The following is a 55,560-nucleotide window of genomic DNA, read 5'->3' as shown; positions in this document are numbered from 1 at the left end:
TAGACACAAGGCGCCAGAAATTGCAACACCTTTCTTAGACCTCCAAAGAAATTCTTCTGTGTACTATAGGTAAGAGGCTCAGCATTAGGACTTAAAAAAATCTAGTTCATATTGTTTTCAAAAGGCAATTAAATATATTTAGTGATAAATACACACACACACTTGTATACATATATATATATATATATATGCGCATATAATTTCATGTAGCTAGTTTTCCTTTATGGTCAAAAATTCTGAGCAGATCCTATTATCTATTCTTAGAAGGAACAGGTATTTTGCTCCACTTAATCCCATTTTATTATTTCAATTGCCCATTGGAGGCAACACTAATTCCCAGAGTACTTTTTTTTTCAGGCTTTTGCAAGGCAATGGGGTTAAGTGCCTTGCCCAAGGCCACACAGCTAGGTAATTATTAAGTGTCTGAGGCCGGATTTGAACTCAGGTACTACTGACTCCAAGGCCGGTGCTCTATCCACTGCACCACCTAGCCACCCTTTCCAGAGTATTTTGATAGACACTGTGAGAATCTCTACTCAAGCTAGAAAACAATCAAGAAGTTAATGACTGTCGTCCATCTCCCAAACCCTTTACTTTCTGGGTATCTCTTGATACCTTAAAAATTTAATATATTTTACTGCAGCAAACTTTCAGGTACTATCAAAGTATATAGGAATGAATTACAATATAAAGCTGAGATTTTTAAGTTAAAATAATTCAGTTCAGCTTTTTAAATAAATATTGAGAAGTTAAGTAAACTATTGTGAAATAGATTGGAATTTCCATTTAAAGGAATTAAAAGATGTTACAATAATCCTTTTTAAAAATAGAAAAATATTTAAGGGTTTCAAATTATTTTAATGATAGTTGATATTGTATCTACAATCCATGAATATATAAATCATTTGGTTTTATATGTATGTATATATGTATGTATGTATGTATGTATGTATGTATGTGTGTATAAACTTAGCTGCTCACAAGCATTCTTACAAAACACACCCAGTGAATGACTTATTTCATGCAGTAATGTTTTGGGTTGTGTTGTGTTTTTTTTTAAATAGCATATAAATGTCAACTTAATTATACAAAGTGAACTTAATAACACTAACCTTTAAACATGACTAGACAGCTGAAAGAAAAAAGATCGCTAATCCCAGAGAGATCAATTTTATGTGTTTGTGCTGATATTTTCCTTATTTTAATAAGGTAAGGGGGAAAAAACAAAAACATAAGCCTAGTATCTTTGTCAGAATTTTTCCTTGATGTGTGGGTGGGAAAAGAAGAAAAGGAATTAAAAAAAATAACTTGATCCTTGGAGCAAAGTGAAAGTCTTTTTATGGAAAGCAAAGTGTTAATTTTCACAACAAACATCCAGAAGCTTTTTACCCTCATTAACTTGCTCTTTCAGTATTTTAAAAAGTCATTATATTTATGAGATTCCTCTTACCTGCCTCTGAAGTTCTGCCAGGTTGTAAGGTAAGGCACCCTCGGCCAACGGTGCTATTCTCTCAATATCTGCCAATGTCAAACGCCTTCAGGTAAGAGCATAGAAGAGAAATGTAGTTGTTATATTAAACAACAAATATGTACCACTGAAGGGAAAAAACCTTCACTTACCACAGTTAAAAAAATGCTCAAAAACAAACAAAACTCTCAACATAAATAGGAAATTATATCATAAAGGGCTTCACTTTAGAAGACCTCCTTAATGAAGTACATCATAAGTTATCAAGGTTCTGTATTGAGTAGGTAATTAAGATTTGTTGAAACAAGCTGAATTTATGTTAGAAACCAATATAAAGACATTCTTGTATTGTGCATACTGTTTTGCCAATCACTTAAAACAAGTTTTAAATTTATGGCTTCTTGCCCTTGCAGCCCAAAACTTCTTAATGTTGTTTAAACCAGATTAAAATGTAATTTGGAAACGTTTAACAAATGTAAAAAATACGATACAGAACAGGTAATGTTAATTTGTGGTTTTCTAAGTCAATATTAGGTATAGGTTTCTAATTAAGTTTGACAGTACTGATTTAAAAGACCTTCTCAGGGTGGCTAGGTGGCACAGTGGATAGAGCACCGGCCCTGGAGTCAGGAGTACCTGAGTTCAAATCCGGCCTCAGACACTTAATAATTACCTAGCTGTGTGGCCTTGGGCAAGCCACTTAACTCCATTTGCCTTGCTAAAAAAACAAACAAAAACAAAAAAAAAATGAATAAAAGACCTTCTCAAGTCATATCTTGGGAGCTACCATTTGTTGTCCTCAAAGATTAAAGCCAAAAAAACAAGTTTGAAAAGCAGAACAGAGCAGAAAGATAAATTACATTTATTCAGGTGAAAAGGAAAACTGAAAATTACTGATCTGAAAAAGACTTTAAAGATACCATAGACCATTTTATAGCTAAGAAAGTTTAGATTCAGCATCTTTTAACATGCTCAATGAGAGATGATGACAAAGCTTAAAGTAAAACCCAAATCTCATAATTTCCACAATAGGGCCCTTTTCATTTCATGCTAATAATAAATAGCAACCATTTTATCTCTTGCTTGACCATTCTTTCTTCTTAGGCAACAGATTACTTGTATACACAAATCTCAGGAAGGAATTCATGTTATTCCACAGACTCTAACAGGATGGTCTTAACACTTTACACTTTACTTACTCTATAATAAGTATCCAAAAATAAAGCTAATTAGCTCTTCTTTGGGATAAGAGAATTCTGGCTAACTAAAAAATTCCAAGCTGTCTTAATTTTAGTGGATTTTCTTTTAAGAGTTAAAATATGTAGTAGTTCTGTGGCTAAAGAGCCACTAGGTATGAGTGAGAGAGATCCACTTTCAAAAACTAGAATATTTTAATAGGATATAATTTCTTCATCTCACTGGTGGTTAATTACATTTTATTTTAAGATCATATGGTGTTTTGATAAGTCATATAGCATTACTGAAATTTGGTTTCTATTGTATGTAAAATATTATCTGCCTCCACGCCAAAATGAATTGATGTTTCATAGGACTCTGAGAAAACAATGTAATTTTCAAAAAACACACAACCACTCAGCACAGAAGACTCATTCTTCTTTGAAAAAGGGCCAACTTCCATAGATACTTTATTCATAATTCCTTCTGATAGTAAATCAATAATGCTTTCTTCAGTACATGCCTAGATCCACAAGGATTCAGTCCAAACACCATTTCTTAGAAAAGAAGGCTCATTTCATCAGACTAGAGCTTCTGAATTCCTTGAACAACTTAACTGCTTAATCTCTTCAGATACCTGAATCTTTAATTCAATTTATCCCTATCCAAGTTCTACAGATCATTGTTTACTTAAACATTAGACCATACAATCAATACCTACATGGTATTTTAAAATGTTGCCTTTTTAACTAAATAATCTATCATCAGAATAGTTACCCAGTAGCGTTGTACAGATCTGCAAGCTGGTATAGAATATCAATTTCCAGTGGTGTAACTTGTCCATATCTTATCGCACTTTGGGCAAATTCCTCTGTGAGGGGAACAAGATAAATAGTCTTTACATTTGCAGAACACATGCCAAACTCTTCCTTTAAATTAATGCAATCTGGAAGTTTTAAACAACAATACTGCCTTAAACACTTAAACACAGAAAAACATATTCTTTCCTTCCTCAAATATTTCTACTCTGCTGGAATCTGAATACATATTGAAGCATACTTTATTTTTTAACTTTCTTTATTATTCTTGATTTTTTTGGTCCATTTTCTTTTGCAACGTGGCTAATATAGAATTGTTTTGCATGACTACACATGAACAATGTACATCAAATTGCTCACACCTCAAAGCAGGATGAGGGGAAGTAGGGAAGGAAAGAATATGAACTCAAAATTAAAAAAATAGAATGTTAAAAATTTGTCCTTACATATAATTGAGAAAAAATAAAATTAAAATTAAATCAAATATTCCTGGAACATTTTAGATACCTTCTTTGCCCCCCCCCAACATACACACAACTTCCTATTTTTTAATTTACTTATCTGTGTATTCTTCTTGGAATCCTAGCTTCCTTCAATTCCCAATTCAGGTATTAACTGAGGCTATTTCTCTTAGTGCTCTTCCCTCCACCATGAAATAAATTTGTACTAACTTATCTATGAACAAGTTGTATTCCCCCAGCAGAATGCCAAGTCCCTGAGGAAGGACTGTTTCAAATTTTTCTTTATACCCTCTATGCCTGACATACTGAGCACTGAATAAATAGATATTGAATTATAAATGTCTTGTCCTCAACTTCTTCCTCAATAGGATGTTAGCTGCATTGGAGCTGGGACTGTTTGCTTTCATCTTTGTTTCTCAAATGCCTAGCCCATAATAGATACTTAAGTGCCTGTGGAACTAAAAGACCCAAACATCTATTAAAGATTTATTTGTGTATTACTAAATTACCACAAAAGTTAAAAAAAAGTCATCATAATGGATTATCAAAGGTGAACATCATCAAGTGAAAATTCTTAATCATACTCTTTGGTTTCAAAAGTCACGAAAATGACTAGCCCTTTTCTACTCATCTAAGTCTGCCTAATGGAATTCACTAGAGGAATTACCTTCCTAAGACACAATAACAGTGAAACAAAGCAATAGTCACTATTGCCCACCATGTCACATGACTTATTCAAATCCTTAGTTCCATCCACAGACCTGATACCTCAGTCCAACATCTGGCTCTTGCAGCATCACTGCCCTGTTTCACAGCTTAGCCCAAGATTCTTTTCATGTACCTGCCATTCCTTACCATTACCATCTCATTAAGTCCTGCTGGATTTCTGGAGATACAAATGAACTAGATGAGACATGTAATCCACCTGGGAGAGCACAGACTTTCCCAAACCTAACATTCCAATAGTAAACTTAAACTATTTTCCATGGAAAACTAATGGAAAATGTAAAGACATTAGCAACAAAAAAACAACAAACTTACCCTTTGTGACTTCAACATCTTTCCTTGTGCCAGCTAGAGTGCTGTATATCTTACGAACAAGCTCCATGTTATTCAGTAAGGAGTTAAATGCATTGAAGTAAGAGAAGCTAACTTGATGGGCAATACTTCCACCAGCTGCCTAGAAATGAAATGACATGGAAGGAAAAAAAGAATGCATTTTCACTCATCATAGACTTTTTTTTTTAAATTGATCCAAAGCATTCATCATTCTATTGAAAAAGCCAATCTATAAGTATACAGAATATATTATGCTTTAAAAAAAAAAGGTAGAAAGGAAGTTTTCTTATCCTAAAGGTAAGCCTTTGCAATTTAGGCTTTGGGTGGTGGTGGGGAGCAACATTAGGCAAATGAACTTCATGGTTCACCTGTAACAGGTCAGAACTAGTAAATATAATTCACAATCTGGGAAAATCATTTCTGTTAAACATTTCTTGGCTAGCATTCATTTTGGCTAGCACAGAACTACTTGTCTGCTCCAAATAAACCCCAGTCTGTTGACTTTCAGGGGACAAAAATGATTTTCTTCACATTAATTTTAGATTTTAGGCTTTTTAAAACAATATTACCTTACCTTTTTTAAAAAAAGACTACTGTTATACTTTTATCTTTTCATCTTAATTTTGCATTTAAATGCTAAAACCTGGAATAGAATTTAGAACAAGAGAGAAGCAAACACACCACACTTTCTTGTGTTGAAGTAGGGGAAACTCTCTCTGTCATTTCAACCTCCATTCATCCTTCTACTTAAAACTCATGCATTCCCTTGTTTGTTTTGTTTTGTTTTGTTATTTGTACCTCTAGTTGAAAAAGCTTCCTAATTCTATGGACAAGGAAATGGAAGCTAAGAGATTAAAATGATCTGCCCCAAGTCATATAGCTATATAACAAAGTCAGAATTCCAGCTTAAATTTTGATTTCACATTCATTGCTCTTTTCCCTGCCATAAGTATATTAATAATATTGTTAAGTATAATTACAAATTTTTTAATTGGCAAGAGGAAATACTTGGCCAAAATTTTCTGCTTTGGCTATATAAATACATTATGGCCCTCTGGCCTCAGAGGGTTCTTGGCTGAGTGGAGAGATGACATCACCTATATCTACCTACATAAACCTACTCAGGTAAATAAAAAAACCTGATTACAAAATGGATACAAATCAAGATTGACAGTGTTTTAGGAACAAATATTTAAAATTGGAAAGGATATTTACAAAGCTATTAGGATGATTATTTTGATCCTAGAAATTACCTGATATAGAGAAAAAACTGCAACATAAAAATAATTGCAACACAAGCATCTCCCACTTTATCCAAAAGTGAACCTAGATCCAAACTGGAGGCCAGCTCTTCAACCTAAATTGAGGCACCAGTTATACACCAATAGGATTTTAATGACTTAGATCGAAGTGGGTCTGGGTAGCAAATTCCAGTAGCTTTCAACCTCTGGATCTTGAAGAAATCTAATTCACAACCTAGTTAGAAATTAAATGAACTGCTTACTGAATGTGGTTCGTTGCCCCAAAGAATCAAATCCTTCCCTTGGGGTTCTCCCCTCCCCCCCTCCATTCTTTGTTTTGGGGAATAGGAGAGAAGATGGTGTAGAATATGTAAGAAGTGACACGTATCCTGTTCAAATTCACTGGAGAAAAAGAACAGGAGTTGATCTTTCTACCCCAGTGTAAAGCAAAGATAATGACCTTCAGCTGAAATAACAAAAGGGCTCGCTGGCCTGTTTCCATGTAAAACAAGCAATGATCAAAACCGTACACATATGTATAAAGCATGCACAAGAAAATCGACAAGTGAGGGAGGGTCACTTTAGAGGAAGTGCCTGAAAATTTAACATGTTCAGCTACTTGCAATTTATGTGAAAATGGTTTAAATCTAATTCTGCATTTAAAACCAGACTTGGGGAAAACTTGATCCATAAATAATCCAACTGGTTATTTTTCAGAGCTTGGTAGTTTAACAGAATAACGAGCACCATCTAGACCATAGATGGGCACTAGGTGCCAATTTTGGCATACCAAACAGCTAAATGGCACATGGAGGGAAAGGACAAGGATAAGAGGAGTGGGACAATGCCAGGTTGCTGCCTACATGAATGTTGGCTTTCCTTACTCAATATACTTCTGCTGTGGTCACAGAAACTAAATGAAAATAAAAGAGAGAGACCCACTGCAATAGCAAATGTTGGAAATAGAGGTCTAATGTTTGCAGCTCAATAAGTAGTGGAAGCTAAATGAAGGACAGAAATAAGGAATATAGTCCACTGAGAAAAAGAATTTGCTGCTCTAATCTTTAGCCATATTTGCTTCTTCCAAACCAAGAGTTGCATTAGGAAATAAAGTTTTAGAAGTTAATAGTATCTTATTACCTCTTACATAGGTTCTTAAAATAGCCTGATTTGACCCTATTCTAATTCATTCAACACAGTATTGTCAGAAACATTTTTGATGTTTCTTTCTAATTAATCATTCTCTATTCAAAAAACATCAATGTTTCTCCAACTGTCTCCTACAGTCAGATCAAATATTCACTGTCCCCTTAACTTTCCCACTCTGAAGTCTTTATACATGTGATTTCAACTCTATCCACCACTTAAAGCTCAACTCAAATGTCTAGTACCCACTCTCTTGTTCCCCAGTCTTCTCTTTCCTTAGAACTCATATATCACCTTGTTTGTATTATATCTCATTTTGTTATTTGAGAATCTACTTTATTTCTTCTACTGGATAAGCTCCCTAGGGCAAGGGACCACATTTTATTTATCTTTGTAATTATGTAATAAGAAGCAAGACCTTGCCCACAATAGATAATTAATATATATTTGGTGACTGAATGAAAGAAAAAAAGGAGAAAAGAAAGAGACTGAAATAACCTTACTGGCAATGAAGAAAGTATATCCTTGCTGTTAAGTAAGTTGTGTCCTGTAAGAACTAAGCAAATTGTAGTTAAATGGCTTGAGGTAAGGGAATGAAAGATCCAAAGGTAGTGGTTTTATAAGAGATTTAAAGAATCAGCATTAAATGCTAGTCAGTGTCATGTATTACCTATAAATAAATTTACATGGAATTTGGAAAACAAGAATATTCAAAGTACTTATCCAATCCAATCTAATAAACATCATTAAATATCTTATTATGTGGGAGACACAGTGCTCAGCACTAGGGAAACAATTAATAAAGAAAAATCAGATCCTTCCTTTAAGGAATTTATAATCTAGAGATTGAGGGGTCCAGCAGCAAAAGGGCTGGTATACTAGCAATTGATCCTCTTTTATTTCCCAATAAAAGGGTGTGTTAATCAACACTGAAACAACAAACTTCCATAAAGCAATGTTTTTTTTAATATCCATGAAATTAACCCACAATCAATTATTTATGGATTATCCACCACTCTGCACACACCAAATTTAATTCCCATGTAAAGAAATCTGGATCTAAGGGGTTTTAGCAGGTCTAGGTTAAACTTGGAAATCAAACTAGAATACTCATCAGAATACCTGGCATAGAGGCAAAGAATTAAGGCTGTAGATGAGGAAACATTCCCTTGAACTACATTTCCATTCTGGGAAAATCAAAGTACTTTCTTTTTACTTACTGAAACCAAGTTTTCCTCCACAAAAGGAGTGAGCATGTGGGACCGAATAGTAACCATAATGTCACTGAAATCTAGTCCAGTGATCACTCCACTTTTGCTTTTATCTTTCAGGGCAAAGGCTTGCCTTGCATGTTCCAGCTGCAGCTCCTATAAGAAATAATTAGAAACAGAGCATTAAATTGGCCTTAAAGTACATGTCATTAGCATATGTTGCAAGAGAAAAGGGAGTTTCTTTCCAGATACAAACCGACAACAGAAATGAACAATGAACAGCACTGTATTTACAACAAAGCTTTTCATATTTTCTTAAGAAGCGTACTTTCTTGCAAATGCTACATTTTTTTTAAATGCTCTACATACTATTCCAGAGAAGATATGATGAATCAGAGCAATGCAATATATAAGACAGAAGAAAAAATTTGGAAAAATCTTCAGATTTTACTTGAAAAGTAATCAGCACAGAAAATAAACTGAATATGTTTTCAGCCTTTATTTCAGCTTTAAAATTATGCTGTAATTTAATCTCTTCTGCTTGGAAATATCCTTACCATCCACAAGTACTTCTTGAAATAATGGTTTAGGTTCATTTGTAACTTTACAATGTTAAATGTTGCAATCAAAGCTTCTCTCCCTCTCACTAAATAAATTAGAAATAATTTCTCAAACAATTTTTATTTCTAATGAAATGAGAAAACCAACAATTTGTTACTTTAATTTTTAGAACTTCAGATTTGAAAACTGTCTTAAAATTTTTCTTTTTCATATGTAGCTGTAATCTTGCTTTGTCCGAGTCATGATAAATGTAATAACCAGTATTTTTCTGAATTTTTCTATAGCTAAACTTTATAGATAATCAGTACAAATAAATGCCCTGAGTGTCATACAGAACATTAACTTAGATGGTTCTGTCCTAATGGGTCTTCAATATGATTTATAGAAACCAGTTAGGACAATAGAATAATAGTACAATTAGGTATTGTTTTATGCATTTAATAGTGACCAATATCTAAATATACATGCATTGCATTAAGCATAAGAATATTATATTTGTCATTAGTAATTTACCTATAAATATAAGACCAACAAATGGTTACCATGAAGAGTCCTTTGTAAATCTTCAAGAGTATCCTGTTTTATAGAGTTTGTTATGGAAAACTCAGAGAGAATGATAGGAGAAGGGGGAAATTTCATATGCTATTATCATTATTCTTTTTTTATTAGGGTTTTGTTTTGGTTGTTTTGTTTTTTTTTGCTTAGGCAATGGAGTTAAGTGGCTTACCCAAGACCACACAGCTAGGTAATTATTAAGTGTCCGAGACCGGATTTGAACCCAGGTACTCCTGACTCCAGGGCCAGTGCTTTATCCACTGTGCTACCTAGCCGCCCCATATTATCATTATTCTTAACAATAATAACACCAACAATTCTGGATGGAGGGATGCACTTAAAGTAGATCTTGACAGAAATCTCACCCTTATTACTAATTTGTTTCTCATTTTCTTTCTATCACTCCCAAGAATGTATCATCTCCTAGCTACTCAAGTCATTAAGTTAGGAGTGATAGTTCAGAATACTGATATTTGTCCCCAGACGTTCCATAATAAAAAAAAAAAATCTGATCTATTTGTAAAGACTAAAATAAAAAATTCAACATTAAGGCATGTTTGGATTTGCTTGTCATCTGCAAAACAGCATTTAGTGCAGAAAACTGAAAACCCAAACAATAAGCCATATGGACTCATTGCAAATGACAGTACAGAATAAACCACCTGCATGCATTTGCAGTCTTCACTTCCCCCACTCTACTCCAGTTATTTCCCCCAACAGCCTCTAGAAAAGGAAGGAGTCTTAGCCAGCATTTGGCCCTTCTGGATGGTTGAAAGAAAGCATTTGCTGTGAAGCAAGAGAACAATATACACAATGACTACAATTATGTAAATGGAAAGAACACTAAAAGGCAGCTGAACTCAGATGAATTGAAATGAACGATCTTGATTTCAAAAAAGAGAAATGAAATCTCTCATCTCATGAAAAGGTGGATGACTACAGGTTCAGAATATTACACACACCTTTAGACAGGGATGCTTTGTCAGTTGATCTAGTTTAACCGATTCAATGGAACAGTTATATTAGGAAACTGAAGGGCAACAAAACTCATCAGTATAACATGTTTTATGGAGTTTGTTATGGAAAGCTCAGAGAGAATGATAGGAGAAGGGGGAAATTTCATCTCCTGGAGGTAGAGTCAAGATGGTGGCTTGAGGACAGGCTTTCCCAGGAGCTCTCTTCCAAAATATTCCAAAAACTTTAAAATTATGACTCTAACTAAAATTTCAAGAGACAGAACCCACAGAATGATCCAGTGAGGCAATTCTCCAGCCCAAGGTAACCTGAAAGATTGTGGGAAGGCTCTGTTCCATGGGGTTGGAGGGGGAGGCACCACAGCCAGGATCACTGGCAGGAGCAAAGGAGCTCCAGTCTCTGGGAACAACCCATAAGGTGCCTGGGTCCCTGGGGATGCAAGCTCATGGCAGCAGAAGCAGTTTCCAGAGCTGCCAACCCAGGGAACACCAAGCACAACTTGGAAGATCAGTGGGGAAATCTTTGCCAGAGTGAGTGCAGAGCCCAGGCCAGCATGGCCCTCAGTGCAACTGTGGCCCTCAGGGAAGTTTAGGTTCTGGGAAAATGGAAGAAGACCTGTGGAGCTACCCAGCAGGAACTGCCCAGCAACTGCTCCCAGAGATCTCAGACCTCAGAAGGTAAAGGGGTAGGAGGGAGATTGTCAAGGTCTCTCCTCTGTTCCTGGGACAGAACTCTGGTGCTCTATCCATATTCAGACTCTGGTTGCAGTCTGGGAACTCCCACTACCATAGAACAGGGACCTTCCTCACAGCTCCAGGGCATAGGGGAGTGCTTGTGGTCATCTACAGACTAGAGCATAGGCAGGAGAGCAGTCAGAGCCTCTCATAAGACCTTGAAGGAACTGAGGTCCTTGCAGGGGTGCACCAATAACAACTCAAAAGCTTCAGAAGCATCTCAAAACCAGGACACAGACTGAGGAAATGAGTAAACAGGAAAAAAAGGAACCTGACTATAGACAATCATTTTGGTCCCAAAGGGGATCAAAACACATACAAGAAAAATAGGAACTGTGCTCAAGCTATGGCAGAGCTCAAAAAAAATCAAAAAAGATTTTGAAAATCAAGTAAGGGAGGTAGAGGAAAAATTGGGAAGAGAAATGAGAGCAATGCAAGAAAAACATCAACAATAAGTCAACAAATTAAGTTAAAGAGATACAAAAAAATGCCATTAAAAAACATCTTAAAAACCAGTTTAAGTCAAATGGAAAGGACAGTCCAAAATGAGGAGAATACTTTAAAAAGCAAAATTGGTCAAATGGACAAGGAGATAAGAAAATTCTCTGAAGAAAACAAGTCCTTCAAATGAAGAATGGAGCTAAAGGAAGCTGATGACTTTTTGAGGAATCAAGAAACAATAAAACAATACCAAAAGAATGAAAACTAGAAGAAAACATAAAATATCTCATTGAAAAAACAACTGACCTGGAGAACAGATCCAGATGAGACAGTTTAAAATTATTGGGCTACCTGAAAGTCATGATCAGGAAAAACTTTGACTTCATTTTTAAAGAATTTCTACAGGAAAATTGCCTGATATCCTAGAAGCAGAGGATAAAATAAAAATTGAGAGAATCCACTGATCTCCTGAAAGTGAGCCAAAAAAAAAACAAACCCCAGTAATATTTTTGCCAATTTTCAGAACTCCCAAGTGAAAGAAAAAAATGTTACAAGCAACCAGAAGGAAACAATTAAAATATAGTGGAGCTACAATCAGGTTCACACAGGATTTAGCAGCAGCCACATTAAGGGCTTGTAGGGCTTGAAATATAATATTCCAGAAGGCAAAAGAGCTTGGAATGCAACTGAGAATCAACTACCCAGCAAAACTGAACTTCCTCTTACAGGGGAAAAGATGAACATTCAATGAAATAGGGGAATTTCAAACATTCCTATTGAAATGGCCAGAGCTGAACAGAAAGTTTGATCTCCATGTATAGGACTCAGGTGAAACATAGAGGGTGGACAGGAAGGGCAAATTATGAGGGATTTAAATGATTTGAACTGCAAAAATTCTTGCATGGGAAGATGATACTGATGATACTCATATGAATCTTCTCATTTACAGTAGTTAAAAGGAGCATTTTTAGACAAGGCATAGGAAGGAGCTGAATGTGAAGGTATAATATATTGTAAAGATGGATTCAATAGGTGAAAGGGAATGTACTTGGAGAAAGGGAAAGGAAAGGTAGAATGGGCCAAGATATTTCACAGAAAAGAGTAAAGAAAAAGTTTTTGCAATAGAGTGAAAGGGGGGAAGGTGAGGGGAAATGAGTGAGCCTTCATTCTCATCTGAAATGGCTTGGAGAGGAAACAACATACACAATAGGGTATAGAAATCTTTTACCCTAGAGGAAAAAGGAGAGGAAAGGGATATGAGAAAAGAGATAGGGAAAGGAGAGGTGGAAATGTAGGGGATAAAGGATAAAAGTAAATCATGGGAGAGGATAATCAGATACATTTTTTTTGTTTTCTTGCATGGTAATGGAGTTGGGTAATTGTTGGATGTCTGGGGTGGGATATGGACTCTGGGTCTCCTGGCCTCAAGGCTAGTGCTCTGTTTGCTGAGCCATTCGGCTGCCCCATAGCAGAGAAAATAGGATAGAGAAAGGAGAGAGAAAAATAGACTAAATGGGAGTAGGGAGGAATGGACTGAGGAAATTACAATCAGTAAAAGCAATTGTGGGAAAAAATACGGAAATAATTTCTCTAATGGACTTATGATAAAGAATGGACCTATCCCAGAGACTGAGCTGATGGTATTGAACACAGACTGAAGCACATTTTTTTCTCTTTCCTTCACTTTATTTCTTGTTAGGTGTCTTTATTTTTGTAGGAGTAGGAGAGATTATGTTTACTCTTACAAGACTATTTTAGTAATGTGTAAATAAAAATGTAAATTAAAAAAGAAAAAAGGAAAAATTATAAAATAACAATTAAATAACTTATGCAGTGCTTACTGTTTGCTAGGAATTGTACAAGGCAAGGGAGATACAAAGAAAAAAAGCAAAATATTACTTGCCTTTAAGGAGTTTACATTTTATTGGGGGGAAATCTGTGAATTTAGAACCAAATAAAAAATAGATGCAAAACAGAAAAAAAAAATAAATGTCTTTTAGACTGAATTATTGTATCCATTTTTTAACCTACTCGATTTCACCTCTTCATAGAAGGTTGATCAACTATGCTTCATGCCAAGAATTCTGTAGACTTATTTCCACTCCATAATCTTCTACTGTATTACCAGGCAATTTAGCTCATGATCTCCCATTATATTCCATGATATGTAGCAAAGGATTTTTGAATTTTAATCTTCTAACATTACACATCATTGATATGTTTCTCTTCTTAGCAAGAGAATCAAATGTCAGCTGGCTGAAGTTATTTCTTTACTCTTTTGACCTCTTTTTAATAACTACTTCCTGATTACAAGCTATAGTGATGATCAAAATCAGCAGCTTTGATCTTTTTTTTCAGACTTCCATTTTTTCAACAATGAATTATTTGAATTAACCATGTGTACAGTTCTCTAATTTGAACAATTTCTTGTCCTTTCTTCTAATTTGAATAAAACATTTACTTCTGTCTCAAAAAAAAAAAGAAAGTGTTATTTCCTTTGCTCCAAATCAAGGTAATACCTACACTTAACACTTTAAATGCTAGGAATAAATATGTAACTATCACATAATGAATGGAACATGACAATGCCTGGTCATTTATCTTTCACCCAATCTTTTTCTCTGAAATTTTTATTCTCTCTCTCTCTCTCTCTCTCCCCCCACCAATTCTCACTGCCTATGTTTTAGGACTTCATGAGATGGTCAGTGTCAAGTATGTCAAATACTTAGGAGTTAGATAAATGTAATAAATATTACATTAAAAGGACTTTTAAATAGTCAAAATTATTTGGATCCATTTCTTCAATGAAAACTATGATGTGGGGAAGGAAATGTCAATCATTAGACTATACTACAATACAATCCCAAAACCTAACCTCATAAAAGAAAAATGTCCCCCTCCCAAATCTTCAGGTAGGAGAAAGGTGAGAGTTTTGAACAAATGGTAATAGTCTCTGAGGTGTTCACTCATATCCTTTGTTAAGGAAAGAGAGTGGAAGTGAGGAGTTAGATAGTAGAGAACCCTATCAATACTGAAACCAGTACTGGGAGTTCAGGGTAATGGTTGTTCCAGGTGGAGGAAAGGAAATTAAAAGCACAGAGAAAATAGGATTGCTTTTGGTGATGGTGGTGGTGGTGGTGGTAATGGAGAAATATTGGAATATGCCCACCTGGGATGTTTGGCCTTTGTCCCTTATCAAGATCCATTATCTTCTGCTGCCAGTGTACCATAATTTTCTACACAGGTATGCTCAAAAGAATAGAAAAAATCTGGAAAAAGTGCTACTTTGGCCACAGCTATCACAATCCAACGCTTTACTATCTGTTATACTTCAAGACTTCCAATTTATAAAAAAAACTCTCTCCAGAACATAATATATGGTTTTCTAAATCAGTAAGGAGGAACATAATATATTGACAATGTTATACAAGTAACCAGACTTCCCACAGTTGCAATGCCTTACTACAAAAGGTTCATTTGGCAGTATAATTCTCCTGATATCAGCATGGTCAATTCTGTGATATAAGAGACAACTTAGAAACATTAGTCCAGAAGCTGAGATAATAGATCTTCATTTATTAGTCAGTTAAAGACAATGTCAGAAGAGTAAGAGGAGATAGTATTCCTGTCAGGATTATTGACAACTGTTGCCTTTCTGCCTCACAGATCAATTGACTTACTTGCTGATTATGATGATATCACATCTTCTCTTCCCTCTCCCCACCCTGGGATCCCTTGCCAAGTACCTCAATTTTATCAGCTCTCCCAGTCTTTCACAGATGCCCAGGTTAAAACCTGGGGCAAGAGCATTGCTAGCAAAAGATAATCCTCAAAGAGATTAAGGGAACTGACTGCTGGTCCCATGACACAAGTGACCAGTATTTCTTTATCATTGTGGTAACATCATAATTCTAGAGGCTATGTCTCACTGCCACTTTAGAAGCAAAATTAAAGGCTGTTACAGATCTGCTATCATGGAGACCACAAGTTCAGGAATGTAGAAGGCCTAAGGATTAAAATTTTTAAGAAAAAAATCAATGGCTATGTCCTGTTTTTGCTGTTATTCAATTATTTTTCATTCACGTATCAGTCTTTGTGATCCCATTTAGGATTTTATTTTGGCAAAGATTAGAGTAGTTTACCCTTTCCTTCTCCAACTCCTTTTACAGATGAGGAAATTGAGACAAACAGGATTAAGGGACTTGTCCAGGATTACACAATTAGTAAGTATCTGAAGCCAGATTTGAACCCATAAGGATGAATTTTCCAGACTTCAGGCCTGGCACCCTACCCACTGCACTACCTAGCTTCCCCATCATTCCTAATGCGTTAATTATATCATGGCCTAAGAAAGTGGTATTAACCTCAGATATTAATGAGGCTCACTAAACCTGTAAGGATGGACTACATACTGACTTAGAAAACCATATATTAATATTATCTGTATTCTATAGTATTTTATTCATTTTGTTCATTTCAAAATTACATTTTAATCTAGTTCAGGCTGCACTCAGAAGTTTTGGGAGCCTCACATTTGACATCTCTGGCCCAGGCCATCATGAACATTTAGACTAGGTTGATTGTCAAAAAACAAACAAAAAAAAAAACTCAATCTTCACTAACTCAAAACATAATTTTTCAACAAATACAGAAACAAATGACAAAAGACAACAAAGGCCTTATCCTTGGAGAAATCATGACCAATAACAGAATGGAACAAAATCACCTCCTCCCCCCTCAAATGATATTTTATTTTTCTTTAGTGTCTTTGATATTTTTTAAGTATTTTGATTAATAGTTACTCATGTTAATATCATTAATATTCACTTTTGGCACTTTAAATTTTACAAAGTGCTTTTCTCAAGATAAGACAAGTTGAGCAAATAAGATTATCTTTACTTTACATATATGGAAACAAGGTCAGAGAAATTAATTAATTTGTCCATAGTCACATGCCTAGTAAATATCTGAGCCAGGACTTGTGATTCTAGTTCTTGAATTCTTGTCATTACTTTATAGTGTCCCTCATTTGATTTTTTTTTGCAGGGAGTTGTTTGTTCTTGCTAGGCAGTAGGGTTAAGTGACTTGCCCAAGGCCACATGATTTTTAAAAAATAGTAGCAGATATATAGAAATAACATTTTGAGTTTTACAAAATTCTTTAAATACATCATTTCATTTGATCCTTCAAATCTGAGGAAAAAAAGAAAAAATCTGCTGGTAGATTTTAAAGATGATACAATGATTGGGAGAGTGACAAGAAAAGGATAGGGTAGAGAAATCATTCACTCTTACTAAAAAATAGAACAAAAATAAAATTTAAAGCCTAAATGTGCTTGAATATGCATTTATTCTTATAGAATTGTGAAAGTAAGACTTGGAGTGATCTTAGTTCAGCATAAGAAATATTCTATTAATGCTATAATTATAAAAAGAAATCACTCACCTGGAGAAACTGAGTAAATTCTGAGTAGGTAAGATGTTTCTTCCTATTATGCCCAAAATGCAGGCGAATAAATTCACAGTCCCAGTTAAAGGGTATATGATGATGAATAATTGTCTGTCCAAAAATTTCTTTGACATTTTCTTGGGAGGGAAAAAAAAGTCAATTACATTGAGGATTAAAAAAAAAATCCACCATAATGTTCCTACAGAAGAAAATCAAGAGAAGTTTTAAAAGTCAATATCATCTGCTTCTATTAAGATTAACTGCAAACTTTTTTTTTGTCCTCTCAGAAACATGCACAGGAACACAACTGCTACAGAATATAATTTTATACTTAAGATTGTGTACTATTACATGTAAGGCCACAAGATTCTTAATTTCTCTTGATTTAATTTTAATTAGGAAGAGATTTATATCTTGCACAGTAAATGGCTGCTACTTTGCATTCAGGTATAAAATCAATAGTGTTTTCCCGTTCCTCAAGGAGTCGAATTAAGCCCTTTATCAGAGGCATGAATACCTAAATTACAGTATAATGCAATATTTGTCATACTAAGTATGGTTTGATTGAGGCTTGATTATTACATTCACACTAGCCTGAATATGTCTATTGAAGATAGGTATAAGGAATGCCACCAAAAGCATATCATTAGCTCAGCAGCAAGCACCTTATTAAAAGCTTCTGATATTGTCAAAAAAAAAAAATATGGCCTTGACACAAAGCTTCAAAACTCCCATAAAAGCCATGATTATTAGTCTCAATTATTAAAATGTTTTAAGATAAGTGAAATTAGTGATTCACTTTTAAATAAAGAAGGACTAAACACAGAACAGTTACTCTTAGACAGAAACCAGTCAAGCTGTGTACTCTACAACGAAAACCCTTAAGTCTACTCTGATGGCCTGTCTTCATGCTCTAAAAAATGTCATTAACTTTCTTACACAGTTTTAACATTTACAATAAAAGTCAATTCACAATTGACAATTACTTTAATGAGAATAGACTGGGTATCCTAATTTAGAAACTAATGCCCCAAAAAGCGATCATTAACAAGGCTTAGAAAGCAGGAAGCCTGTTTTACTGACATCTTAAGAACCAAAATTATTTCCAAATTTAAGTCAATTTTATTGTGAAAGACTGGTACCACCAATAACTACCTATTGTACTGAAGAATCATCAAATACAGACCTATTTTATTTCCTCAGTCAACGTGTACTATTTCCAGCTCCCCCAATAACCTCTGCTGACTTGACTCAGATGATCTTCAGGTTTGTTAATGACTGTACAGACTGCCTTCAATGTATACCTTTGATAACCTCCTCTTGACTCATTAAAGCAGAAGAGTTACTAGTAGAATCCTGAACTGGAAATCTTTTTTTTGGTATTGACTTAATATAACCAATCTTGAACTAAGTTAAGTCACAGTAATTACCAAGGTTAGAAGAAAGCATTGGATGTCACTGGGGAGATGGGATTCTTTCTCTCTTTCTCTTTACCTAATGGAAAGCAACACTCATTTCTTGCCCTGAAAGTTTGCAAGATTTTGATTTCTAAAGTCATATCACATGGTTTTTCATTTCCCTTTTCATTTCCCTATCTCCAAAAGCAAAGTCATTACCCAAGAATAACTTGGAACCCTTGCTTCTAACATAGAAGGATTATCCTTAAATCTAGAAGTCTATTACATTTCTTCTTCAAAGCACATAACTCAACTAGTTAAGTTAAATAAACTTAAAAGACCTCTTGCAAATCATGAGGGTTAGAAATATTTTAGCAGACCAAAACAAAAGCTATCAGGGCCAGTGGAACTTCCAAGTGAGTTAGTTCAATACTCATGATTAATTCATTTTGGTGTCTAAAAACAAATGTTCTGGAGTAAAGAACAAAAAGAGCTGCTGTTAAATGATTAAAAGACAAAATATTAAGATGAATTATTACATAGCCAAAGAATTAGAATGGGGAATATTTAAAGAAACAATTTCCAAAAACTTCTGTTACTATTTTAAAACGTGTATATTTGCTACCTACACTAAATTTCAATTGGACTATGGAATAAAGCAGACTGTCTTTTATACAACTACAACATTTCAGACTCTCAAAGGAGAAACTGGATATTAAAGAAGTTGGCAGTCAATGGATATAGAAAACTCTCAATTCAAGAAATCAAGTGGTCCAGTAAAACAAATTTGATTTATTCCCCTCCCAAAAGGTGTAATTTATAAGAAAGAATTTCAACTTCAGTGGAGACTTAAAACTTAATTGTTGGCAGGAGAAAGCTAATTAAAACATACTAGGTAATTAGAAATATCATTTTTTACAAATTCTCCAGCTATTATTAACAAATACTTAAAATGTCTTTGAAATAGAACATATTAAAAGTATTAAAGTGATGACTTGGATAACACAAAACAACCTAGGTTAACACTCTCACCTTTGGAGAGCTCTCATACTTGTGTTATAGGAATGTGTGGATTGTGTCATCTCCAAAGGCAACTTAGAAATTTAAGTGCTTAGTATAAAGTTCTACTATGCGCATCAGAGTCTAGAATAATAACTGTCACTTACCCAAAAATCTTTAAATTGTTATTTTTGACTATCTTAAGATATTCAATTATTGTTTGTGGGTATGGGTGACAATTTTTTACCTACTTGGACACTACAGATATTTTTCCTTTTTTGCTCTCCAATTTTTCCCTAATGCAACTTTCCTAATGCATACTATAAGGTTGATTAAAGCTACACTACAGAATTAATTAGTGAATTGTGAATCATTTATCTTATTTGTGATTTAAAAGTCCAATTCTTATTCATCATTTAACCATTACCAGGATCCTCTTATAAAAACCATACAAAGGCTCCAGAATGGGGAGTAATTCACAGAAGGCAGTCTCTTGTGTGTGTGTCTCTCTCCCCCCATTCTTTTCTTGACTGGATTACACTCCTGTGATGCATTATATCAAGCAGCTGGCTTTCTTCTTATCTTATCCAGTTTTATTAGGTCCTGTGTGACATGAAAGGGAACACCAATAATCTCAAATACACCCAATGCAACTGACTAAAAGAGCACAGCAAGGTTTTTCCAAGAGAGAATCCCGTCTTTCCAGGGGCAAACAAGAGTCTAAGTGGTCACTATTTGTAGTGCTGTTTTAAGTGACCATAGTTCTGGATTTAATGTGATACAATGATCAACAACCCATGATTAAGTCATGAAGACCATGGATTGAAGTACTGAGCAGCTATTTTGATTTTTTTTTTGTTTTAATGGGATGAAGAAATCAATATAAATAAGTGAGAAAGAGAAATACGAAAACTTTCTGACACAATACTATCAATAAACCAATCACTTCCTGTAGAATTTGGTTTAAGAAGTACTTATAAAAATAAAGAAAAATGGTAAAGAAAAAAGAAATACTATTTATAATTTCCTTTGATTTGGACAATCAAGTCAAACACAAAAGTGAGATCAAGCAATGCTCTCTCTGATGGTATGAGAGGCAGCACATTGATTTGGCAGGAGGGGAAAAGGGGCAGACATTGGGAAAAACTGTATTTTGAAGAATTTCCAAAGGCAGAGCATTAGTGATTTGAGCTGTTAGTCATACATGACTAATGTAATATTTAATTACATGATAAAATATATGATAGCAGAAATGATGTAAATGTGTTTTAATGGCGGTTTCCAATTTCCCCATCAGCCCAAGCTGCTATCCCCCATATAATCCACCCTTATCCCACCCCTTTTTCCTTACAGGAGCTTCCTACTAATCTTGTTCACCTTTCTGCAGTACAAAATTACCTCTGACCGGGGCTGGCACTCTTCTCCAAGACTGCCACCATGCCTGCTCCATGAATGAGCCTGGAAGGAGCTGCTGTACCAACGCTGTGGCCAGAGAACTCCTCCTGTAGGTATACAAGCCATCAGCCCTGTGACACAACCCATCTGCCATCAGCCCAAAGAATGAGATGTCCGAGGTCATACTTATTACAAGGATTCCAGCCCAGGAGCCATGGCTTCCAAATTATTGGCTAGAGACCAACAGGTTTTTTTTTTAACTTTCAGAAAAAAAACACTATATACACACACATATACACATGTGTATATATGTATATATCTGAGTAGCTGAGTTCCACCTTGAGCATCTTAAAAAGGTCTTTTGAGAACTTCCACATATGTAAGAATATATTGAATATCCTTGGATACTACTAGAAAAAATAAATAGTGAGACATATGGAACCTAGATTTTTCAAGAATTTAATGATTAAGGGAAAAGAGAGGCTGAGGTGGAGAGGAACCTAGAACTTATAGAGGCAGAAAGACATAGCACTAGCCTGAAGGATCACTAGCCTGAGTTTTACTTCCAAGGACATCATTAGTTCAACTAGAACAGATCACTATAGCCTTCTGTGTCTCCATGGGTGAGAGAAGCAGAAGAGACATTTTTAATTGACCATTACCTACCTTAAGGAGGAAATGATGTGAGGATTTGTCAATGACAGCAAAGCAGTCTGAACTCTAACCAATCTATGTGCCATTTCACCTCTGGGATAATATACGATGGTTCATTTAAACAGCATCTATCACTGTAGAAACCAGATGCTTCAACAAGTACATGTGTTTTATCATAAAACACCATTAGAAGAAAATAATACCAGAAACCGCCCCCCCTTCGCCTTAAATTTCAAGCTACTATAATACTAAGTTTTGAGGATTACATATGACACACTCAAGACTGAAGGCCACCAAGAAATTCTATATCTCTCTTTGGTGTCATAGGTAGGTTCAGCTGGAGCTCCAAAAGAAAAGCATTCCATCATATCATACTCTGCTTTTTTTTTTTTCAAATTTAGTTAAGTTACTCAATTCCTGTCAGAATAGTGTATTCTTCCAGATCAGAATTTCTGGTACACTCATTAGTGGTGTAGCTGCTGGGTTACAAGATATATGTTGCATCCTACCAGGTCCCTTATGGAGACTGCAGATATAATAATTATCTACCTAATCTGCCTCATTCAAGTCTTCCCATTTAAGAAAAAAGGCAAAGTTTTCTAGCAAGGAAGAAGTAATAAAGAAAACTCAAAATTGTATTTTAAACTACTGTACCCTCAAACACAAAGTGATCAACCAAATGGAACACCTAAAGAGTGCTACTTTCAGGGGAGAGGATATTTTGTTCAAAAGAGATCATTTGAAAAGTTATCTCAAAAAGAGTATTTTCAAATATCTAAAATTCTTCAAAAATTTCCTGTATAATTCCTAGTTCTTTGGAATTACAAAAATTTCTGTGGATGAGAATTTATAGAAAGATTGTAGCACTTTCAAAATATCTTGCATTCATCTTATTAGTAAATAGGTAGGACTTCAGTGGGAATGCTTCACTGTTGAGGCAATCCACATTTTGGCTAAGTTCATTACTGATAATTATTGCAACACATAGCATAACTGCTAATCCAGGGCATGTTGATCAATTCTATTGAGCATTAGTAGATAGTTTTGATGTGAGTTATACTACAGGAAACTATCATGCATTACCTAGCAAATTCAGTGGGCAAGCGCTCAGGCTACTAGAAGGACAGGCATTATAAAAGCCATCAAGCAGTTATTCACAGCTTGCAATATTAGAAGTTTTGCTGAGGGGAAAATATCAAGGAGAACCAATGAAATCATTACAACATTCACACACAACATTCACACTTAAGAAGTACATGGAGTCTTGTGCTACCCTAGGAAATACTCAGAAATCGACTACAAAAACGTCTTTGTAAGGCCTCTCCCCCAAAGGTGAGCACCTCGATCAATGCAAATATATTGCCCCCAAGTACTATACAGAGCCAGATCCCAATAAATGGACAGTGATCAAAGTATGGGTTGTGTTGTTAAATTTTTAAAAAATAATAACAGTATTTTGACTCAAAATCAAAGCATATCAAATGAGAACAAAGGCTATAAAAAGCTCATACAGCTTAGCCATCTCTATGTAATACATATAAAAGCACAACTATGTATCCTGGCCAAGGTATATATATCTCACATATACAATAAATAGATATATGTATTAAGGCAGATTTATTTTTTTTTAAAGAATACAGATAGATGAAAACCAAGTGCTCAAGTACATTTATGAATGCAATCATTATCAAGATGAGGTAAAAGAACCAAAGAGTTTCTCCTAGTCTATTCCACTCTTCATTCTCCCTCTCTACCCCTGACCTATACCCTCTATCTCTCCCACATATAAGAGAGAGAGAGATAAGTTGTATGAGCAAGTACCAACCTATAAGAACTGACTGCACTGATTTGTGGTAGAATCCAGTTAGATTTAAAATTTCCTTAGATATAAACATATGCTTGATGGAGAAGCACAATACTATCTTTTACCTTTCTTTGTACCCTTAGCACTTACACAGTGCATGGAACATAATAGGTGCTTAATTAGTGTCTATTGACTGTCTGACTGTGTATCCTTCAGTAAGGTAAAAGCAAAACATAGATGAAAAATTTCATTACAACCAAGTAGAAGTAAATATCTAAATCAGGAGTTCTCAAACTTTTTGGTCTTGGGACCCCTTGATGGTTAAAAAAAGAAATCATTGAGAACTGCCTGATTTCCCCCAAAGAATTTTTATACAGGTTATGTCTATTGATGTCTACCATGTTAGAAATTAAAATGACTTAATATTATTAAAATAGTTTTGGCCTTGCAGAACCCCTGAAAAAGTCTCTGGAACTCCAGAGAATACCAAGATCACACTTTGAGTAATAGTATTATTGTATATCAACTTTTTAATATTGAACATTATTAGAAATCACAAGTTCTCAGAAAGCTTGTTGCTATCTCAATGAAAATATCTGTTTATTTGTCACAATTTGTAATATTAAATTTTGAATTTGTGGTAAGTTCTCAAATTTAAAACTGTCTTTTATAGTAACTCATTTATAAAGCTTTTAATCTGGAATTTTAATCTGAAATCATCAAAATGTTTTATTTTATATAGTATTTAGGGAAGCACTGAATGGACCTAGGAAATGGTACCATTCAAAGATATCAAGTATTGACCAGTAAGATCAAATAATTGTGTTGGAATCAGGGTCACAATATAGCAGGATATAACTATCTTCACTCTATTCTATATTCCCTAAATCCTTCAATTCCACAATTGTGAGACCTAAAAATGAAAAGAGAATTAGGATGTCACAGGGGTAACAGTATGTACTGAGCCATCCAAAATGCTTAAGTGCTTTCTCTCTCTTCCAGGAGCTGTAGATACTACATTTGGATTCAATTTAATTTTAATCCTTACTTTTAAATCTTACTCTGTTAAAATTAGAAGCACAGGAAAGAATAGCTAGGCATACTGTGCCATATTATAGTTTGAGGGGCTGTATTAAATTTTAAAATGAGGCCTTTGCAGGAAGATGCAAGAATTGTAGTCATAAATCACAAGCCCCTAAAATAGTGCTTCACACCTAGTAACCACTCAATAAATATTTGTGAAACTGAACTGGCATCAAAAAACTGCTCAGCTGTTTCCTCTACTGGTTATAAATCTAATCATTTGAGCTGTGGCAAAATCTTGGGCCTGTGTTAAGAGCCTGCTGCGATCAACTGACTCAAGTGCTTTGTTTTTCAAACGGAAGGTTGAGAGAAACAATAAGATGTAAGGCAAAAGAAACAAAGAACCATGAAGCCAGTATGGGAAGGGTGAAAGAAGACAACCTTGCCCAGATTTTCAGGAAGTCTAATACCTATAAAAGAGGCAAATGGTTTAAATAGAAGCTCTTCTCACTAATTCTAAAGTATTGTCTCAACTACTTTTGAGGCAGTATTGTTCCAGACTTACTGAAACACATGCTTTCACGTGATAACCTAAAGAGGAGAAGAAAGAAAATGCGGCATTATTAATGCGTGCAGGTTTAAGGCTGAATGGACAGTGGACAGAGGCTTTGTTTGTGCTTTTTACTAGCTGCAAGAGAAAGGTGTTCCTAAGGCAAGTTAATATTTTTCATGAGTCAGAAAGGCCAGAGACTGCTACAAAGCAAAAGAATAAATATGTCTCTAAGAGCATGGGATGTTCTCAAATTACTGATCTTAATATTTCCATATTTATTTACCAGGAAAGATCTTTGATACACACAAAATTCAACTGACTTTTTTTTTAAGGTTTTTACAAGGCAAACGGGGTTAAGTGACTTGCCCAAGTCCACACAGCCAGGTAATTATTAAGTGTCTGAGACCGGATTTGAACCCAGGTACTCCTAACTCCAGGGCCAGTGCTTTATCCACTGCACCACCTAGCTGCCCCTTCAACTGACTTAAGAGAAAGAACATTTAGGGACAAGGCAAAATGCATGATTATAGGCTCATCAGAAGGCTCAGTGGTCCTCTCCCAAACTACCTATGCTTTCTCATCATTCTAATGATTATAGAAAACCTCCAGAACCAGAGGCAAATTTTAACTTTGCATGTATCATGAGCAGATTGATTTTTGTGTTTTTTTTTTTTAATGACAAAATACCACAGTGAATATTTTGGATATGTGGCTCAGGAATGGCCTCATTATTATCCTTTTAAAAAATGGTGCCAAAGCCACAACAAATAAAAGGCTATAAATTCAGGAAAATAAAAACATTTATCTTTATTGAACAGTTTTATTCTGTTGCATGAAACCACTGAAGTACTATACTTCACAATCTGTTAGGAAAAATCAACTACTCTTGATACTAAACATATGCTGATCTTTGTAACTATACAGATAAAAATTTTCAAATGCTGAAACCTTGTTACAAGGCTTTATCCCGGCTTTTATGCTGAAAAATCATGGACTCCTACTTAAGAAATAAAGTGAATTTCTATATCCAAAACAGTAACAATTATTTTAGGTTGGTTTTACTTTTAAGACAAAAGGTTAAAATTTGGGCAAACAAAGAGCTAATTAGACCTCAACTCACTCCCTCACTCCATACCCCATTCTTTTCTTTTCAAATAGCAAAATAGCTATTCTCCAGTGATGCTACAGAAAAGTCCTGAACTTCTTTTTTTTGGGGGGGATTAAGGTTTTTGCAAGGCAAATGGGGTTAACTGGCTTGCCCAAGGCCACACAGCTAAGTAATTATTAAGTGTCTGAGACCAGATTTGAACCCAGGTACTCCTGACTCCAGGGCCAGTGCTTTATCCACTGCGCCAACTAGCCACCCCAAGTCCTGAACTTCTTACCCAAAAATCCCTCAAAGAATGAAGAGGATTACTTCATGCAGTTCATGCTCTACTTCATAAAGAATTCTGCCCAGGCTGGCCCAGAACAAGAAAATTTTATAACACCTAGTTTAGGAATGTGAAAGTGTCAGTGATTCAATAAGCTGAAGTAATTACATTCCTAGATTCCTTAATCTTTTGCAACAGTCTAATGCTTTGAAGAAAAGAAAACAGATCTTTTATTTTATCTATATAAATCCTTTTAGGAAATTAGCACTGTACTTAAGGACTGAGGTTCTAAATACACAGCAGTCTCTACCTACTATTGGTTATTAGAGTTAAATACTGAACCAACATCACTATCTAGTTTTTAAAAGATATTTTTCTTTCTCTCTCTCTCTCTCTTTCTCTCTCTCTCTTTTCTTTCTTTTCTTTCCTTTTTTCTTTTTTGGTCTTGAAATATCCTTACCAAATGTCACCTCTCCACTTCCACTCTTGTCAAACAATTGGAAAGCTACTATGAACATAGCATCAGGGGCACACAAAACAGACTCAAATGCCAAAAACTCTTGATAGGAGATCAACCTAAAATAAAATATAAAAAAGTTGTCAGATTTCTGAAGGTTTAGTAAGGATAGCAGTGCTTATGGTTGAGGAACAATGGCTTTGAAACTACATTCATTGAGCTGATAAGGCACAGAAAGCATAATTGTCCTCCCTAACTAGCTTGCTGCAGAGGTCTAATGGACACTCATCCACTTAAGATTCCTAAGGAGTGACATTACAGTAACAATATGCATAAAGTGCATATATTCACATGTTGAGTCTGCACCTTTATTGTTATTCTTGCATTTTTCTTCTTCAAATTACCATCTCTTAGAAGCTGTATTATGCAAAATTTGGTAGCAATGTCCACTTTTTGATAAATTTATAAGCTAAACCACTTAGGAAAAATTTTTTCTCAGGCAAAAAAGAAAAAGTTTCCTGAAAAAAGAAAAAATATAGGCAATTTCAAAGTGGTACTTTTAGAAGAAATGAATATATAAAAAAATCAAAAATGCCTCTCCCTCTATCCTCCACACCCCTAATATAAGGTGAACACTGAATTAATTGTAGCCCCTAATTGGGAAAACTTCCTAGTTAGAATATAAAATGAATATTATAATTCAAAAGATTATTGTGGATGGGGGGGGAAGAAGGGGAAAGGAATTCAAGGGGACATAAAAGCAAAAATTCCATAAAAAGGTAGTTTTTTTTTTTAAATGAACTTTTAGGCTTTACTCATTAAATTAATTCCAAACTCAATTCAGATAAAAAAAAATCCATGAAGATTTGTATTTATTGCAATATCTTAAAATACAGAGGGTTATTTGTAACTTTTTCTGTTCTATATTATGTAACAGAAGTATTATATAGTACTTCTGTGGTACTTGCTCAGAAAGCAACTCTCTGAATGTGCTGCTCGATAAATGAATTAAGAATGACCCAATTCTACATATGGCCTGCTTCTCCCACACTGTCTAACTTTTGGTTTAACAAGTAACTAAAAATCTTATCAAAGTCTAGGATTAAAAAGCTCAGTCTTCAAGTAAGGATGAATTTGGTCACATAACAACATGGAATCCATGGAATCCTAAAAGGCACTCACAAACTACTTATTGAGTGCCATGTATTAATTTGTATTAGTGGAAGAAGTTTCTGTGCCACAACTTCCCTACACTAATATACCTCTCCTACACTTCATTCAAAAAAAAAAAATGGTACAAAGGCTAGATACATAAAGCATCTCTATGGTATTCTCTATGGTATTCACCTGAAATCTATGGTGACAGGTTAGTCTAATGGAACAAATGAAGCTAAATAAGATTAGAGCCTCAGAGATTATCTAATACAACCATCTCATTTTTACAGATGAAGAAACCCAGGGTCATTGGGTTTAAATTATTTGCCCAAGGTCTTAGATATAAATAAAGTAATTGGAAAAGCCAGGATCCAAAACCAGATCCTCTGATGCCAAATCCAATGAGAGTTCTTTCTATTGTAGCATATTGCCTTTCTTAATATCATTATCATCAGTCAGAAAAATCTAAAAAAAAGAATAGTTTTTAATGAACAAATTAATATGCATGTAAAATTAAAATTTTAGTGTATATTATATATATATATACACATAATTTTAAAACAAGTCGAGGCAGACTAGATTATAAATTACCTGTCAAGATTTAATTTAAAAGTACCAGTTATAGGTACAACTACCTACTTTGATACAGAGAAAATAGCATTAAAAAAAATTTATATCTACTAATCATATTTCCTACCATTTAGGGAAACAACTTAAATTTATGAATACTTAAATTGATTCTCAAGATCTTTCAAAGAAGGGATAATTTTAAAAAAATGAAAGTTCAAAGATGCTGTTTTGGCTGAAGGAAAACAAAGGGAACTGAAGAGATATCATTGACTACCGACCCATATGTGTTTCTCTTTTTGATGTTGGGTTTGTTTGTTTTTTGGTTCTAAACTTAACCTAGAAAACATTTTTCTAGGTACAAAGTACAACAGAAAAAGAGCATTGTACATGAACTTACAAATCTATATTATGTGCAGACTGCTTTTCTTTTTAAATATAAGATAAAATTATAGTCAAAGTTGTCCTGCTTGTCTTCATTTCCTACCTGAACTTTCCTTTCTTTTGTCTATGTTAAAATTGGTTTTCAATTATTTTTTTTTTACTTTTCTTTTTCCCCCCCTTTGGTAACCCTATTGCTAGTTCTACTCCCCTCCAAAAAATGAAGGAAATAAAAATAAAACTCTTTTGCATTTAACCAAACCAAACAAATCCCCACAATAACTGCATCAAAAAAATGCGCATCTCCATATTTACAAAGTGCCTACTACATCTTTACAATATTGATGAGAATAGTCTGAGTGCATCAAGGGCATGCCTTTCATAGCTTTCACAAATGATTCTTTTTTTTTTTTAGGTTTTTGCAAGGCAAATGGGGTTAAGTGGCTTGCCCAAGGTCACACAGTTAGGTAATTATTAAGTAATTCTTAACAATTAATTAATTATTAAGTAATTATTAAGTGTCTGGGGTCAGATTTGAACACAGGTACTCCTGACTCCAGGGCCAGTGTTCTATCTATTGCGCCACCTAGCTGCCCCCACAAATGATTCTTAAGGGGCAACTAGGTGGTGCAGTGGATGGAGCACCAGCCCTGGAATCAGAAGGACCTGAGTTCAAATTTGACCTCAGACACTTAATAATTACATAGCCATGTGACTGTGGGCAAGTCACAACCCCATTACCTTGCAAAAACTAAAAAAAAAATGATTCTTAATATTTTTGCCATCATATAAATGACAGAATTAAAAGCACATAAGATCCCACCATGCTGAATAATTATATAATTATATAATATAATATAATATAATTATATAAAACCATTTGGTTCAAGAGAACATCCAAGTATATACTACTACATCAAAATTATAAGACTCCATGAGGAATGAGATTAAAGCAAAAGTATTACTGACATTAAAAAAATTTTATCGAGAGCAGAACCAGAAAAACATTGTACACCCTAACAGCAACATGGGGATGATGATCAACCCTGATGGACTTGCTCATCCCTTCAGTGAAACAACCAGGGAAAATTTTGAGCTATCTGCAATGAAGAATACCATCTGTATCCAGAAAAAAAATTATGGACTTTAAACAAAGACCAAAGACTATTACTGTCAAATTAGAAAAAAAAAAAAAAGCATTATATTATAATGTAATTTTACTATCTCATACTTTATATTTCTTCCTTGAGGAGATGATTTCTCTGTCATCACATTCAACTGAGATCAATGTATAATATGGAACCAATATAAACACTAACAGAATGCCTTCTGGCGGGGGGGAAGCAAGAATGGGGAAAAATTGTAAAACTCAAAATAAATAAAATCTTTCTTTAAAAAAAAGGAAAGAAAATTTTATCAAGAGAGAGAGTCGGGGATAGAGACAGGGACAGAGGGAGAGAGAGAGACAGAGATCCACTGGCTCAAAGTCTTTACTAGTATCATCATGGAAAATGTGCTACATAAGATCAAAAAAATAGTTTATTGATGGTGAAGTTCTCCAAACTCTATTTGGAGATAGCACATTAATTTCATTAAGTTCATAAACCCTCTTTAGAGAAATAGCAATGCGAAAGATCAATCTAACTGTTCACAGGAAAAACAAAGTGAATTACTTTGTGAATAAATGTATTTTGAATCAGTACTGCAGAAAAGCAATAAGCTGGGCCTAGAACTGGGAAGAAGATTGAACTGGCTTTCACTTGCTACTACTCTGTTTTCAATGATCCAAAATAAACTCTATTGCAACAAAAACTCAGCTCCATATTCTCCCTGTGTCAATACAAGGATGTGAATCTCCAAACACAAGCATCTTAGTAGAATGCAAGTTATGATCAAAGAAGACTTATATTTATGATGTTATGGAAAGAACATCATTTCAGACATATACAAACTGAAAAGTTGTGGGTAGGTCACAAAGTCAGAATGAGAGACAGAAAAAGAAATATTGAGCCATGTATTGGTGCCCTGGAGAGTCTAAGTGGAAAAAGGGAAGTTTTGGATGCAGTGGGTATTTATTCTACAGGAAATTTATAGACAATCATCTATAAGAATCACAGAATAAATGGGCAGGAGGAGTTGGCCTATGCTTGGAAGGATTTTTTACCCATAGAGATTAAAAAAAAAAAAATCACAGGGCCAAATTGTCAAAAATGAAAAGTCTGGTCTTTACTTAGATTTCATACCAAACAGACTCACTAAAAGAAAAACTATTAAATAATAGGAAAGGGAATTGGTGGGTCATGGGTGGGAAGCAATATTTAGTGCCTACCTCATTCTAGGCACTGTGATAAGTAAGAAGTTTAAAATATCTTATTTATCCTTACAGTAATCCTGTAAGATAGGTGCTGTTATTAGCCTTATTTTACAGGAAACTAAGGCAGACAGAGGTTAAAGTGACTTCCCCAGGGTCACACAAGAAAGAAATATCTTAGGCTGGATTTGAACTCAGATCTCCCTGACTAGACAGCTAGGTGGTGCAATGCATACAACACCACACCAGGAGCCAGGAAGTCCTGGATTCAAATCCAGTCTCAGTCACTATGACTCTGGGAAAGTCACTTATTGTGACCCCAGGCAAATCACTTTACCCTATTTGCCTCAGTTTTCTGATCTGCAGAAATGAGTTGGAAAAGGAAATGGTAATCCACTCCAGTATCTTTGCCAAGAAAACCCTAAATGCAATCACAAAGAGTTAGACATGACTAAACTGATTGAACAAAAGCTACCTGACTCCAGGTCTAGCACTCTACCCACTAGGTCAGTTACATTTCTATAATAATAAGCAATAATCATTATTTTTCAAGTTCCATCTAGGTTAGGTTATCAGACTTAGTATATAAGACAATTTGCTATGAAAGTTTGGTATGAAATTAAAGGACTTGATTTCTGAAAGAAAAAAAAACTTAATGCCTTTTATCAAGCTTAACCCTTAAATACATCATTTCCTATATGATTCCCTACAGAGCACTCCTTATTAGTCATAGATCATCTTTTACTGCTTCTTCTCACAGTCTCCTCCTACAAATCTATTTTTATTCTTGTTCTTACCTTATCTACACCATCTTAATTTCCATTTCTTATCTCCTGTGTAATATGATTTTCCTCCCTTTATATAATGCCTCTTCTGTTGTCTTATTTTTATAGATTTTTTGCTTTTATTTACTACCATTGTCCAATCATATATTCCTGAAATATTCTGCATGTGTTAAGTAGTCAAAAACCATATATATTTGTTCCACATTGAATGCAATTTATTGAATGTACTGAATATATTTATTTTTTTAACCTCCTAAAGTAATTACTTAGGAAACCTACTAATCCCTTTCAGAAATGCCAACTTTTAGGTTATCTACTGTTTTCCTACCTACTATAAAAATGCATGTTTTGTTCTGTCTGCCAAGCAAGGAATCATTTCAAGAATATTTCCCAAAGAATACACAGGATCAAGACCTAATCCAAAACATTTTAATATTGCAAAGACAGCAGTTGCAAAAGATGATATTTCAGATATTAAAAATTAAGATATAAGAAGCAGCTAGGTGGCACAGTAGATAAATCACCAGCCCTGGAGTCAGGAGGGCCTGAGTTCAAATCCTGCCTCAGACAGTTAATAATAACCTAGCTGTGTGATCTTGGGCAAGTCACATAACCCCATTGCCTTAAATTTTAAAAAAATTAAGATATAGAGGAGAATTTAGCCATTTGTTATAACAGCAACTGTATTATAAAAATTCAAGGTATCTCTTCTAGTCATTCCTCACTCTGATGAGGGTGCTTAGTGACTTGAAAATTTGGAAAAATAAAAGATGCTTCCACATCTTTAAAACTTCTACAAGTTATTTTTTTCTACAAGATTCCTAATAAATAACAGAAAAGATACTAAGCAGTTTATTCATTTGTTGACATTTAATTCTTGTACTTCTATCCTTTTTACAATTTGGTCTGTCAGTGGTTAATTATTGTATCCATCTATCAATCACAAACAGCAGATTCTATGATTAAGAAATAGAAAAAGACCTTAAAGGCTGTCTAATCCAGTCACCAAATTTTACATATGATGAAACTGAGGACAAAAAAGGTAATTTGATTTGCCTACAGTCATACAGGAAGAAAGCAGCAGACCTCGAATTTGAACATGAGACTTTGAACTCTATATCACATATGGTTACCCTGTTCAAGTCCTAGTTGGTAATCAGTGACAACAAATACCATTACTCTGTCTTTCCTAGAGATGCTTTGAATTTGATCAATGGAGGCCTGAGAGTATCTTTTTCTCTTCCATATGGCAATTTAAGTAAATATAAACCCAATCGATAATTCTGTCAGAACACTTAGAATAATTATTCTGATAGACTAACAGTGTCAGTAAAAATGAACAGCCAAAGATTAAATAAATTGTTCTTTTTTAATTAGAGATTAAGTGACAAATCAAAACTGATTTAAACTAATGCTTTAGGTATCTTTGAGGTATCTTACATTTTTCCAATTAAAACATCCAAAAAAATAAGTGGTATAGTGAACAGATTGCTGGATTTGGAATCAGGAAATCCTGGCTTTAATTGTTGCCTTAAGATATTTATTAATTTTGTTATTTTTGGCAAGTCACCTAACTTCTATCAGCCTTAATTTCCTCATCTATAAAATGGGGATAAAATGAGGATTATGTGATAATCAAATAAGACAGCATTTGTGTAAAGAACTTTCTTAAACTAAAAGCGTTTTATGAATAACTGTTGTTGTTGTTGTTGTTACTACTATTACCTGAAAATTCTAAATTTCAGAGAATTCTGCTGAAGGGAAAAACTAAACTGACTCCAATTTGTTTTGGTAAGAGGATTTTAACAAAAGATGTTGGAAAATCTCAGCACTCAAATGACAGGTCATTTACTTAGGAGGTTCAATTTTTTAAAAGTATATGGTTCCCCTAAAAAGTAAATTATCAAATATATGAACAGTTCCTCCCCAAAAATTTCCAAACTATTCACAACCACATGAAAGTTTGCTTTAAATCTGGAGGGGAAAAAAACAGATTTCACCTTATATTCAAAAAGGTGGCAAAAATTATTAAAGATTGGGCAGCTAGGTGGTGCAGTGGATAGAGCAACGGCCCTGAAGTCAAGAGTACCTGAGTTCAAATCCGGTCTCAGACACTTAATAATTACCTAGCTGTGTGGCCTTGGGCAAGCTACTTAACCCCATTTGCCTTGCAAAAATCTAAAAAAAAAAATTATTAAAGATGGAAATATTCAATGCTAGAGGGACTAAGGAAAAGTCAGGCACATTGATAAAAAGTTGCAAATAGAAACAGCCATCCTTGAAAATAATTTTGAACTATGCTATAAAACTGTTTATGACAAGGGTCTAGAGATCACACTAGTGATCATATACCCTACAGAGGTCAAAGACAGGAAGGACTCACATATAGCAAAATATGCAGAGCAACATTTTGGTACAGTAGCAAAAATCTAGAAACAAAATGGGTAGCATGCATTGACTAAGGTATGACAACAAATTTTACTTTATGAATTTCATAGAACTTTATTGTGTTGTGAGGAATTTAAAGAATTCAGTGTAACCTGGGAAGAAATGTGTGGACTGATACAAAGTGAAATAAGTATAACAAGGAGAATAATATACACAGTAACTATAAAATGTGAATACAATGATAAAAATGAAGCTGAATGCTGAGTAACTATAAAGACCAATCTTTGTCCTAGAGAAAAAGGAAAGCACATCCTTTCCTTGACAAAGAGGTAAGGAGTGAGGGAGACTTTGACCGTGGAATGCTACATACTCTGATAGACATGGTCACTAGCCTCTTTCTTCTGGTTACACTTAATGGTTTTACCTTATTGCAAGGGAGGGTTCACACTAGCTGTGTCATTTGATCTTTTTATCTCAGTTTCCTCATCTGTAAATTGGAGATAATAACAGCACCAACTTCCCAGGGTTGTTGTGAGGATTAAATCAAATTATTTTAAAATACTTAGCCTATATTAAGTGTATATAAATATTAGCTGTTATTATGATTACTATTTTATTATTAGAAAAAAAGTATAACCGTAAATGACTGTAAATAAACAACATCAATGAGATTTTTTTAAAGCAACATAAGTCAGCAAAGGATTCAAAGAAGCATTTGTGACTTTAAAATAAATCACTTTGGAGCGGCTAGGTGGCACAGTGGATAGAGCATCAGCCCTGGAGTCAGGAGTACCTGAGTTCAAATCTGGCCTCAGACACTTAATAATTACCTAGCTGTGTGGCCTTGGGCAAGCCAATGAACCCCAATTGCCTTACCAAAAAAAATCTAAAATGAATCACTTCACAATTCTGACTTGCCTTTTTGCACTTCTGATCTTATATACATTGTATACACTGTTATGATATAACCTAATTATTCATTTTTTAAGAGAACAGAGAAGCAGTCTGCTCATAAAGGTAGAAATACATTCCTAGAACATTTTTTTCTTTAATTTCTTTTCTATGTTTAGCTTTTTTTACAGATTCTCTTCTGATATCACTGGCAGGAATCTATGTGATCTATAATTTACAAATGTAACCTGTGAAAGAACTAAGTTCAGGGCAGCTAGGTGGCACAGTGGATAGAGCACCAGCCTTGGAGGCAGAAGTACCTGGGTTCAAATCCAACCTCAGACACTTAATTACCTAGGCATGTGGCCTTGAGCAAGCCACTTAATCCCACTGCCTTGAAAAATCTTAAAAAAAAAAAAAAGGAACTAAATTCACACTTCAATAAGGCATTCAATGTTTTCCCCAGGATCAATTTAACAAAAGATGTAATGACACTAAATAGCCGTTACATAAATTTTTTATAGTTGTTACACAAGAGTCCAACTTACATATGTGTTTGAATGACATTTTCATGTTTGCATACTAAAGTGATGAAATAAATTTCTGAAAACAGGGAAAACTTAGATTATTCTGTTTTATGAGAGAAGAGAGACTTCATGTGAAATACTGAGTAAGGACAAATATAGAATCCTACAATTCTGTAAGTTACAGCTTAAAACAAGTAACTGTCTAAACATTTTAGATTTCAAGTTTAAATCGTACAATAATAGTCTCTTGATACTTGTATATGAAGTATAAAATAATTTATATTTCACTTAAAGTCCTTCATTTAAAAGAAGGATTTCAAAGTTTTATTTAAAACTAAGGAAGAAACATTTTTGGCTAATTACTTCTACTTTTAGACAACAAATCGAACTATTTATAACACTCCCAACTGCTCTTTTATAACATACTGCAAATAGCAAATGCTCCTACAAAATTCTACTTTTACTTTCTTCCCATTCATGGGTGAAGTTGGGGGTTTGCTGGCATTAAGAATATAAGAAAGTAAGTTCAATAAAGAACTGTGCATGGTGCAGGGAACTCCTGAACTAGCTTATTTAAACCTATTTATTATTTAAACCATTCCTATTCATCAAACAACTTAAGAGATATGTTGGCTAACTTTAATGTTTCATTTCTGATTCCTTGTGAATCAGAAAAAAATAATTATGAAATGCTATATTGAAGAATTATTTGTAGAATTTTTCCATCAACAACTAAAATGAAATTAAGAAACACCTTGTGTTTGGGTAAATGTACTCAATGAATGATACTATTAATTCCTTTATCACTTGTTAGGATGAAAAAATGAAAGAGGAAAAGTTATTCCCTGAACTATAGAGGGAAGGAAGAAAAAAAGAAGGAAAAGGGAATATTCAGAAGAGAATATGCAAGAGATATATGATGAGATCAGTATGAAGTATTTTAGTGTGAAAAGAAATATTGCTGTGGCAGCTAGGTGGCACAGTGGCTAGAGCACCAGCCCTGCAGTCAGGAGGATCTGAGTTCAAATTTGATTTCAGAAACTTAATGATTACCTAATTGTGTGACCTTGACAAGTCACTTAACCCTATTGCCTTGCCAAAAGCCAAAAAAAAATATATTGACATTTTTACCCATCTTTGGGTATAGAGATTTGTCAAGTAACACATTGTCAAAACACACACACATAAACACTCTGAACTAAATGTTATGAATAAAAACTGCAAATGCTTTAAAAATCAAATAATTATTTCTTCATTAAGTATAAATACTGAAAAATAGTAAATTATGGAAGCAAGAAGATTATACAATGTGGTATGTGTATAAATTCTAAAAGAGTCATATTTTGGTATACTTCATTACTGAATTATCCCAAATTGAATTTAGGTTATAAGTAATCTCCCCCCCAAAAGTATACATTTTAAAAAATACTTTTTAAGTAACTAAAAATAATCCTCTCATGTTAATAATACTAAAAAATTCATTTTCTCTGCTTTTAGAAGTAATTTATATCTTCCTTAGTCATTTTGCAATTTGCAACATTGAAGCATTCCTATGGGTCAGATCTGTAACCAAAAGAAACAAGAGAGTTAAAAGTCTTTTGATTTGAAATGAATGAAAAATGTGGACAGTTTCCTATTTTAACAGAATCTTTCCACCTCTTCTCATAACATTTTTGACCTGTTCTCTTCTAACAACTTAACTTTTGGCTTTGGTTGACTGTATCAAGAGTTCTTTCTTGCAGGACTGGGCTCAGGAAGCTTTGAAAAATAAGTAAATGAAACCATATTGGAGTAGAATAAGGTCAAAAGGAAGCTTGTGAAAAGATGTGGATATTGTATAGACTGGTCTTAGAGAACAGTAAACAACAACTAAGAGTAAATGCTCCAGAAGCTACCAGGATAATAAGATGCTTTTTGAAAAAAGTTAAAGCATTGATCTATATTAGACTTAATTAGTTCTCATAGGCCTGTCTTTGAATTGATCGACTGATAGATTTCTTTACTGAATGGATCAGAGTTAATATAATCATTCATCAAATTGTGAATATATTATAAATTTGATATACAAGTACCCCACTATTTATGTATCACATATTTCTACTATAAAATCTTTATTTTATGTCATATATTTTCACTTAAAACATCTGTGTATTTCTACAAACCAAATGGATATTCTCTCTTACAATCATGAAAGAAATACATATGATCCAATCATAGATATTTTACTTATTTAGAGTTTCTCTTGTATAAATAAAAGTAAACAAAAATCAGTGTCCCCTCTCTGAGCTATTATATATCATTTTACATATATATATATACATATTTTTAATTTTATGTACAATACTTTAAAAAAATCAATATATAAGGGGCAGCTAGGTGGTGCAGTGGACAGAGCACCAGCCCTGTAGTCAGTAGTACCTGAGTTCAAATCCCGTCTCAGACGCTTAACAATTACCTAGCTGTGTGGCCTTGGGCAAGCCACTTAACCCCATTTGCCTTGCAAAAAAAAAAAATCTAAAAAAAAATCAATATATAAAAAGTTATTTCATAATTCTCACATTGTAATTCTTACCAGAAGTAAGCAAAAGCATTTTTACTAAATAAGTGATTATATTTTATTTAAAAGTTCTAGGTGGGGTTTTCTCTCCTTAAAAATTGTTCAAATAGCTTTTTTTTCCTTTGGAAAATGATTTTAATTTCTCACCCATCCTTGGTTTGATCAGCTACTCCTGCCAAGAGCTGCACAGTCCACGGATTATAATGTTTATCAGTATATAATCCAAGATAACGCTGGACAAAGTCCTCTGGGGTCATGTAATGTTCTCCATCGACCTCAGTACTGGCATACTACAGAGGGAAGAAACAAACATTGTAAGTATATGAGTAATTTAAATGTTTTTTTTCAATTACCAAACAAATACGAAATATAAAATTCAGCAGCAAAATGAAGGAACATTAATAGATCTTTTCTTTTTATGTGAAAGGAAACAAAAAAGGGAATTTAATTCTGATTTAAAAAGTAAGAAAGACAAAAGATTTTTGTTTAAAGGGTACAGGGGCAGCTAAGATTGTGGTCAGAATCTGACAGTGCAAAGCTAAAAAAAATTCTTCAAATTTCCAGGGACTTTCTTACCCATGAAAGAGGTTAAGAAGCAAGCAATAATATAAATTCATGCATTCCAATTTTCCTTTTTGGTTCCAATTTCCAACATGTGACAAAAAAAATTGGAGAAGATGCTTTTCTAAGAAAATTCTTGAAAATGATATCAAAGATTTTATTTATAAGGATAACCAATGTGATCAACCAAAACCTCTGACTTATGGGAAATGTCTCTTATTAAATTAATATCTGTGTAGATGACAAATCAATCTTAAGCAGACAAATTAATTCTACAAAATTTTTTCACTGAATCTAGCAATTCCAACAAACAAAATAATCATTCTCCATTTTCATGTTGATAACAGAAGCCTGAATTTCTGCAATTTCTTGTTTCTAAGATGACTTGTCAAGTTATCTACCAGAAAATATCATAGAAAAAAGTTACTAACATATAATAATGTTCTTTTTAAACTTTTGTGAAGGTTTACCTTTCATTTTATTAAAATTTGAATCCTACCTTCCAGGTAGAATTAATAAACTTTCTGTAATTCGTTAGAATATACCTATTCAATTGGAGAGTTCCAATCTTCAAAAATCTCATAGCATAGCAAATATTCAAGGACATTATTAATTTCACAGTTCAACCTACATTAAGCCTTCAGAAGTATCTTAACTCTTAATTTTCCTAACCATTACTTCATAATAACTCTATTTTTGCCTACCCTCTCCTCTTTCCCATCTGTTTTAGAGGAAGAAGATACCTTCCTTCTTGCCAAGAGGAATATCTCCATCAAAGACCTTGATCATATCCTTTCCTGCCTCGAAAATGCTACTTAATCGATCATTCCTCCTCTCTCTAGTACCTCCCCTCCAACTCCACTGGTCCCTTCACTTTGACTTATACTCTTAAATATACTTGTATCTTAAAAATCAAACAATGTCTCTCAATTTAGCTACTCCAAAAAGCAACCATATCATCTCCTTTATTTCCCTTTGCAGTAAAGTCAGGGGGGTTTGCTAGATTCAATTCAAATGGGGTATAGATATTAAATTTTTAGTATGAGTATTCACACCTGAATAAATCTTTGTACATCAATCTTCACATATATTTTTGAACATTTCATCATTCTGTCAAAAAAAAATTTAAACTCAGATTGTAAGGTTTAGTGTTAGTTTCTTACAGACTTCAGGCTGGGATTCTGTCTTGGCTTTGCAATTCCTATCTCCCTCAAGTATAACATATTATATGGTGGCAAACATAATAAATGCTAAGCAAATGTTTGCTGACTGAATAATCTTAGAGATATCATCTAAGATCCCCATTTAAATGGTTCCTCCTCATAGCCTCCATCAACAACTGTCTTCGATATTATATCATTTTATCACATTTTAAAATTGGCAGAAGAATTTACATATGTAATCTCATCACTGCCTTAACAAAAGTAATTATTAAAACTATTCTTTTTTCTATTTACAGGTAAGAAAACTGAGATTTAAAAAACTAAAGGGTTCACTCAAGGTTACATATAAAAGGCAGCAGAGCAGCAAGATTTGAATCTGATAGCCTTAAACAGCTCATCCCTCAGAATAGTTTTTATCACAAGACAATTAGATATTTGTTGTACTGACCATACTTTCAGGAAAGGATTATGTCAAATCTAATATTTAAATTTTATTCACCAATCTAACCTCCTGATTGGTCTACCAAGCTCTCTCTGTCTCCAGTCCAACCCACATAGTTATTATTTTTTTTTACACATAGTTATTAAGAACTTCCTAATGAACAAGCAGCTAGGGGGCTCAGGCCTAGGTATCTAAGTTCAAATCTGGTCTCAGATTTTGGGCAGGTCACAACCATTTTTGCCTCAGTTTCTCATTTGTAAAATGAACTGGTAAAGGACCCCAGTATCTTTGCCAAGAAAATCCCAAATGGGGTCATGAAGGGTCAAGCATAACTGAAATGACTTAACAATGCATGGACTCAGTCACATCACTTCCAGGCTCAAAAACCAATCACTATCTCATTTGCCCATAAGACAAAACAGCATTTGGCCCAAAGTCAGCATTTTTCACATGAGCATTTAAGAGCTTCTACAATTGGGCCCCCAAAATACTTCTCCAACCTTATTACTCCCCATCACATACTTTTGCATTCTGGTCAAGCTATATTCTTTCCTTATTTTGCCTTACTGGGCTGCAAGGCCAGAAAGCACTCACCCTCCTAAACTCCAACTATAATTCTCCTCCTTCAAGGAAGTTTGGATACCATCTATTCCATGAAACCTTTCTTTATTCCTCTGACTGAAAGTATTCACTATCTTCAAATATTTTGAGAGGATTTTTTCTGGAATTCTCCCTCATGACATTCCTTTTTCTATATAGTTGTATATCTGTAGATCATGTGTTCCTTAAGAGCAGAAATCAATGAATTTTTTCTTTATTGCCCTGAGGACTTATATGTAGTAAGCTCTTAATATTTGCTGTCTTTAATGCCATAGTTCAAAGGAAGATGCCAAAAACACAGAAGACACTCAAAAGAAGGATGATGAAAAAATGTGGCCCTGTGGTTATCTTGATTCCTACTAGTTATGCTTTTTTTTCCCCACTTTTAGCTGTTGTCAAAATTCTACTGGTTTACTATTCAGAGGCTAAGAAACCATTTGATTCACCAAAGGGTATCTGTCTTCTAATATCTGAGTTTGATTGCTAACATTGTGACCAATACACACACAGGATGGGTAGAAGCATATTGCACTTCTTGTAGAAGCAGCATGTCATAGTTTTCTGCAGTCAGAGAAGCAATGATCTGCAGAGTGCCAAGAAGTGAGGCTGCATTCCCACAAGCTACCAAGGCCACAAATAAACCAAGAAAACAATTGCTTTCATTGTTGTAACTCAGTGAAGTCAGGAACTACTAGTGCCAAGAGTTACAAATGATGCTAGAGAGAATCATTTTTCTTGGGGTTTTTTTCCTTTTTTCTTTCTCCCTTAAGTGTTTTTCCTAACAATCCCAATCTATTTTAATTTGATTTTAACAGAAAGATAAAGTGTAAACAGTCTTAGGTATAGCTTAGAGGGGTGAAAACATCTTCTCATTCACAAGAAGTATTGTGCTTGACTTCCACAGGAGGCAGTTAACTAATTAACTCATTAAATTAAAGGCAATTACTTGGCAAATTCAGTGGGTGTTTTGTCTGAGGAATGGCAGTCTAAGACTAGTTAAGTACAGAGCTAAAAAATCCATGCATGGATTTGGACATACATACATTGTCCTTAAATAATAATCACAGCTGACATTTACAAATATTACAGATTTTTAATACCATAATAAGCCCATGAGTTGAGAATTTATCTTCAACCTTATTTTACATACAGGAAAACTGAGGCTTCAAAAGTCAAAAGTCAATAGTCAATAAATTTTTATTAAGTCTACTGGGGCCAGACACTGAGTTAAGTGCTCCAGATACAAAGAAAGGAGACAATCCCTGCCCTCAAGGAGCTCACAGTCTAAGGAAGGAAGACAACACTTAAAAAAAGAAGAGTAAAGAGGGGTAGAAAGGTACAGCAATAAAGTACAGAGGAGTGGGAAAAAAAAGATATGGCTGCCTTAGGACCTTCCCTAAATGGAAGATCTGGGAGGAGCTTTCCAATATCTACTCTTCAATCAGAGGGAAGGAAGGGCCTCAGGCAAGAGTGTAGCTATATGATTAGCAGGAAGGAGAATTATGAAAGATGTTATGAAGATAGAAATGACAAGATTTGGCAACAGATTGGATATGTGGGCTAAATGCAAAAGGAGTTGGTGACACTAAAATTGCAAAGGTGATATTCACAACACTATTAGGAAAGGTGGAAAGTTGGGAAGGGACAAACATTTAGGAGGAAACATAATGAATTCTTTGAGCATATGAAGTTCAAGAAATCCTAAAATGTGCTTGCTGATAAAGGACTAGAGCTAAGGAAAGAGATGAGATGGATACATAGAGTTGGGAATCATCTATACAGAAATGAGCACTAAATTCATGAGTGCTGATGAAAACATCAAACCAGTTATTATAGGGGGGGAGGGGAAAGTGGTAGGAGATTGAAACAAGGCTTTTGGAAACATCCAGATAGTAGACCTAACCTGAATGAAGTATGCAATAGCAAAGAAGGTTTAAGTAATGGTCAGATTAGCAGAAAACCCAGAGGGAACAATATCCTGAGAAAAGATTAACAGTTAAGAAAAGGTCATTAGATTCTGGCAATTAAGAAATAATTGTGCTTGTCTTCTCAATGAGGGAAAGAGTGGGAGAAGAGGAGGGAGGGAGAGAATTTGGAACTCAAAATTTGAAAAAAGAATGTTAAAATTGTTTTTACATGTGATTAGGAAAAATAAAATATTAAATTAAAGAAGGGATCATTGGTAACTTTGGAGAGAAAAATACTAGATTGGGACAAAGGAAAAGAAAATAGTTGAAACACTCCTGAAAATAGCTTATGATATTTAGTCATTAAATTCATTTCAATTCCTCAAGCATGTTAAGCTTCTATCATGTGCCTGGCACTGGGCAGGGAAAAAAAGGCAAAAACAGTCCTTGTCTTTTAGGAGCTTACATTTTACTATAATGTAGGTAATAAAATATTAGGAAAATAAGTTATAAACAGCCTTCATGCTTCTAATGTGACTCTATTCTCACTATGAATATTTTATAATGCAACACAACGTTTTACTAGAAAATAGAACATAGTATAATTTTAGGGAAATATCTTAATTCTTTCACTGACTCTACCTTAGGTGGAAAAAAATGATTCAAATGTAATGGCATTAAAAAAAAGGTAAGAAAAAAGTGTCTGGGGGCCAGCCTCCCCAATATCAATGTTTCAATAATTCAATAGCAAGAAAATGATTTAGCATTAGTATGATAATAATATAATATCCAGTTTGATTCCAATTAGTTCTTAAAGATTTCAGTGACAGTGAACTCAAATGGCTATGGAAACAATTAATATAAACTTAAATGTTCTTTAATTTCAAAGTCAATCACTTGCTATTTCAAAAGATGCCTTCTTAACAGCTAGGAATCTTAGATGGGCACCAAGTCAAGGACAAGTGAAAGACAATCCCAGTGTGAAGGCAGCACTGGTATAAAAATAGTAGAGAAGCTATTTCTTGGTCAAACTTTTCAAATGCAAGTCAATTATTTTTCAGACAAAAGTGTACATGCTTTGACAAACAATTCAAAACTTAGAAAAAAGATATAATCATATATCCTATGGTTTAATATTCTAAAGCTTGAAAATTAGACTGATTTCCTTAGGAGAGATAATATTGGTATATTAAGTCAAAGTAGTTTCTTTAAAAAAAGTAAGTATCACATGCAAATATGTGGTGATTAGATCAAGTTACTTCCAGTTCCAATGAGGTCATAATATATGGCAACAATCCAGCACATCAAGACCTTGATTACCCAAGTAAGTTGATTTGGCAAATTGCCTTATTTTATCAGTTATTGAATCTAGTTTTAAATTACTTTGGGATTTATAAAACAATTATCACAAGCTAAGCTTAGGGACAGAACCTAAAAGAATCAGTCTATAACCTTAAATCATCAGTGTAAGAAACAAAATGAAATAAAATTCAAATAATGTGAATATTTAGGAGTCGAAGTTCATGGAATCTTTTGTTTAGGTGCTGTAAACAAAGAGAAGTTTTAGAATAGCTCTTTCCAATGAGAAGAAACAGAAGGATAGATACAGAGAGAGCTGTTGAATATCTTTGCCCATTAATGTATTTTAACCCTAAGGTAAATTTAGCCCTCTAGAGCCTCCTGATTGATTTTGCTTATATTATTTCCTTTGATCCTGACAACTCTGTTGGGTAAGCAGAGAATATTGTGGTATTCCCTATTTCAGATAAGGAAATAGGACCAGAGAAATTAAGTGCCTTGCATAGTTCCACAGCTAATTAGGGGAGAGTCTTAGTTTTCTGACTAAGTGTCCATTGCTCCATACATTAGACAATTCTGTCTTTCAGTGAATGGGAGAAATGTAGTTTTTAAGGTATATTTTGTTTCCAATGAAGAGGCCTTCAGAAGTATTAAGAAATATTAATCTCTGGGAGTATTTTCCAGATTTTTGCTTAGAAATATTGTTTTTGGATATATATTTTTGGATTATATTTATTGTATGCATATTTTTAAAGAAAATTCTTTCCTAGATAATATGAAGAAACAAATCAATCATAGCATATTCCCCCAGATTTCAACTATTCTCTTTAGACATTTGTAAGTATTTCTTCCATTTTAAAAACTTTCTCATAAATCTGGAAGAAAAAAAAAATTTTACCAAGGAGAGCAGTCCTGATTGACCTAAGTAAACTTCCCTGCTTTTCCAGTGTGCAATATGAAATATGAGCACAAACTGTTTTATGACTTTGTTTCAACTGAGAACTTATATAACATTTGCTTCTTACAATAATATCAATTGGGTGTGGCATCAAAATATATAACTCTTGTGCATTTCATATAAAGCAACATATACATGACATCAAAATTATTCACAGTATGTACTGGGACAAGAATTGAACCCAGAAAGTTATTCCCTTCTGATGGTTGTTCCCCATTTTCTGAGCTCTATTTCCAACAGAAGCCAAATTTAGGCAGGAATGTGTGCCCTTTAGTTGGATGGCATGTTCTTTGCACAAGTAGTTGTGAGCAAAGCAGGCCTAAAAACTTTTCTAAGGCTGTAGTGGATACAGCATCCTGTTTCAACCTTCTGCTTTCTTTATAAGATGAAACTATCAGTTATAATGTAAAAGAAATATTCTAACAAGAAGCAGCAAATACCAAATCTATTCAGTCACATAGATCAAGAAAGAATTCATATTAACAGAATTTTTAAAATTAGACAAAGATCTTCATGTGCACTCATCTTAATGAAGTTTCTTACCTATAATTTCAAGTTTTTCCTTGTACATTTCACATGTGTGTGTGTCACATACAAGAAACCAGAACTATTATACCACACCCTTGTTCTGTACAAATATAATCCACAAAGAAACCAATATCTCTAAACAAACTGACCTATTTGCTATTTTGAAAATTCATCTCCCATCTGTTTTTGCCCAGGCTCTTTCTCCAGGCCTAGAATGCACTCCCTCCTTACCTCTGCCTTGTAGAATCCCTTCCTAATTTCAAAGTAATACTCAAAAATTATCTCCAACAGGAAGTCTTTCCTGATCCTTCCCTCCATCTTCCCATTTCCTCCCTCCCCCCCAAAAAATACCTAATATTAAATTCAGTATATATTCTGTATTTATGTATATGTGTACTACTTGCTCTGTCCCATGATAGACTGGACACTTCATATGAATAGGGACGACTTTACATTTGCATTTCAATCCCCAAAGACAAACAGAGTGACTAGAAAATTAACAAATGCTGCTTGCTTGATTCATTCATTCATTTTGCTTTGAAAAATATGTATAGTCCACTTTTTAGAACTTTACTCCCAAATTATTACATACTGCTTTTCCAAAAAAGAGTGGGGAGAGCTTGTTAATTTTACTTGTTAATCAATGAAATTAGCTGTTGACACAGATAATAAACAAATTCTGAAATATTTTCTCCCACAAAATGACCAAAATCCATGTAAAAGAAATGGTGACCATGGTGAGCAGAGTAACAAGAGCTAGAAGGGTTTCCAGGGCAGATTAAGTTGAATAATTAATCTGCATTGTTCCCAAAATAAACATTCAATTTCTCAGTCTAGGTAACCATGGGAACATACAAGAGAGGTTTTGTGTGTGTGTGTGTGTGTGTGTGTGTGTGTGTGTGTGTGTGTGTGTGTACGTGCGCATGTGTCTGGCCAACTTCTGACTCTTGACAATCAAGTATGACTCATTAGAACCTGTGAAGCTTAGACACTGGTAAGAAAAAGATCAACCTGAATAACTATCAGTATTTCTGATTAAAACAGATTACTCATGGCCAAGAGGAGGGAGAGAAGGGAGGGAGGAAAATGTAGAATATAAAATCTTACCAAAAAATGAATGCTGAAAATGATATAAAATAAATAAATTTATTTTAAAATATTTCTGATTAAAAGAAACCTTTTCTTGGCAAGGAGGAAGGTGTGCAGATTCTCATTTATAATTAAGAAATACTCTTCCCACTCAAGTTAATTCCTTGAACTGATGCTTTTTGAAGCATATTAAAAGTAATTAGTTCTCCAGCTCAGGACAGCAGCCACATCCTTGAATGGTCAACATTGGTAGGGATTCTGACACAAATAAGTGGGCAAGGATGTAGTTTGTAGCGCAGAAAGGGAGCAGGATTTCAATCCATTACAAGGTTCATACTTTTTAGCTAAAATTTTCAGCCTAAATTTATCTCCAATCTCCAAATACCCAGTCTTTGGGAGCCCAACATCTTGATTCTGAAATAAATCATTGTACTATACCTGTGTTCATAAATGTATGCATACATACACACACATACATATGTATATAGTCAACTACATATACACATATGTATTAGGTTCAACTCTCTCAATGTGATCTGGCTATCCAAGTGAAATAACACTCTAATACAATTGAGATAACAAAGTTTCTTTTCTTAGAATCAGTGGATAATGGGGCGGCTAGGTGTCAAAGTGGATAAAGCACCAGCCCTGTAGTCAGGAGTACCTGGGTTCAAATCTGGTCTCAGACACTTAATAATTACCTAGATGTGTGGCCTTGGGCAAGCTACTTAACCCCACTTGCCTTGCAAAAAACCTAAAAGAATCAGTGGATAATTCAATAGCAGAAGACAACTAAGGATGCTAACTTAGAACCAGCTCAAGAATGGGAAAAGGTAAACAGAGTGAGGAAAACTCAAGGAAACAGAAGTAGTTGACTCAAATTATGTAATCATCCAGGGGAATCACAAAAAATAAATGCCAATGATTATTTAGGTACCACAGGGGAGGAAATACCCCCCCAACTTTAAAAATAAGGCATTTTTTAAAGAAACTTCCCCAGAAATGATTGCTTGCTTTTATTTAATACACTGTTGGTATGAAAAAGAAGCAATATGCCAAGAAATGATCTTAAGGATAACAACAATATATTTTAACTTAATTATTAGTTTAGAAATTAGGTGACCTAGATAGATATTAATTCATTTATTGCCCTTTCGGGCCAAAGATATGGGAGATAGATTGGGGATGGAAATGAGGAATGCTAACAGATACCAATTAATTAATCACAAATTAATGATATTTATGAATAGAGAGAATCTGGTCCCTTTAGATATTAAAAGTTGATGAAATATATCTGGGTTGACAGTAACAAGTTAACAAGTATTTCAGTTCATCAATTTTACTCCTCAGAGCTTAATTTGTTTTTAATCTATAAAACGGAAAAAAAAATCTCATCGGATTTTTGTGATGAGCACTATATAAACATGAATGTTACATACTCTTCATATTGGTAAGATATTTTATATAACAATTCACGGTCATTATTGCATATAGTATTTGACATAACAATTCATCATCAAAATGAGAGAAATTTTATATGTCATTGAGTCTCTCAGATAAAAAAACAAAGTTCAGAGAGGTCAAATGACTTCACCAAGGTCACATAGCATGCTATTTAATGACAGAAGCTGGAATGGAACTCAAATCTCATGATTTTTCATGATTTTTCAACTCTGTAGAAGCTACTTCTTAGGAAAATGATTATACACAATTCCATTGACAATGTCCACCAGTAGTCTTAAACTACTAATACTTAACTACCCAAATAAAATATGACATCTTATCCCTACAAGAATTTAGGTGGATATGATCCAGAATTGGGTAGAATACTCTAAATAAGAACTTTCAGTAGAACTGTTTAAATTTGAAATTAAGCTTTTACTCTGTATAAAGTCACATAAGTGATTCTGAAACTACTCTGATACTAAAAATCCTCTCAAAAATCAACCTGCTTAATAGATAATAAGATAATACAAATATTTGACACTTTTTATTCTCTTCTTCCTGAAAATTCCTCTCTTGCAAGCTTTCATGTCTTTGTGCCTGCTGGTTCTCTTATGTCTTACTCCTTTACCTCTTGCAACCACCTATAGCTCAGTTCTTGATCTTCAGCTCTCATTCTGTACTATCTCCCTTCAATTCAACTCTCCTCTACACAACCTATAATTCCAACTTCACTCCCTCAGTTTCACATTCTCATGACTTGAGAAATATATTTGACAACTGAAACTTGAAATGTTAAAAAAGAAATTAATAATGATAATAACAGTTCACATTTATGTGGTACTATAAAGTTCACAGAGTACTCTTCTAATGACAGTTCCAAGAAGCTGACAATATATTTTATAAATGAAGAAAATGAAAATGATAGAGCTGAAGTGATTTGTTCAATGTCAAACTGCTCAGTAGCAGCAACCCAGATCTTCTAATTTGAGAGCCAATGTTCTTTCCACTATGATACAGCTGCTTCAGGACTCCCTCCTGTCCTCTCACCTTTCCTGAAAGTCCAACATTTAACACTGTATATTGTGATTTTTTTTTTCACTTTTACATCCAGGCATTAAGCTCCTTAATTTTAAGTCTCAAAGAATGTTAAAGTTGGAAAATACTTGACAAATTGTCTAGTTCATATTCCTCCCCTTACAGATAAGAAAACTGAGCCCCAGATTTCAAATTACTTGCTTAAGTTCACACAATAAATGAGTCAGTCATGAAGGCCTAAGTAGAGTCTGAATCTCTTGCTGTGAAGCTTGTGCTTGTTTCATTAAAGGAAGAGGGAATCTATGCTGTAAGAATGCCTAGGGCACTTTAAATGGGAAACTTTACAATGCCTCTGAATTTATCCCTCTTTCCATTTCCACAAAAAGATATCTTACAGATTTGTGTTGTCTCCTATCTGCATTACTGTATTGAAGATTCTGATAGGTGGTCATCCTTATTCCCTCCAAATTCTTCCTACTTCAATCCATCATATACACAACCTTCTACAAACCAAGTTTTCTTTACTTCCTATTTCAGAAGCTACAATTGATCTTTGATTTTTTTATATACAAAGTCATTTACCAAGTATTACAGGCTACTAACACAGTGCAACAATGTTTGATATCAGGGTTTGTTCTAATAGTTTCATAACAAGAATCACCTTTATATTTTGCCAACAATCCCCCACCCCATACCTTTCTAGCCTCAATCTGGCATTCCAAAACATGACTGTTGTCCTCTAGCCAAACAAATCTGTTTATTGTCTTCTTCATTCAATTCTGTTCCTTTGTCCTTGGCAACACTCTTCCTCTTGGCCTGAACACAACCACTGTCTGTCAAGATGTAATTAAAAACTCACATCCTATGTTAGAAAGAATTCTTGATTCAGAGTTTTAGGACCTGGGTTCAGTTCTTATTTCTGCAACTAACTTCCTGTGACCAAGCAAGTTATTCAATCTCTTTGGACCTTGTTTTACTCTACAGTAAAATAAAGAGAGTTAGTCTAGATAACCTTGAATGTTCTTTCCAGCTCAAAATATATGATTCTATGATTTGATTCTAACCACATCCTGTCCTACCCCCACTCTAATTCATCTTTAGATACAAAATGGATACAAAAAAACATACTGAGTATGTATTTTTATTTTTCACTTATTGACATGTAACTTTGCAACTGTCCTCAAGGTAGTTCAAGTAAATATTCTGAAATTTGCTGTTGTAATCTCGTTGCAGTGAGACAGCCTGAATTCTAAGAATGTCCCAGCCAACAGCAAGTGCTCAAAAGAAGCTCATTAAAGAATTCCACCCGACTTACTACTTTTTTGGTGAGGGGGGAAGGGAAAAATGTCCAGGTTTGAGATTTTAACAGTGTGGAGAATGTCCTTCACTGTGGAGAATGTCCTTCACTGGTAAAAAAAAAAAAAATAGCAACTTTGCCATAAAGTTTTAACCTGAAAAAATATTGTTCAGTCAAGTCTGATTCTTGTTACCCCATTTGGGTTGGGTTTGTTTTTGTTTTGTTTTGGTTTTGGTTTTTTGGTTTGTTTGGCAAAGGTACTAGAGTGGCTTGCCATTTCCTTCACCAACTCACTTTTTAGATACAGAAACTGAGGCAAACATGGTTAAGAGACTTGCCAGCTAGTAACTGCCTGAGGCCAGATATGAACTCAGGAAGCGCTCTACCCACTGTACCACCTGAAAGGATATTAAGGTGCAAGAATATCATATTTAATTTTATTTATGTTGTTAAAAGTTACATAGAAGGAGAAAAATTCCCTAACAATCAGAAAGGATTCAGCTGACTTCTCAAAGATTTGTAAGTCTATAAAATAGACTGGTAACTTCAACTGGCAAATAAATATAATGGTGTGACCAACTATCAATGACTGGGAAGATGCTTATTAATTTTAAAAATATTTATTACAAAGTAAGACCAGAAATAAAGTCTAAATAATATTTCTGTTACATTCATTGACATTATCATTATTTAGTTGTAAATTATATCTGTTGTCAGATATTTCTAAAACCTAGGCAGCAAAACCTTGTTTAATTAATCTAGATCTGTTTATCAAATTTCAGTTTTAGTATATATACATTTAAATTAATCTACATATACTTACACATAATAAACAAGACATGCCTCCAGTTTTTTAAAAGTCATGCCTTCTAACTATAAGAGATATGTAAATCTATTACTGTTTCTAATTATCACATATCTATAGGACTTAAAGGGACCACTTCATTTTACTGATAAAAAGAAAGTTTAAGTGTCTTGCTTAAGGTCCTAGAGCTGGCAAAAGCTAGGACATGGACATTGATTTCTTGATTATCACCATCATATCTAGAGATCACAACTAAGAGAAAACAATATTCACAATATTCATTCTCCAAGCTTTAAAGCTAAAGACTATGTCCTAATTGCTGAAGATACAAAAAAGAAAAGAGAAGACTTTACAGTAAAATACAAACTTGGCTTAACTCACTTTCAGTTCTAAAGAATGCCTTTCTGAACATAGGACTTCTGAAACATAAGAAAGTAATTCAAAACACAAACACACACACACACACACACACACATAAACGGTCATAGTGTGAAAGAAGGTCAGAGTCAAGGTCATTAGTCCTGAAGTCTGAGCAGACTTCAAGTTTGCTATATTTTGGAGGATGTCTTTTAAAGTATTCTACAACGGCATATTTTGATACAAAACAGTAACAAATTGATTTTAAAAGCACATATATGAATGAACTGAGAGTAAACAAAAGAGTTACATGTTAGTAATAAGTTGCATTCTTATTTATACATTAAGGCAAGGATTATTCATGATGAAGAAAATTTTATAAATTTCCATGACAGAATGAATTTCAGGTATTATGTAACCTATCAATTATTCTTCTAAGAGAATGAACACAAGCAAATTCTGTAACTACTTTAGGTGATAGTATTTTGAGGAAAATTGGAAATTATTTTACTATCTTTCCCAAAGGTCTCATTCTTTCTCTTTATGTATATATATATGAAAAAATGTAGAAAACGTTTAATGAAATTTCTCCAATGTGTCTGAGAAGCAAAATCATGGGAATGTATTGTTTAGCTGTTTTGAAAAAAATATTAAGCCTTTCTGAAAGTTAAGGCCTAAGCATGACTCCATGTGAATCCCAATTAAAACTATGACATATAAACAAGTTTACCTGCAGGAAAATGTTTCTTAACTCATGAGGATCACCTCGCTTGGTTGTCTGCACCTGTAAAGTCAAATTAAAAAAAAAAAGCCTGGTTAATGCTTCACTAGAGAAATTTACTACAATCTAAGCAGATAAGAGAGTTCACTTCCAGACAATCAATGAGCTTATCTCCTTAATAAGTGTATTTAGTTAAAATTCAAAACAAAATAAAAAGACACCAGCTGTTGATTACAAGCTGTCACATGGAATAGCTGTGACCTGAAGGGCAGAAAGATAGCTGGTAGTGTGAAAAACTGGAGGAAGCTGCAAATTGAACACACAGTGCTTCTGTAACAGAGGAGGACGGCACTTAATATTAAGTAGTTAATTCTTTTCCCATTCTGCGACCACACAGTAGCAAACGCCCACCTCCACACCAAGAGGCCAGGAAGGGGTCAGCAACAGGAAAGTCAAAACGCCCCAGTTAAACTCATGGCCTAGTAGCTTTCCCAATAGAAAACGATCCTGTCTAAAACATGATGCCGGTGAAACGGAATAAAAAAAGGAAGTCTTTTTTTTTTACTTCCAATTACGACTGTTGCAGCATTCTCAAAAGCTCTCAACTTTGCAACCTGCGTTGCTAATATCCATGGCCCTAGATTACGGCACTAAGGCCTCTGATAACTACATAGAGGCCCCTCATCACAAAATATCCATTCCCTTCCCCCACTGCAAGTCTCCCCCCCCTCCACCTTGGCCTGACATGCAACTTCCTTCCACCCTCTTTCCGCCACAATACAACCCCAGGCTCACGGGTGTATGCCCCCGAATCCACCTCCTTGGCAGGGTGCCCGAACCGGATTCATGGTCCATACAAGACCCTCAGACTCCCTGCTCCTCTTCCTCCTCCCCTCCCCCAGGCAGGCATCTTCTCCTCCCAACCATGCATAGCTTCCCCACCCCAACCCGGGAGCTGAAGACCCGAAATGCAATTATCGGAGAGCCAAGCAAAAAAGGGAAATGCGAAAAGAGAAGAAATTAACAAAAACAAGCCCCGGTAACATTTCCTATGCCATAAGCAGCAGCAGATAGTTGGAGTCACCTTGACCGCCATGCTGTGCTCGGAAGCCGGGAGCGAGCGAGTGAAGGAAGCAGCGAGGAGAGCTGTCAGGGTGCGCGCGCGCCGCCTCCCCGGCCCAAGGCGCGCGCGCCCCTATGCAAATGAACCCTGGGAGGACCGGGACCAGGACCCCTTGGAGCAGGGCCTGGTCCGGGTGTCGCGCCGCGGGGCCCGCGGGGCAGCGCCCGGCCGAGAGCCGCCCAAGCCGGAGGGCAGCGTCCCACCGGCGGAGCCGAATGCCCGGCTCGGGGCCCACAGGCCGCCGCCGCCACCCTGGAGAAAGCCCCGGCTCTCCCTGGGCCTCTTAGTGGGTGTGGTTTTGCACAGTCTCAGGAAGGCTTAGGCTTCGACCTCTGAGTCGCCTCATTCCCGACTTTGGGTCAGATTCCCGAAGGTTACAGAACACCGCCTATTGTTATTTATTATTATTATTGTCCGTAATAACACAGTAAATTAAAATGGTAAAGACTATGGATAACAAAGATTCGGTATCGTTTACACGGGGGGAGGATTGGAAAGTAAGATAAAAAGATTTAATGCATGTTTTTCTGACTGTAGGACTGAGTTCTCATCAGTGAAAATCCGGCTAACTTTCGAACCTTTTGCATTATTCAATTAGCAATATTCCCCCTTCCTCCCTACCTTTCCAGGACTCATCCTGTGTCCCAGTGCCAGGGCTTATGGATAGTCTGGAAGTAACTTCGAATTCCATTTCACATTCAATTTATGGAACAGAGTTATGTATTCTCTTTCAACTTCAGCTCATCGATTTTTTTTTTATTAAATTACGATTTTCGTTATCTCTTTATAGTTTGGAAAGATTTTGATATAAGTCTAAAGATTACTGCAGCTATATAAAATCAAAAAAATTACAAAATGGAAAGAAAAATCACAGGATATCTGGTCTAACTACTCCCTAAACAAGAGCACCCTCTACATTGTCTAAGACTTAACCTGATAGGCAGTCAAATCACTCTACTGAAAAATCTCTAATGATAGGGAACTTTCAAACTATTAGTTTTCTTTATCTTGAATTGAAATCTGCCTCTTTGCAACTTGTATTCATTCCTTCTAGTTCTGACTTCTGGGACCAAGCAGAAGAATCTAAAAACCTCTCTGTATGTCAGCCCTTTCAAATGCATGAAGATCATAATATTCAGGGCCTGACTTCTTTTCTTCCTGTCTTCAAACTTCATTTCTCCTCTCTTAGACCCTTGCTAGCTGTGGGACTATGGGCAAATTATTTTACCTCTCTGTTCCTCAGTTACTTTATTTACAAAATGGACACAATAATACCCCTAATCCCTAATGTAGTTGCTCTGAGGCTCAAGTGAGATAATGTATATTTTTGTAAACTTTAAAGTATTTCATAAATATTAATTATTATAATTCAAATATCTCTAGATTCCCCAACTAATTTTCATATTCATGACCTCTAGTGCTCTCATCATCTTGGTCATTTTTTTCTGGAAATCCTCTAGCTCAACAATATTAGTAGCATTGTTGAAATATTAATGATTTTATATTAGTAACAAAAATCTGTTTTACAGATGTGACCTGATCGGGAACAATGATCAGTCACAACCATTATGTATAACACTATGCCTCTATTAGGATAACTCAAGATCAAGAATATGAATCATAAGACTGGGGTTCAAATTCTGCCTCTGGTAATTATTTTCAATCAACTAACATTTATTAAGTACCTACTGTACTACTGTGCATGGAGATTCAGAAAA

At 34.6% G+C, this 55,560-nt stretch overlaps 1 protein-coding gene across 2 annotated transcripts; it reads right to left on the bottom strand.

Annotated features, from left to right (window-relative positions):
- Positions 1 to 829: 829 nt before the first annotated feature.
- Positions 830 to 53,906, bottom strand: SLC25A12 (solute carrier family 25 member 12). Of its 2 annotated transcripts, XM_074215714.1 has the most exons (9): positions 53,804 to 53,906; positions 52,729 to 52,782; positions 38,659 to 38,801; positions 26,953 to 27,068; positions 17,292 to 17,431; positions 8,590 to 8,736; positions 4,965 to 5,103; positions 3,422 to 3,515; positions 840 to 1,535 (listed from the first exon to the last, which is right to left on the bottom strand). In XM_074215714.1, the coding sequence occupies exons 1-9, from the start codon at positions 53,813 to 53,815 to the stop codon at positions 1,433 to 1,435; spliced, it is 948 nt and encodes a 315-aa protein (XP_074071815.1). In that variant the 5' UTR covers positions 53,816 to 53,906; the 3' UTR covers positions 840 to 1,432. The 2 variants fall into 2 exon arrangements, with proteins under 2 accessions (XP_074071816.1, XP_074071815.1); XM_074215715.1 differs by lacking the exons at positions 38,659 to 38,801; positions 52,729 to 52,782; positions 53,804 to 53,906 and adding exons at positions 21,089 to 21,192; positions 21,752 to 21,873 and having other exon boundaries at positions 830 to 1,535; positions 26,953 to 27,034.
- Positions 53,907 to 55,560: the final 1,654 nt, after the last annotated feature.

Source organism: Macrotis lagotis, chromosome 1 (assembly GCF_037893015.1).
Source record: "Macrotis lagotis isolate mMagLag1 chromosome 1, bilby.v1.9.chrom.fasta, whole genome shotgun sequence".
Taxonomy (NCBI): Eukaryota; Metazoa; Chordata; class Mammalia; order Peramelemorphia; family Peramelidae; genus Macrotis; species Macrotis lagotis.
Note: the sequence above shows the minus strand (reverse complement) of the source record. Positions and strands in the feature narration are given on the sequence as shown.

What these genes read in the sequence shown, in the direction of transcription:
- SLC25A12 (XM_074215714.1), bottom strand. An exon ending in AATTTACTCAGTTTCTCCAG is followed by an intron (nt 8,737 to 17,291) that starts GTGAGTGATTTC and finishes TATTTCTTATAG; the next exon opens with GAGCTGCAGCTGGAACATGC. An exon ending in AGATGTTGAAGTCACAAAGG is followed by an intron (nt 3,516 to 4,964) that starts GTAAGTTTGTTG and finishes TTCCCCTCACAG; the next exon opens with AGGAATTTGCCCAAAGTGCG.